Source organism: Schistocerca nitens, chromosome 7 (assembly GCF_023898315.1).
Source record: "Schistocerca nitens isolate TAMUIC-IGC-003100 chromosome 7, iqSchNite1.1, whole genome shotgun sequence".
Classification (NCBI taxonomy): Eukaryota; Metazoa; Arthropoda; class Insecta; order Orthoptera; family Acrididae; genus Schistocerca; species Schistocerca nitens.
In genome coordinates this window covers 419,887,236-419,959,324 of record NC_064620.1, presented here as the reverse complement: position 1 = coordinate 419,959,324, position 72,089 = coordinate 419,887,236, and the positions used below count along the sequence as shown (strand labels likewise).

Sequence of the window (72,089 nt, the reverse complement as noted above, 5' to 3'; positions counted from 1 at the left end):
GTACATTTTTACTCACTTTCTTATTTACAGCTGGACATTGCATTTATTTTGTTTTGTCACACTGTTGTTTGTTCTATTATAGAGTAAACTTTGATCAAAACTATGTATTAAGTGTCTAAAATGACCGCACTGCAGGTACAGCCAGCAGTTGGCAATGCAAACACCGCACTTTATGGTGAATGTTGTCCTGGGAAGCAGTTACCAAGTGCAAGAATGTTGCAGATGGGGGGAGACTACAGGATGTACAAACACCTGAACTTGAAGAACTGGTTCTTCATGCTGTGGATGACATTCCTTCAACTAGAAAATGGAGAATAACAAGAAGGGAAGGTGTTAATCACATGACAATCCGGAACATCCTGTTTGAAAATTTTCGGGACCCATATCACCTTCAGTGGGTTCAAGGATTAAATGAGGCAGATTTTTAGCTAGACTAACTTTCCGTCAGCACATGTTAGGACAGTGTGCTGTGTTTCTTGTGCCATGTTTCTGTAGTTCTTAAAATGTACCTTATTTGCTAATGAATTTGGCTTTTCACTTGACAGGATCGTGTGAACATTGGAAAACCATTGTGAAGTGTGACAACACAGACATCAGCAGAGTCCGAGCTCAACATGTAGTGTGGAATCATTCGTGATAATCTCATTGACCCCTACTTCTTTCCGCATTGTCTTATTTTACAAATGTATCTGAATTTTTTCAGACATGAGTTGCTTCATATACTTCATAATGTACCTATAGACATTATTCAGTGAATATGGTTTATGCATGATGGTGCTGCACTTCACTTTACATGGTTAGTTTGCCAATCGCTCGATAACCAGTTTCTGAAGAAGTGGATCGATCAGGGAGTATCTATTGCATGGGCTGCTCTATTGCCAGATTTGAATCCAGTGGAATTTTTTCTCTTTAGGGCATTTAAAATCCTTGGTGCACTCAGTTTCCATACCCATTGTCAGTATTCTGAGGGAGCATGTACAAAATAAATTTGACAAAAATAGAAAACACAGGAGTTTTCAGCAATGTACAGAAAAGTATGGAATACAGGCTCATGGAATGCGTGCAAGATTGAGGTGATCACTTCGAGCAATTTCTGTAAATGTAAATGGTTTGGTGAATGTGTCATTTCTGTGCTGTGAATAATAAAGTCTTTTATACCTCCCAAAAGAAGGATTTTTGGATCCATTTCCATATTAAATATTTTGAAGCAAGAATAAAGTTTCAAACTCATTTTTATAAACCCTGTATAACACATATAATTTGTGCTACATATATAGGTATGAGACATTTTAACAGAAGCAAACCACAGCATAACTACTGCATCCTACATTCATTTGAAAACGCCTACTGTAGCCAAAACATGGTCTCCCTCTCACCCCTCGCATTTCCCCACCATTGCCAAACTGGCAATTCCTTGGTTCCATAGATGAATTATCATTATTCATTATCTAATCTACCAATTTAATCTTCATAAGTTTCCTGTAACACCATATTTCTGTAGCTGGTATTTTCTTGTCTGTACTGTTTATTGTCCACATCTCATTGCCATATATGGCAACAATACGGACAAATAGTTTCATAAAAGCTTTCCTATTACTGAAATTTATATTTAATGTTAACATATCTTCTTCAGAAAAGCTGCTTCTGCATTTTGTATCCTCTCTACTTTACTTCTGCTCTTGTCAAGTTATTTTCCTTCCCAAATAACAAACTGTGTCTGCTAGTATGCTACTTTCAGTGTTATTTATCCTTTGTTCTAGGGATGTTAGTACCACAGGGTATATGAGAGAACAATGTCTGTGAAGTTTAGAAAGTACGAGAGGTGTACTGGCATAAGTAAAGCCTTGTGGATGGCCCACAATTTTAATCTGCCAGGAAGTTTCAATATGTTTCATTCTTCTTGCATTGTTTGATTTCAGACTTTTAAAAGTAAACTTATCTGTGACAGACATCACATCATTCATAATCTTTGTCGTTATAACTGAATGAGCATGTCTGTGATGCTTTCGAATTTAATCAGCAGACCAGGGTGAAACATTTGGCATTTATTTGTATTTCCTCTATTAATTCTACCTGGTGAGCCTGATGAGCAAGACTCAAGAATCAGCTGGACAGGAGTTTTATAAGCTACCTCTTATGTGGATCAAGTGTTGTTTCTTAAGATTCTTGCATTGAGTATATCTGCTTTTCATACAATCAGTTTTATGAGGCCATTCCACTTTTTCAATCCTCATGCATGATTTCAGATATCTTATACTTCAGTGTTTCCAGGTATTGATGGCTAATGGTGTAATTGAACAGTAATGGTTCTTTTCTCTTTAGTTTCATTTGCTACTTTTTTGTGTTGCCAGTCTGTGAACCAAATGTCAGTCCTTTGCCTATATTCTGGTGATTTTATTACAGTGTCCTGACAATTCAGTTTCCCTATGTACAACAGCATCTTCACAACAATCAGTTTCTGCCAGGTCAGTTATATGTTTTATAATACTTCCGTGAAGCATGCCCAAAGCTACATAGATCACTTATCTTTCCAGTGGTGCAACAATTGCGACCGACTGGTTGAGGAGGAACATTTCAAAATTGAGTTTAACATTTGGAGTTTCATTTTCCTTTGACATAAACAAGAGTATTGTGACTAATTTTTGTGCCACTGTCAACCTCAGCAAATGACTACAGTCTCTAATTTTTTAGTGAAAGTGTTTGTGGCAGAACTCTGCAAAGGTAAGGTAATCATTGAAGACAACACATCACTATTTTGGCTGCCAATTTATGAATCTGCAGCTATAAGCTGTACCTAATGTCGTCTGCACAGCAAGTGGTCCTTCTTTGTTTTACATACAAAGCTCCCTAGTACTGAAGGGGACGTGGTCTCTTCCATCTTTAGTTGGCCTCCTAAGTACGTATTTTTGTAGAATTTAATTCCAGTTCCTGTACCTGCCCCTTTCCAGAATAAAATCTATCTAACGTCTACAAAGCTGCCTGATTTACCAGTTCAATGAATATGTAATTTTATTTTTGTAGCCTTTCATAAATTGGCAATATACTTATAAATTGAGTAATTACATTTTATAATCCAACTCCCATTATAGACATCTTCAAAAATCATTTCTGCTACTTTGCTTTAAGGAACTGTATAATATTCCATCACCAGTGATTTTCTAAACTGAGCTGGATTGTTTTAAGAAAATGCTTTTGAAGTGGTTCAGAACTGGGCCCTGTCTTATTTGTTATTTTTTTAATTGATGACTTTTTAATTTATTGTCAATTGGTAAAATTTTTTCTAACTGCCATGTTGTGGTGAGAGGATATTTTTTTATTATTGAACTGACTTATTTCTATCAGATCTGCAGATTAACTTTGTGAGTAGTAAAACAATTTACAGATTTTAATCCACTTCCATGTCCACACTCGATTTCCATCAAAATGAGCTTAAGTTGCTTGTTGACTGTAGGTGGTAATGTTCAAAACATTGTATCCATTGTTCCTACCATCTATATAGGACAGTAAAACCAGTAATCATCTGTAGATGAATGATGGCAATACTTAAAGATCCAGAAAAATCACTATCTTCCACTCTTCTTCAAACTGCAACATACTTATACACTCAATTACCTCTCTGTCCCCTCCTCCCCCCCCCCCCTCCCCTCCCTCCCTCTCTCACACACATAGTGGTGTGTGTATACAGCCAGAAGAAAAGAGAAAGCTGGCAGAATTTTCTGATGTTTTGAGACTGTTGGTGCATCAACTTTTATTCTCTTAGCAGGTGAATAGTTGCCTCTTGAGCCTTACCACATTTTTTCTTTGAAATTTTCTTCTCCACTATTTAGCACTTTTTCATTTCTTTGTCATTTTCATTTCATGTATTCATCAATTTTAGCCTGTTCGTTCCATACCTCTAACCAACCGAATGCCTTGTAAGCAATTTATATCTTTCTCAAATCTCTTCTGTTGCCACAACTGTGTGGTTAATTTCTTCCTTGTCTTGTCTCTCCCTTTCCCACACAATCAGTAGCGCAGCATGGCTTAATCTTAATTCTTCCTATCCTACAACCCTGTTTACCATACTGAGTAAACACCCACCCCAAAACTCAATGATCGTATTAGCGGTTAGATCATAACCAGTTGTTGAATGTATGTGTATTGAATTGTAGTAGTTTCATTTTTGGAGAACTTTTTCTGACAGATTACTATTATCTGTAGTACATTTATTGTGGCGTAGTTGTTAGTGTTGCTGGTTCGTGTACTGTGGCTTACCAGTTCAGACCCAGCCACCAGCAGTTATTGCAATGTTTGTGTATTCAGTGTTCGTATAAATAACTGCATGCTCCATCCAGGAGTTTAGTTCAATTCTGGCTGTGCACTGATGTTCATAATAAACGTGCTTTCCTTGCTGCACTTCGGTGTTGCACTTCTTTGATGACACTATTTTTGATTTGGACTCGATTGTAATTACCACATGACATTGTTCGTTGGAGACAACAGATACACAAGTTTTGTTAGATTAATGTTCTTTTTTTGTAATAATTTGATTTAATTATCAAGTGATCTTGGAATTGGCAACCGATTTAGTATCAGCATAATTTGCACCAGCAGTCACTGTTATATGATTGATACAAGTGAATATTGTTGATTTAAACAGTAACGCCTGCATTAAATTATAAAATGTAAGGTGAAATTTCAAATTTTAAAGCTCTCTTTATGAATCTGTGAAACTTAATTAGGATTAGATATGCCAATATTTCAGGTGTTATTTATACTTACCCGTGTACTGTTACCTAAGCACTTTAAACGAAAAGCATTTGACAGTATCTTATTCTATTGAGAGGAAACTACCCCTTGATTGAAAACATGCAATTTACTTTACTTAATATTCACTGAACTGCCAAAGAAACTGGTATAGGCATGCATATTCAAATACAGAGGTATGTAAACAGGCAGAATAAAGTACTGTAGTCTGCAACGCCTATGTAAGAGGACAGAAGTGCAACCCTTCCACAAATTGCTGCAGATTTGAATGCTGGGCCATCAACAAGTGTCAACTTGTGAACCATTCAATGAAACATCATCGATATAGGCTTTTGGAACTGAAGGCCCATTCGTGTATCCTTTAAGACTGTATGACACAAAGCTTTACACCTGCCTGGGCCTGTCAACACCAACATCGGACTGTTGATGACTGGAAACATGTCACCTGGTCGGACAAGTCCCGTTTCAAATTATATCGAGTGGTTGGACTTTTATGGGTATAGAGACAACCTCATGAATACACAGGCCCAGCATCTCAGCAGGGACTGTCCAAGTTGGTGGAGGCTCTGTGATGGTGTGGGGTGTGTGCAGTTGGAGTGATATGGGACCCCTGATATGTCTAGATACGACTCTGACAGGTGACACGTATGTAAGCATCTGTATCACCAACATCCATTCATGTCCATTGTACATTCCAACAGACTTGGGCAATTCCAACAGGACACTGCAACACCCCCACACGTCCAGAATTGCTACAGAGTGGCTCCAGGAACACTCTTCTGAGTTTAAACACTTCCACAGGCCACCAAACTCCACAGACATGAACATTATTGAGCATATCTGGGATGCCTTGCAACATGCTGTGCAGAAGAAATTTCCAACCCCTCGTACTCACACGGATTTATGGACAGCCCTGCAGGATTCATAGTGTCAGTTCCCTCCAGCCGTACTTCAGACATTAGTCAAGATCATGCCACATTGTGTTGCAGCCCTTGTGCGTGCTCGCAGGGGCCCCTACACGAAGTTAGGCAGGTGCACCAGTTTCTTTGGCTCTTCAGTGTATTTCTTTGTATATCTCCAGTACCAGAAAATGTTTTTAGGGTTATAGTTTCTCAATTTATAAATATATAATAGACTACCAGAAAAAATTGGAACACCTGCAACAAGAAGATGATATTATTGACAGATATTTCACCATTGTAGGAATGCATGATGACAAACTCAGACCAAATGAAACATCACAGTAAAGAGTGCCAAACAGTTGCATTAATACAGAATCTACAGCTCCTCTGGCAGAAATCCAGGCATGTATTCTCACATACAAACAATAATAAAGGTGCTGAATGTCATCATGTGATAGATTGTCCGAAGCATATTGTACCTTTTGTTGGAATTCAGCAATGGTTCTTGCAAGCCCTGGAGAATGACTAAAGTTCCTGCTTCATCATGTTCCATACATGTTCAACTGGTGAGAGATCTAGTGATCTTGATGGCCAGGGCAGCTGTTGTTCACCATGAAGGAAACATTGTGTTGCACAATCATACCGGTATGTGAATGTGCATTGTCCTGTTAAAGAAATGGCAGCAGTACAGGATAACAGCCGGTGTAATGCTGTGGGACTGGTTAGTTTATTCTGCAGAAACATCAAATATGAACATAAGTTGTAACTAATGAACTGATAGCCCCCACACCATGACATCTGGAGTGAGGCCTGAATGTTGTGGATGAATGCCCTCATGAATAGGTAGTTCACCAAGTCTACGCCATACACATGTACTCCCACCACTTGCATAAGACAGTATGTAGTCTTATTGCTGAAGACAACAGAGCATCATTACAATCTCCAGTTAACTCTTTCGTGATGCCAAATAGCCCTGCTTGGAGGTGTTGTGATGTCAGTGGTAGCCCGGCCAGAGGCAGATTTTATTGTAATCCTGCTGCAAGCAGACAGTTCCCAGTGGTCCCTAATGACACATTAGGTGTAACGTGTGTCCAGATTTTCTTCCTGGATAATATTCGATCAGCCACCACAGCTCATGCAATGCATCAGCGTTGACAGGTGTCTGTATAATGTGGGCATCCGAAACCTGGTCTACAGGTGTGGGAATGTTCCACAGACCACTGTTGAAAGCAGTGACACACCACAGATACATTGTGCCCAACATGCCCTGCAATCTGTTGAGACGTCAGTCCAGTTTTCCTCAGGCCCACAATGTGACCCCATTCAAATGCCTGAAGCTACACCACTGATACATTTTGCCCAACATGCTCTGCAATCTGTTGAGACGTCAGTCCAGTTTTCCTCAGGCCCACAATGTGACCCCATTCAAATGCCTGAAGCTACACCACCGATACATTGTGCCCAACATGCTCTGCAATCTGTTGAGATGTCAGTCCAGTTTTCCTCAGGCCCACAATGTGACCCCATTCAAATGCCTGAAGCTACACCACCGATACATTGTACCCAACATGCTCTGCAATCTGTTGAGACATCAGTCCAGTTTTCCTCAGGCCCACAATGTGACCCCATTCAAATGCCTGAAGCTACACCACCGATACATTGTGCCCAACATGCTCTGCAATCTGTTGAGACATCAGTCCAGTTTTCCTCAGGCCCACAATGTGACCCCATTCAAATGCCTGAAGCTACACCACCGATACATTGTGCCCAACATGCTCTGCAATCTGTTGAGATGTCAGTCCAGTTTTCCTCAGGCCCACAATGTGACCCCATTCAAATGCCTGAAGCTACACCACCGATACATTGTACCCAACATGCTCTGCAATCTGTTGAGACATCAGTCCAGTTTTCCTCAGGCCCACAATGTGACCTCATTCAAATGCCTGAAGCTGTTCTTTGGTGGGGCATAGTTCCACACTAGAATGAGTGTGGGAAACAATGTTCATCTCTGAACTCAGCAAAATTGCTGACTGCAGAGTCAAAACAGACAGTGCACAGACAGGCCTGCTGAGTGCCACCTGACCGCCAGTGACTTGAACCAGTAGCACTACAACACCTCAGTATGAAAACATTATACTCTGGCACCAACAAACAACTATGGGAGTGCTGCATTCTTTTTCCACCAATGTACTTAAGGTCAAGGTGCAGTTTACAACTAAGAAGAGGTGGGTTACAGTAGATTTTTGTTTATAATGGATTTGATAGTAAAAAGTGTTAACTTTGGGAGACCAGTTGGGTGGCAATCTTGAAGATAGAAGTCATCTAGTGCACAGTAGGAAGTACATCAGAGGGTCTGCATCATAGCTGGCTTGCATGTTGAAGCGTGAGTATTTATCGCTATCTGTTTGCAGCGATGACATTATGTCTTCCTGAGGATGAACACATGTCCTCATTTTCTGGGCTCATTAGCATTCTTCGCTGCATGTCAATGTGACAACAGTGGCTTTCAGTGATTCAGCTTGGTGCTTTTCCACCAAGTCAGCAGACTGATAGGTGTTCTTGTGGAAGATTTGCTCGTTCTTGCGACATCATGCTGTGCTGACAGAATGACATTATGATCTTCCCTCAGTGAGGTCATATTGCTGGATAAACAATTTGACATCTCACAGAGATGAAGTGATGGCTTCCGGGGTGTACCATAATGTTTACTGCAATGGATCTCTGCCTTTCATTATTGTGATTGCTATGCATGGTTTTATGTCGTAGTGCTGGCTGGAGAAAAGTTCAAGAGAATTTTGTATTTTCCCATATTATCTTTCATGGTGCAACAATTAGATCTAAAATTTTTCAATAAGTTACTTTCCAGTAAGATAAGTCATAACATAGTGGATGTTACAGGAAAGTGTATGTAGCAAGAGATTCAAGATATGATTTATTAGTCAAGTATTTCAGATACACTGAAAATTTTTCTGTGCAAATAAGAATATATTGATTACATTTATTTTTTGTTTACTTCATTTTTAATAGAAATAATTTTGTTGAATTTAGTGTCTTAGTATATTTTCAGTAATTTATTTTTTATATTGTAGTTTATTAATGATATAAGTGGATTACTAAACATTTTTTGAGTTTAATAGAGTAAATTTTATATATTGTATGTTTTGTATCAGGATTTATCAAAATTTTGGTATTTATGTACTTGTCTCAATTTAGGATCATTTCAGTTAATTTGTAATTAATGTGTCATTATTATTTACAGCTAATTTTAGAAATGACATTTTAATTGTTTCCTAATACAGCTAGTTTCTTAAGAAGAAATCACTTTTTATAGGTAATTTTGTTTTATTAAATTTTTTATTTAAAAATATTAACTTACTAGTGAACACATCAATGCTTCACAATTGCTAAATATGTATGGGAATTGTATATATCTTCTAATCTCCTTCCACCCTCTCTATCCCACTCCTCTTTCCCCCCCGCTACCCTTCCCTCCTCCTCCTCCTCCTCCTCCTCCTCCCCCCCCCCCCCTCTTTGTCCGTCTCCTCCAGCCCCCCCCCCCCCCAAATTACCTTCTTCCTGCGCTCTGTAGATCTTTTATCCCACACACTATCCATCTCCTCCTACCTCATCTCTCAATCCATATCCTCCTTCCACTTTTGGACTTATGTGATGTGTTTGTGTATGTGATGTATGATGCAGTCGAAAAAGAATTAACATGCTCTTTGATCAGCTTGGGCAGAAAGCAATGATGCCAATGGCTCTGGTAGCGGTGTCAGTTGTTGCAATTTGACCTTTCTGCTCTCACAACATAATCCTGGTTGTTCATGACAAAACCTCAAAGCATTGCAATGTTGAGAAACATTGTGTATTGTTCTGAAGTCAACTAATACATCTACACCATAATGGATTGTTGGATCATATCTGAATGACAAATGTTCAGTTTGAATTGCCATGTTTGGCCGTCTGTTTTGTTGATGTTCCAAATTATTTTGTGCTTAAGCTCCAACTGAGCAAGTTGAATTTCACTGTATCCGTTGTTCTAGCACTTGAGAAATTCATATTCGGTTTGCCTCAAAACACTGTCTACGCTCTGTGTCAGTCTCGTTGGCTTCATAATCATGTAGCTGTCCTGCATTGCACATACGCCGACTGGTATTTCAATGCCTCAGTTGTGATATTTTTTCCTTAAGAACATGACACACACACACACACACACACACACACACACACACACACACACACACACACACACACAAAAACTGAAATAATTTGAATGTTTGCATCAATTCAATCTTTGCAACACATCAAAGATATGATCACCACTTATAAGACACTGAAATATCACTTTCAACTACAAGGGTTGGAACTTAAGTAGTGGCAACTATTTATTCACAACTGATATAAAAGAGTTACATGTTTGCACCTGTTATTGTCCTTCAAAGTAGTCACCAGCATTGTGTAGAACCCATTGCCAGTGATGTGGAAGGCGTAGTATACCAACAGCAGAGCCTGTTCTGTTGATGGTGCAAATGGAGCGGTCTTAAGTTATGTTCTCATGTACGACTATGATGGTGTTATCCTAATGCATTATGTTCCTCCACGGCAGACCATCAGTGCACAGTATTACTGTTCATTTTTGGAGCATCACCTGTGAGCAGCTTTGCGACAGAAGCGGTGTCACTTTCTGCGCAACCCACCAATCATTTTGCACGACAATGCATGGGCACATACAGCGCAAGCTGTGACTGCTCTTTTCAGTCAATGGGACTGGGATGTACTGTATCATCCACCATACTCCCCAGATTTAAGTCCTTGTGACTTTGATGTGATTCCGAAGATGAAGGAACCACTTCATGGCATTCACTTCAGAACTGTTTCAGAGATTTGACAGGCAGTAGACCACTCCATCAACAGCACAGACTGTGCTGATGGTCTACTACACCTTCCACATTCCTGGCAATGGGTTCTACACAATGCTGGTGACTACTTTGAAGGACAGTAACAGGTGCAAACATGTAACTTTTGTATCGGTTGTGAATAAATAGTTACCACAGTTTAAGTTCCAACCCTCGTATTTACTATTTCGCAAAAATCAATATTCAGTGTTGAATTTTTTTGTTGTTATCAAAACATGCGACAACAGAACTTTTGAACTGAATGTCACATTTCTTTTGTTGAGATTTTCATACAAGTGTCCTGACAATTACGAAAAGAAAGAAAACTTTGAAGGATGATGTACAAAAATTGGTCTTTGGTTTCTGAGTCAGAAATTTAAAAAAAAATGTTTCAGCATTTTCAGAAATTCAATTATCATGGGGGTTAAATAGAAGGTGAAAGTTTTTTGAAAATAAATCATTATAAAGGAACTAGTAAAGAATTTTTAAAGCTGTATGTATGAAAATTGACATTTGATTTTTTGGCTACAAATATAAAAAAGCGTTTTTATATTTTTGAAAATTCAGTCCCTAAGGAGGAGAAATAGAAGATGAAATATTGTATGAAATATTTCATTATGAAAGTATTTTTGAAGCTTAATCTATGATAATTAGAATTTGGCTTCTCGTCTTTTTTGGAAATTCAACACCTAAGGGGGTGAATTTTTTTGTGAAAATACTTCATGGTGAAAGCATTTTTAATGCTAAGTCTATGGTATTTGGCCTCTGGATTATAAATGAAAAAAATATGTGTTTCACTGTTTTGGAAATTCAGCCCCCCAGGGTGTGAGCTAGGGCTGGGCTGATGCAATGACTCATTGTTGCTCAGCCCAAACTGCTCGGGATAAAAACTTAAAATTCAGAGAGGATGTGGAACTTGTATTGTAGAAATCGTCAAGAAGGGACAATTCAAAATTCCACTCCTAAGGGAGTGAAATACGAGATGAAAGACTGTTTAAACAGATATCATTACTAAGGCAATTTTGAAGCTAGAACTTGGTTTCTCAGTAAAAAATAAAAAAAATTCAAATAAAATAAAAAAAAAAATAAAATAAAATAAAAAAATGTGTATTTCAGAATTTTTGGAAATTTAACCACTTCAGGGGTAAAATAGAGGGTGAAAGTTTTTTCTGAAAATAAATCATTATTAAAGAATTTTTAAAACTACATCTGTGAGAATTGGTATTTGATTTCTCGGCTGGAAATATAAAAAAAAGTTACATATTTAAGTGATTTTGGAAATTCAACCCTTTAAGGAAATGAATAAAAGATGAAAAGATTTTATGAAATTATTTCATTATGAAAGCATTTTCAAAACTGAATCTATGAAATTTGTATTTTACTTTTCCGTTAAAAATAAAAACAATGTGATTCACTGTTTTCGAAAACTCAACCCCCTAATGGGGTGCAATAGCAGATGAAAATTGTTAAGAAAAAAAAAAAAAAAAAAAAAAAGATGATGTGACTTACCAAATGAAAGTGCTGGCAGGTCGACAGACACACAAACATACACACAAAATTCAAGCTTTCGCAACAAACTGTTGCCTCATCAGGAAAGAGGGAAGGAGAGGGAAAGACGAAAGGATGTGGGTTTTAAGGGAGAGGGTAAGGAGTCATTCCAATCCCGGGAGCGGAAAGACTTACCTTAGGGGGAAAAAAAAGGACGGGTATACACTCGCACACACACACATATCCATCCACACATATACAGACACAAGCAGACATATTTAAAAACAAAGAGTTTTTGTTTTGTTTTTAAATATGTCTGCTTGTGTCTGTATATGTGTGGATGGATATGTGTGTGTGTGCAAGTGTATACCCGTCCTTTTTTTTCCCCCTAAGGTAAGTCTTTCCGCTCCCGGGATTGGAATGACTCCTTACCCTCTCCCTAAAACCCACATCCTTTCGTCTTTCCCTCTCCTTCCCTCTTTCCTGATGAGACAACAGTTTGTTGCAAAAGCTTGAATTTTGTGTGTGTGTTTGTGTTTGTTTGTGTGTCTATCGACCTGCCAGCGCTTTCGTTCGATAAGAGGGAAACATTCCATGTGGGAAAAATGTATCTAAAAACAAAGACGATGTGACTTACCAAACGAAGCGCTGGCAGGTCGATAGAGACACAAACTAACACAAACAAACACACAAAATTCAAGCTTTCGCAACAAACTGTTGCCTCATCAGGAAAGAGGGGAAGGAGAGGGAAAGACGAAAGGATGTGGGTTTTAAGGGAGAGGGTAAGGAGTCATTCCAATCCCGGGAGCGGAAAGACTTACCTTAGGGGGAAAAAAGGACGGGTATACACTCGCACACACACACATATCCATCCACACATCCACAGTATTGTGAACAACATAAAAATTTAATTAAAGAAAAACAAAAGAAATCTGTGCAGACCACACAGTCTACACAACTGAAGCAGCGGGTGCATAGCTAGTAACCTATAATTTAATTAATTTTGAACATAATAGCTTTAAAACAGCTATCTTTGAGATTGTGTTTTAGTTCATTATTTTTAATTTTGATTGTATAATTATTTAAGTTTTTGATTACTATATTAAATTTAAATTTTCTAATATTGATGGAATTAGTATCTTCATTTATATATCTTTTTATTTGTATTGTTAACTTGTAAAGAAGTAGGCAAATTTGATTTTCACCTGCTTATCAAAAATAAAACATCTATATCACTGTGGCTCCAATGATGCAACATTTCAGGTGTGACGTATGTGGGCATACCAGAATACAAGCAGTACATCGTCCGCAAGATATGTATATTTAGAAGACCAGTCAGTTCCATAATAGCAGTAAGTCAACTGCAGATAAGGCGTCCGTCCGTGTTTCCAGAGACGCTGCTCAGGTCCCAACAAAATGGTTGAAGGGATTCAACTGAAATGCCACACACAACGGGAAGGAAGAAATGATGTGCTTGGCAAATGTATACTTTTACTCAGATTGCACAGCTCAGAAGAGGTTCAAGAACAACGAAGTGGAGACGGATTCCAGGCCAAACTAAAGAAAACATTTGACGATAATCAGCAGCAAATCTGCAGCTTAGCAGAAGAATAACTGAAGAACAGAGGCTAAAATCATGGGGAAATGACACAGCCCCACATATAGATTGTTCTGGCTACATTGTGACTCAGAATCTGACAAAATCTCACCTTTGATGAAAGGAGTCTCAGAAGACATGTACCAATCTCTTTTGGTAAAGGATGCCACAACTACTGAGGATGAGATTATCACTCTGCAGCGGAGTGTGTGCTGATATGAAACTTCCTGGCAGATTAAAACTGTGTGTCCGACCGAGACTCGAACTCGGGACCTTTGCCTTTCGCGGGCAAGTGCTCTACCAGCACTTGCCCGCGAAAGGCAAAGGTCCCGAGTTCGAGTCACGGTTGGGCACACAGTTTTAATCTGCCAGGAAGTTTCAACTACTGAGGACTTCATCAGGTGGTGCCAGGGCATCCAGGAAGTGCAATAAAAAGGGCTGAAAACAGGAAGTATGACAGACTCTGGAATGTGGTACTTATAGTGACATTATAGTCATAGGATACTAGGTTTTTTCATTTTGTGAAGTACACAATTTTACATTTCTGAACGTTTAAAGAAAGTTGCCATTCTTTGCATCGTATTGAAATCTTATCAAGATCTGACTGAATATTTATACAGCTTCCCTCAGAAAAAACTTCATTATAGATAATTACATCTTCTGCAAAAAAAAACTGATTTTACTATTAATATTGTCTGCAAGGTCATTAATGTACAACATGAACAGCAAGGGTCCCAGTACACTTCCCTGGGGCACACCTGAAGTTACATCTACATCTGACAATGGCTCTCCATCCAAGATAACATGCTGCATTCTCCTTACCAAAAAGTCCTCAATCCAGTCAACAAATTTAACTTGATACCCCATATGACAGTACTCAGTATGTCATGTGAGAAATGTGCTAGTTGGGTTTCAAAGGACAGATGTTTTCGAAATTCATGCTGGGTGTCATTGATGTCATTCTGTTCAAGATACCTCATATGTTTGAACTCAGAATACATTCTAAGAGTCTACAACAAATCGATGTCACGGATGTTGGACAGTAGTTCTGTAGATCACTTCTACTAACCTTCTTGTACATGGGTGTGACCTGCACCTTTTTTCCTGAACCGGGCACGGAAATTTGTTTGAGGGATCTACAATAGATTATATTTAGAAGAGGGGCTAACCCAGCAGCCAGTTCAGTATAAATCTGACAGGGATTCCATTGGGGCATGAGCTTTGTTCAGTTTTAATGATTTCAGCTGTTTCTTAACACCACTGACACTAATACTTATTTCATTAATCTTTTCATTGGTATGAGGATTAAATTGAGGACCATTCTCCTGGGTTTTTCTTTGTAAATGAACATTTGAGAACTGAATTAAGCATTTCAGCTTTTGCTTTGCTACCCTCAATTTCAGTTCCTTTCTCATTCTCCAGGGACTGGACACTAACTTTGATGTCACTAACTTTAATGCCACTAATGCCATAAGTTATGTCCGGAATTTCTGTGGGCTTTGTGAAATATTCTGCTATGGTAGTCATTGAAGGTATCACTCATTGCTTTCTTGACAGCCAAACGTGTTCCATTCAGCATCTCTCTATCTATAGCTCTACTCTTTGTTTTACGCCTATTATGCAGTAATCTGTGTTTCTTTAAAAGCTTCTTTACAGTGACTGTATACCATGAAGGCTCCCTCCCATTATGAGCTGTTCTGAGTACATATCTAGCCAGTGCATGGTCAACCTACTCTTTTAAACTTGAGCCATAGTTCCTCTACATGCTCCTGCCTTGTGCTGAGAGTTTCAAGTTCCTCTTTGTGATGAGACTACTGATTTTTTTATCTAGTTTACTGAAAATATACAATATATCTTTTTGCTTGTTTTAGTTGTCCTTTGTACACTGTTGCTACAACTGCGTCTTGGTCACTGATATCACTTTCAATGTGGACATCCTCAAGGACATCAGGTATATTTATTGTTATTAGATCCATTATATTTCCATTATGAGTGGGGTTCCTAACTGTCTGTTTTAGGTTGTTTTGAGAGAAGGCATTTAGTAATGTTTCACAGGATATCTTATCAGGCCACCACTAACAAAACTGTAATTTTCCCAATTAATTGTTCAATGATTAAAGTCTCCACATTACAGTATGACTGGGGAACATACATACAAGTTAACTGAGGTTTTCTCTAAAGTTTTTCATTATATCAGGGTATGAGTATGTCGGGTGATAGAAGGCTCTAGTTATCATTTTATGCCCATCCGTTATACTTAGTAGTGCTCAAACAATCTCACGTACAGCTTCAATTTCTATCTCGGTGTATTTGAGTATCTTGTCTACTGCGACAGATGCACCACCTCCATTTCCCATTTGCCTATCCTTTTGATATACACCTAAATTTCCCCCAAAAATCTCACTACTGTCAATTTCAGGTTTTAGCCAGCTTTTTGCACCTAGTATTATGTGAGCTTCACTGCTTTTCAGGAGTGCTTCAAACTCTGGCACTTTGTTGGGAAGGCTTTGGCAGTTAACCAGCAGGATTATAATGCTCTCACCTGTGGGGAGTATTTCTTTTGATCTTACACTGATATTTTTAGGTTTCCAACAGCTATCATTATCCGGATTGGATGGAGTGTTACCTAATCTAAAAAACTCGTGTGCATGCCATACACAATCAACTACCAGAGTAGCAGCCTGTGATGTGTGATGCACACCTGATTCTTAAAGGTGTGCACATAAGAAAGCTGAACTAGTACAGGATGGGTAGTTCATTACCAATGGGCAAGAATCATACTCCATGACCACTACAGACAAGGCAGTGGCGGAAACTGTAATCAGCTGCCAATTGGATCGTGGCCTGACAAAGGAACAACGTCAGCAAGTGTTAACTGTTCTACGACAATTTTTGGATGCTTTCAAATACACAGCAGAGAAAAGACAGACCAAGCAGCCAATGAAAAAACATATTAGCCAGTGTTCTTATAGAGTGGCACTGTCAGAATGACTCATAATTTGGGAGGAAGTTTAGAAGATGCCATCATTGGACTTCAGAGAGTCCTTGGTCCTCTCCTGTGGTCCTTGTGAAAAATAAGGGGTACATGGCATTTCTGCACTGACTATCGATGACTCGACATAATCATGAAGTTGTGTATTCATTGCTGTGGATTGATGACACCCCTAGACCATTTGAAAGGAGCAAAATATTTCTCTACTATGGACATGCAGACAGGCTACTGCCAAATTGAGGTTGCTGAGGCTGGCCTCATAGCTCCTGACAGGCTCTATGAGATAAAAGTTAAGCCATTTGAACTATATAACACTTCAACCACTTTTGAATGTATGATAGGAAACCTATTTCAACACCTTAAATATATGACATGTCTTTGTTATCTGGATGATAGTGTCATTTTTTCTGAAGGCATTTGAACAACATTTGAGCTGCATTACAAACATGTTGAAGTGTGTTCTGTCTTCAGGTTTCCTCTGTAAACCAAAAAAGTGCTTCTTTGTTGCCTAAGAAATAATAATCTTTGGGCACCTAGTTAATGGCAATGAGGTCCATCCTGATCCAGAGAAAATATCAGTCAAAGTTTTTCTCACTCCGCAGTACCTTCACAATCTGAGAAGATGTCTCGGCATGTGCTCTTATTACTGGTGATTCATAAAGGATTTTTGTACCAAGGCACATTCCTTGCAAGAACTACTGCAGTGAGACGCCAAATTTTCCTGGAAGAGATGCAAGAAAGATCTTTCCTTGTCCTTAAGGAGATGCTAACATCTTCTCTAGTCCTAGCATTGTATACAAGAATGCCAAGACAAAACTTCACACCAGTCGCAGCATTTGTGGGACAGGTGCAGTTATCACAATACAAATTCAGGAAAGTGTTTCCAGAGTACTCTCCAAGTCCGAGATGAACTATTTGACCAGCAAGAAATATAGTTAGAACTGTCTTTATTATGTATGAAGGATTGTGGTGGAGCATTGTTTGTCATGGTTGTTCTAAAGGACTTTGTGCGGAGACGAGAACTGTAGCACTGTGCTTGACATCATCACAAGTTCAGCAAAGAGATTGCTATGCCGTGCACGGCTCAAAGGAATATTAATGGCTCTAACATAATACATGACAATAATGTCAACATATATTGAATCTTTTTGGAGTAGCATTTTGTTTAATTGGTTGTATGTTACAACCTGAAATGGATGGGGGGGGGGGGGGGGGGGGACATGTAATGGAATCCGATTGTAACTCTTGTCAGAGTACTGATTTGGTAGATGTTGGCATCAAATCAAGATTTAAGAAGATTCCATCGAGTCGGGAGTTCAACGATTACGATAGGGCAGATGTGTAGTTCATTGGGAACATGCATATTGACTGAGCTCTCGCACAGTCAAGACTAGTATCAGACGTAATTTCATGTTGTGACATCACCCACAAGATGACAACTGCTTTCCACTCACAGACAAATGGCCTCTCAGAATATTTTAATAAGATGTTGGCAGAGATGCTCTCAATACTTTTAAGACACTGATGCTGAAGAAAGAGATTGGGGTATGATACTGCTGGTTGTGACATTCGCATCAACGCAGTGAAGCAAGACACTACATGCTTCACTCCATTCTTTCTGCTCTGTGGTCATTTGGCCGAAATAACAATGGATATACTGTTTCTGCTTCAAACAGAAAATACTCAGGATGGCTATGGAAAACACCTCATTGCCAAGACTGAAGAAGCAATGCAGCTGGCTGGCATATGGCCCCTGAATGCCCAAGAGAAGGACCAAGAGCTCTATAAAGCTGAGCACCAGCCAGTGAGGCACAGCCCAGTAGACTTGGCATGGACTCTTATGTCCATGTGGAAAGTGTGATTATTTTAAAAGTATTGTATCCATCACTTGCTGGATGTCAAATATGGGTCGAACCTTATGACCCTTCATTAAGAGGAAAAAATTGCAGAGATATCATACCTGTCCTCTGTATGAAGCCATACTATAGTACTGAGGTGTAAATTGATGATGGTGGGTTTCTTGTTCAAGGAAAGTGGAGATACTGTTTCTGCTTCGATGACTGAAGCATTGATGGGAGGGGTTATCTTCAGTGTTCATCATAGTAAAGAGGAAGTGGCAACATGACTAAAATGCACGGATTTACCAACACTGCCATGGAGAGGACCATTGATAAGATCTAGGTCTAGGGTGCTGCAGTTGGCTTCAATGAGAACTTGTTTTATGTTTGTATAAATAACATCCGACACATCCAGGAATTCAGTGCTGTTCTGGCTCTATGTCGATGTTCATAATAAATGTGTGTTCAGTGCTAAGTGTTGTACTTCATTCAAAGCCTTGCCTTCAGATTTGTACTTGAGTGAGGTTATGCTGTGACAATATTAACAATTAAAATGTATGTCTTGTTCTTTAATACCAGTTCATGTATGCTGCCAAAGATCCCATTTTGTTATCTTTGTTTTATTGCAGAGCATTTTTTGTTGTGTTGCCTTAAGTGGCTATTAACATCACTGCAATATATCTTCTATGTAACTTATTTACATGAACTACCAGACATGTCGAAATAGTTAATGCTAAAGAATAATAAAACTACTTTTCTTCTTCTGTGCAGCAATTGTCTGGATTATTGTACATTTTTCCAACTATTTCATGTTCGTTATATAAGAATAAAAAATGGTTCAAATGGCTCCGAGCACTGTGGGACTTAACATGTGAGGTCATCAGTCCCCTAGAACTTAGAACTACTTAAACCTAACTAACTTAAGGGCATCACACAAATCCATGCCTGAGGCAGGATTCGAAACTGCAACCATAGCAGTTGCGTGGTTCCGGACTGAAGCGCCTAGAACTGCTCGGCTGCAATGGCCGGCATATAAGAATATTTTGAATACTTTGTGACTGTAAGTATTTAATTTTTAATCAAATAGAGAGATTACTTCACTTATACAAATATTTTGCACTTTTCATATTTCAGGCTTGTGTAAAATTGGAAATGTGACTTCTTTTGTAAAATTGAAATTTTTGCCATGAAATAAGGCCACTGATCTTCTCACAATGGGAAAAGCCCAAATGGATGCAGCATTAAAAAACTGGTGAGACCAAATGTAAGCAGACTAAGATATAGTAAAGTTGTTTACGTAAATGTTTTTCGTACCTGTGAAAAATAAGTGCTTTGTGGCTCACTGTCGAGTGTTTAAGTGAGTGAACTGAAAGACCAAAGTAAGGCAAGCAGAATCTATACAGAAATAATAGCAACATACTGTAACAAAGTCTCCTATTTGAAATGTTATTAAGCAGCAAATATAGGTAAGTCTGAGTTACGCCCTGTTCATTAGAAATGACATCCAGAAAGCATTATCTTTCCAAAAGAAGGGAAATGAATGCACCAGTCGAAATTTTTGCGCAGATTGTTTCTACTAATTCACAGACAATACTGTACTTTCAGTAAAAACGTAGAACTGACAAATCCTTTTTCATCTACATAAAAAAATGTAGCCATGAAAATGGGCTTTACCTCATCTTCAGTAATCTGACTGGAGCCCCTGCACTAATGTGATTCAGTGAAAAAGTTCAATTAAAAAAACTTAATTACAAGGAAACAGAATGACTGGCAAGTAATAACCTTCAGAAGATAAAATTCCTTGTACTGCCGAGAAACAACTATAGTAGAAAATACAGATCATAGCTTTCAGAACTATCTCCCTTGTTCTCACAGCCTGTGCCAACCTAGAATTGTAGATACTTGCTCCTCCTTCCTGACACTACTTAATCCTTATTTCCTCCCTTGAAGTGTTTCTATTGCCAGCAGTAGGGTTTTTGCCTCCAGGAAGTATGCACTGGATAGCCATCCCAACTCCTTGTAATTGACTAATAATATTGATAGACAATTCTTAATTCCCTCATGTTGTGACATAGTAATAGATCAGGAATCAGGAAGAACTGTTTCAAGATATGTTAATGTGTATTTTTACCCCTTTTGCTCTTAATTTTTTTGTTTTCCATTTGGTGTATTGGAAACATGTTACGAGTGGAATTATCATCTTGGTACTTTATTTGTAATAGAAATTCAACAATTAGGGACATTGGAGAAAAATACGGCACACTTCTTGTGATTTTCTCTACTTTGTGATAGCTTTTTATATTGATGATACGTGGTATTGTGCTATATGCAAATGAAGATGAGAAGTGAGATATGAAGACTCAAGCCAAATTTGAAATGGTCACAACAATGGGAGTGAAAGTGTTAAAAACTACTTTCTTGAACACTAAAAATTGGCGCTGAAATGATTAATAGAAATGGTTGAAGCTGGAGGCGAAGTAATACAAAACATCTTAACAAAACTGCTTGCAGAATGACAGTGGAGGAAGACAGTTTCTCAAAACAACATAGATGAGACATTAGATTCTAATCAGGTAAAGGAACACACTGGCTTTATAAGTGGATGCAACAACATGGAGTGGAATTATAAAACACAACAAGGAGTATGAATTAAAACTTGACCTAGGAGTCATAGATTTTCAGAAATCATCTGACTCAGTTTCAGGGAAATCTGTACTGGCTGCACTTAAAAAGCACAGAAATCATTTAGTTCTACTGACAAAGAATTTGCTACACCTCCCATTCTAATTAATCTTGTTAGTGATAAATTCAGAGTTTGAAAAGAAGTCAGATGAGGGCATACTATATTACCAAAAACTATTTGCCCCAGAGGAAATTTTTAGTACTTTAAACTGAGAGAACAAATAAGGGCTACAAGTCAACAAAACATATCTGAACCACTTTTAGGTGGCTGAAGACACTGTAATGTTTAGTTTTAGTGAGAAGAATTCAAGAAATGATGGAAAAACATCGTAAGCACATTGGACAAAAGATCAGTCATGCTCAGGATATGCCATACCAGTACTGTGTGATACCACATTTATCCTTGATAATGGTCTCAGTCTGGTGAAGAAGCAGATCCAAAAGTTTCTCATGGTATGCTGTATCTAGCTAAAGCCACTCTCTGATTAACAGATCTCACAGAGTTACCAAATTCCAGGGAAGGTGAAACAGTGGAATGTCCAAGTTGGAATATCAATAATCATGAAAATGATAGATTACTGTTCACCATAAAGATAACACACTGAGTTGCAGACAGGAACAATCAAAAGACTGTTACACACTTAGCTTTCAGCTACAGTCTTCTTCGGAAAAGGAAGGAAAACACTTTCACACAAGGAGGTACACATGACCAGTATCTCTGGCCAGACTGCAGCTGTTTTATTGAACAAAATAGAAATCTGATATGAGGCCGGCAATGGGGAGGGATAGCAGGAGATGAGAGGAAGGAGAGAGGAGCTCTGCCTGCTGGAGCAAGCAGGGACCAGAAGGCAGCAGGACAAGCCTGTCAGATGCAGTGTCGGGAGGTGGTGGAGAAGTGGAAAAGGAGAGAGGGAAAAGAGTGATGGGTGCATTGGCAGACAATGGTGCACAATGAGGGTGAGGTGATGTGATGTGGATGGGGAGGAGTTGACAGTATAGAGGAGGTGGAAACTATGGGTGGAGGATGTGGGGCAGTAGGTTATCGTAGGTTGAGACCAGAATAATTTTCGGTCCAGAGAACATGTTGTAAGCATAACTACCATCTGTACAGTTCAGAAAAACTAGTGGTATGGAGGAGGATCCAGGTGATGTGGGTTGTGAAGCAGCCATTGAAATCAAGCATGTTATGGTCAGCTGCTTGCTGTACCACAGGCTGGTCCACTTTGTCCTTGGCTACAGTTTGGCAGTGGCCATTCATCCATTTTTCTTTTATTTATCCAGTGACATTTACGGAATTTTGTCAAACAATTTGGCTGCATTGGAGTTCTAATTTTGCCACAAGCCTGTTTTGGCAAATATTTTGTAAGATTTATCATAATTGCCAAAATAAGTCTGTATGAGTAAAAATGTGTTATGTCTAGGTAAACAAAAGAAAACAACAATTTCATATTTCTGTCAACAATGAGGTAGATTGCACAAAGAAAAAGTTCTGTGTAGTTGAGAAATATTTTTGTTTTCAGAATAACAGTAATAAACATTAAGTAATACAATTTATATCATACTGTGTTACAATCAATAGAAATTGTAATTTGACTAGATTTTCAAATCTGTGGAACACAGGGCCAGTGTAAATTATTTTCAAGTTTCACTCTCCTTGCTTCTGTGGTAAGGAGCGAGGACAACAAAAGAAAACTTTTTCCATTTTGTTTTGTGTAATGTAGTTTGCAACACAAGAGATACTTTTTCATTCTCACAATTGTTGTCTATTTTCATTCTCTCTGCACTTTGTAGCAGGAAACAGAAGGAGTCTCTCCAACACAGTTCCTCTATTATCCAAAGATTGTGACACACTTGTTGTGTTACCACTACCATTCCTGCACTGTTTTACTTTACTTGTCTCAGACATTTGGATTTCTTCACTCAATATTTATCATACTACATCTTGCTGTAATGAAATTACTTATTACACTTAACACAATGGCCTGTTCTGTACTCTACCATGTCTAGAAGGTTTCATCCTATGCCTTCTAATATGTGGAGCATGTGATATTTACACTGGTAAAAATGAGAGAGGTTTGTTAACCACAGAGATTGTCTCTCAGAAATATGAGAGAGAGAATACTGTTACTGCACACTTTGCAACAGAAGCACAATAAATATACTAGGAGAAGCGGAAGAGGAGCTGCAGGTTGGGTAGGATTGTGACTGGATACTGGGAAGCCACTTCTCAAACTTAGGCATATCACCTGCTCATACAGCCATTGTTTGCTGTATCCTGTTCAACAAACCTCCTTTCTGGCCACTTACATTGATCAAAATGATCTAAGAAGTTAATCTGTTGACAAGATGGAAAAGTCCGACTACATTTTGGACATTTCAGCACAGTTTTTGGCTCTTCTAGTTCCTCACTGATTGGAGGTTTCTGCTGTTGGCAGAGTTCGAAGTGGTCTAAGAAGTCTATGTGGTGACCAGGTGGGAATACAGCACTACACCCAGGGCAAATTATGTCCATACGAGTTTGTGTTGCTATGCCACCATCTTCATCTTCATCTTCATCTTCTTGTGTTGAGACTGGGGTACATGATTGTGAAGACCTTCCTGAGAACTGTTGAACTGAGGGAGGAGAACCACTTCGGAATGGAGTACTTTTCCTTGATGCTCCACTTGCTGCCACTGGAGAATATGTATGTACAGGGAAAGAAGTAACGGAAGCCAGCCCAGAACTGCTGAACCCCAATGTCACAGCACCTTCACCAGATACAACTGAGAAGCTGGTGCACGGAGAATCTTCAGGAAAATTATTTTTAAGTGGTTCAGTTGTTTCACAGCTTTTTTCCATACTGCCAGAGTCTTCTGTATTTGAATCTTTGACCAGTGCAGATGATGGATTTCTGCTGGCAACTTTGTCACAAGTGAGGTACATGTCATCATCTGATGTCATGTAACAACCTCGCGCTATCAAGGATCCCTGTAAAGGAAAACCAAAAGTAATACATCAGTAAGATTACATAACAGTTCATGCAGACGGCAAGAATATAAATTGATACTTATCTACTGACATCTGTTGTTACTTTCTTTACTGTTGCATTGTATGACCTTACACCAAGATTAAATATGTTTATTGAATTAACTAGTGGTTAATATTTTGGATTCTTACCCTTCTTTTGCATGGTTCCACAGGTTTAGGAGCTATTGCTGTATCCTCTAAAGGAAAACAGTGCCCGCAGCTTGGGCACTGGAATGGACTGCGCAAGCGTTCTTCTCTCAACTGTGGTATAAAACAAGGACATTATGAACATGTAGAAAGCCACAAAAAATGTGGGGTATGGATATATTAATTCAAATAGCTATTGTGATAGTTTTGACAGCATATTTATGCAAATAGTGTAAGCTCTTATCTGAGCTTTGTATATATCTAATGCTTTCATTGAAGTGTAAATTTCTTGTTTGATTAACAACACTGTAGTCTTATCTCATGGAATAATAAGTGTTTACATTTAATACTGCAAGTGTTTTTTAATCTGTAGTTTTGAGGGGAGGGCGGTATGAGTGTCTGTACAAGGAAGTAGATAAAGATACTTAATGAATTCCAAGAATGGTAGAACAGCTTTCCCCTGTGTGGGCTGTAAGATCTCACCTTTTGTGAAAGATTCCGTAAGTCCATTTTCAATTCTTCTACACGCTTCTCTGCTTGTTCGCGCTGCTGCAGGGCAGCAATTTTCTCTGCACGCTCTGCTTCCCAGTCATCGCGGTGGACCTGCGCCTGTACCCTCAGAGCAGCTCCTTCTCGTTCTTTCTCATCAAGCTCTTTCCTCAAATGGTGAACCTCTTCTCTCAGTTCCAGATTTTTTTGTCTCAGATTTTCAATTTCACTGCCAGCTGAGTTCTGTTAATAACAAAGATTTCCAAGAAAAGTTAGATTTTGGAGTAGAAATAGTACAGATAATGATGGCACCACTAAAAATTTAATATTGTATACATTAGTAATGCTTGCACTAAAAGTGAATTTCAGTGTTAATCAAGGCTTTGATATGCCTCCTCTAAGGAGAGGATACAAACAAAGTAAACCTTCACTCTTGGGTAACTGAAATGCGTGATAAGAAACATCTGTTAAGCCATTATTTTTATGTTGGTATGTGATGCTCGAGTTACGTGCCTGATTATATGGTTTGAGTTCTCTTGCCTTAGGTGCTGTTTATCAGCATATTTAAGTGCATAAAATCTCAAATGATGCATGATATACCATCACTGAACAAACTTTTATTTAGTGTGAATCTGTTAAGTGAAGTGCAGAAGTACTTACTGAAGAAATAAATATTTTTAAACATCAGTCAAGATATGAGCAAGTGTTTTGTTTATCTATAATAACTTCCATCATGGTATGTTAGATCAAAGTAACCTACAACTCTTAACAGCCAACATTTGGCTAGGACTTGCAGCCCAAAACTAAAGCGTGAAAGAAACCCTAGGATGCAGATAAACCATTATTTGCTGAATATCACCTCTCTCAGGTGAGAGTCTGACAGCGTATGTAGGAAACCTTCCTGGAGTTTATTAAAATAAGATGGATGAAGTCTGAGTTTGTCTGCTGGAAGTACCTGGACAGGTCCATTGTTAGTACATTCACAGTTTGTACTACATGAAATTCTGTGTGGCTACAAACTGTGACATGGTACAAATGCAGCCATCAGAAGGCTCTTCTCCAAAGTGCAATACTTAAAACACTGATAGTCCTACATCCCTTAGAGTGAGTTAAATACTTATCTCTATACTATTAACAAGAATCTTAGTTAGTTCACTGTGTTTATTTGTTAGTGATTGTTCTCAGTACTTCAAAATTCAGTAAATTTTCCAAAATGCTAGTCACAATATTTTAAATGATCATCTGATAAATACAACAACTTAAGCATAAATCTTTGTTTTCTGCCTGGCAAATTTCACATATGAAGGAACAAATATGTGACAGTACTGCCAAATATGATACCCCAGTCTTTGTTGATGTATTCTTGGCATGAAAATTGGTGGGAGATCAAAACCATATACCAGATTGTATTCAAGCATGAAAGCTTGCCATTTGTGGCAATATTCTTACCAAAAGCTGTCGAGCGCTTGTGCCATTATCTCTCCCCAACTATCTAAGCTCCACAGAAGCTCTTCTGCATATTCAGATGGATTAGCACCTCTGCTATAGTACTGTAATTACCTTTTAGAGAAACTAATTCTAACAATGCAAGTGGCAGGAAATCCATGGTAATATAAGTAAGTGAATACAAATGACTGGAATCATACCTGTTTGTTCAAGTTGACAGCTGAGTCCTCAGATATCTTATTCATTTGTTCTTGTTGTTCTTTTATGGTTGTCAAAAGTTTGTCAACATACACTTGACGATCGTTATTATATCGCTGCCACCGTTTGTTCACCTGTGTTACCTGTAAAAAATATCTAGTTAAATGGCTACGAAATTTAATGAAAAGTACATGAAACTATTACCAGTGCCCTAGAAACAGTGTAGTATTTACCTGCTCCAACATCTGTGCAACATAGGTGGGGAAAAAATATATTGAATATCACCCCCATCTGTGTGTAACAGAATGCATTTAACCCTTTAAGTGGCACTGATATGTACCACTGGTAAACAACTGGAATTACCATGAATAATTGTTTTTTCTCTTTTTTCAATGGTATGAACCTTTATCACTTCATACCTCGGGGCAGACTTAAAAATATGCAGTAAATTGATAAAGTTTATTCATTGCTGTTCCCAAAGAGTACTTACCAACATATTTCACTGTAGAGCTAAAAAAAAAAAAAAAAAAAAAAGACCAACCTTTTGTCACTTAAAGGGTTAAATATGATTTTGTTGCTATCACACTTTAGTGATGCAAGTTTTGGTTGGAGTCAGTGCACTAAGAAAATTCAGTAGCTTGTAAGGATTTATATATTTTATATTGCATGCACAACATAGTTCAGAAACCAGACTGCAATTGTAATAGTTGAAGAAAGTGAAAGGGAACAGTAGTTGATAAGGAAGTGAGATAGGATTGTCGTATGTCCCCGATGTTATTCAGTGTACATTCAGCAAGCAGGAAAAGAAATCCCAGAGAAATTTAGAAGAGAACTGAAGTTCAGGGAATATATATTAAAAGTTGGAGGTTTGCTGATGATATTGTAATTCTGTCATGGATGACAAAGGACTTTGAAGATCACGCGAAGGAAATGGATAGTATATTGAAAATGTGTTAAAAAGTGGGTACCTACAAAGGTTAAATAAGGTTAATGAAATGCACTCAAATCCAGTCCATTGAGGCTGAGGGAACTAGATTAGGAAATGAGAGACTAAAAATAGAGTTTTGCTGTTGGGGCAGACAAATAACATGATGTTGACATAAGGGAGATATAAAATGCAGACTGGCAATAATAAGAAAACCATTTCTGAAAAATGGAAAAGTGTTATTGAATACAAATTCAAGTGTTAAGAAATCTTGTCTGAAGGTATTTATCTAGAGTGACAGAGACAGAGAGAGAGACAGAGAATCGGTTGATGGGACACTTCCTATGCCATCGAGGAATCTTCATTTTGGTATGGTGTTGGAATTAAGGTTTGTGTGTGTGTGTGTGTGTGTGTGGAACATAAAACTACTTAAACCTAACTAACCTAAAGACATATATTTTTACATTGTGTGTTGGATTATCACAAAATGAAGATGATAATGATAGAGATGAGTGGTATTTATTAGCCATGGAACAAGAATAAAATAATTACATAGCAACTTCTCATTCAATAGGAGGGAGGGGTCACCCTTTTAAATCATCCTTATGTTACACAAGAATCACGGCCAGTATTGCAAATTATAGTTGCAGTTACTATGATATACAGTCAGATATCTAGTTTGATGCAGTTCGCTGGCTGCGGTGACCGAGCGGTTCTAGGCGCTCAGTCTGGAACCGCACAACTGCTACGGTCGCAGATTCGAATCCTGCCTCGGGCATGGATGTGTGTGATGTCCTTAGGTTAGTTAGGTTTAAGTAGTTCTAAGTTCTAGGGGACTTATGACCTAAGATGTTGAGTCCCATAGTGCTCAGAGCCATTTGAGCCATTGTGCACCGATTGTCACGCTGTTACCGCGCAATATGAAAACGGTTAAAAAGCGCCGATAAATAGGCTGCTCTCAATGTTTTTTCATAAATTTACGGTCATAAATCGGCTTTGAAGTTCTCCCAGGGTTGTATATACTGCACTAGATTAATAATTATAAACTGCATGTGTAGCGCAGTCGGTAGTGTAATGGGATGTGAACCAGTTGCGGTTTTCGTGTGTCTCCAGTGTCATTTTTTTTTCTTCAAAAAATGGTTCAAATGGCTCTGAGCACTATGGGACTTAACATCTGAGGTCATTAGTCCCCTAGAACTTAGAACTAGTTAAACCTAACTAACCTAAGGACATCACACACATCCATGCCCGAGGCAGGATTCGAACCTGCGACCGTAGCGGTCGCGCGGTTCCAGACTGAAGCACCCAGAACCGCTCGGCCACAACGGCCGGCATTTTTTTTTCTTCTCGTTCAGTTTGAAATACCTACATCTCGTAATTATAAAAAACATTTTTATAAATAATGCACGTCATCTTGTTTCTAATTAGATATTGGACGCGAAATTCCTGTTTCCATTTCAAATACACATTCTTAATTATCGATGTTTTATGAAAGACTGTTCAAAAAAGTTGTTTAAAATAAAAAAACAATTTAATTTTTAAGGCAAAAATGAAAAACCAAATCCTCTTTATTTGGACTATGTCCATCGTTTTAAACCACAGAGGTAGGTTAAGTATCGTAGAAACATGAAAAACAATCATTTTTACAGCATCGAGCACATCATGCAAATGCTGCATTTTTACATTTGCTACTGTACCATTACAATATGAACCCAACAGAAATGATGTGGAGCCAAGCTGCGGGACATGGCCCGAGAAGTAACAAGACTGTTAAGCTGCCAGACGTACTGGAACTAACGCACGCAGCCTTTTCACACGTCACTGCCGAACGCTGGCGGTATATAGAACGGCTCGTCATAGAAGAGAAAATGCTGCGCCTGGTTGGCTTCGTGGATTCTGTTGTTGATAGGCTTATTATCAATGTAGCCAGTGACTCTTCCAGAACTGAAATGTATTTCTCGGATTCGGATAAGGAAGGAGCTACTGTAAGTAATACCTTCAGTGGCTTCAGTGTTTATACGGTGAAATCCTTCAATACTCTCTTACGTTACACACAACTTATGCAGAAAAATTACCCAGTGGTTAAGTCAGGAATTTTCATCATCCTTGTTTTTTAATTACAACAGTACGTTAGCTAAAAATGATAACGTGTTGTGGTTTACGACTAGTCGTTTAAGGAGCATATTATGGGAGACCTGCAGCCACGTCACTGCAGGCTAGCTGTACCAGCTGACCGACCAGTGCTGTCCAAGTTAATTGCGCGGGTAAAGCTGTTGTCCCGTATTATCGCTAAGTTGATGTGCGCTTAACGCACAGCACAAAACTACCCTTATTATCGTACTTGACAGTACTCTAGACAGCTTGGCTGCAGTCCCACGTGAAACGGAAATCCAATGAGGTTCCAGCAAACGCGGAAGAATACATAGTGCAATGCTTACAGCAGGTTTATTCCTATAGTAAACTGATTATAGCTCGAGTAAAGTAACAGTTTGATTATGTGTTGGCAAAACGAACAACTGTGTCAACACAATCTTTGTACGTTCTGTTGTTATACTTATGTCACTCATAAAAACAATTTTTCTTCTGTGGTAGGATATTTTCAAGTTTTAAATGCGTTTTGAAGGTCCACCCAAACTCCCTTTATTCTCAAACTGTGATTGTATTGCATTAGTCGCCAAAAAGGTACTGGTTGATATCACTGGTCAGAGTTGACGGGCAGTGTAATTGCCTTCGGTGCTATTGACTGCTTACAAGAACGGGAACAATGCTCATGAATGAATTTCGAATAAGCAATGAAGAGATCCGATTTTCAGTTAGAAGCATCATAGCTAACGATCTGAAGATGCTACATTAGTCTCATCGATTCTGCAGAAAGCTAAAGTGACACGAGTTGTAACATTATATGACGGTACACTAAACACGTTGATGAAGTCAAGAATGTAAACAGCTAAGGCCACGTTTATTCGGTAAGCTACTTACGTCCGTTATGATAGCTTGCAACTTCAAATTTTCCTCTTGAATTGACCGATAATTCCTCTTCAGTTCGTCGTATTCTTCGGTCAAAAGGTCGGAACTGCTTTCAGAGGTATTCTGTAACAGACGTAAATATACTTTATGAAGTGGAATTCGGTCTAGTACGACAATATTCATTCTATTTTATGATATAAAAAGAATAAACTTTGTGTTCCACAGTCATATGAAATTTACGATTTGCTTGACTAGGTGAGCAATCATCTTTTGGATGTAGTATCATTTCTTACTTTCCAGCCAAAAAGCTGTCATCAAGCCAAAGTTTGTTTTTAACACAGTACGTAACCAGGCATGGTCTGTTGGGAGTGGTACCGTATGCCGTTGCCTTCTTCGTCCTTTGGCTGACTGACCGACCTATCGACCCAGCCAGTCAGTGGGGGCGGGAGGTACCTAACAGTGTAACGTGGGTTCCGAACCACGGCATGACTGCATTTTTCACATCAACAAACATTACTACAGGTGAAAGAAGGGAAAAGTTGTAGATAAAAATCCTAGGACTGATCGAGAATCGAACATGATAACTATAGTATTCGTAGTTTGGCAATTTACCACCAAACCACTGAGCAGCAATGAAAAATTGAAGAGAATTTTTGCCTGTGCCCGGCAGCGTGACTCCAGATTTATCTGCACAAGGCAGTATTTCATCGCAAGGCAGTTTCATGGCCATGGGAAAAAACGCTACAACAAGTCAATTTCATTAAATAAACTACTTTTCTATTACGACTTCTGAATTAGGCCCATCTTCGGAAAACAGTTTTCAGTATTTTCTTCTCTTGTCGCTGAAGTGGTAAGTTTCATCATATAACCAAACAAAGTAACGTATATCACATACAGAAAATGAATTTCTTGTAAAGTAATACCGATTTACAGAACGTATTTTTGTGAACGACTATCACTTGGGAAACGAATTGAGGGCAACATGGCGGACAGAATGGATCCCATAAAAAATCCAAGTAGGCCCTGTGGTACTTCGTACAGAAATTGGCTCACGTTTTTGTGTTTATTCGTAACTAATTTAGAAAATGAAAAGTATTACAGTTTTGGAAGTACACAAACAGATCAAGTATCCTGTCAGTCACATTTGAGAACTTCATTTTAAAAGTAAGTACATATTAGTTGCCTAAATTTAAAAAAATGGAGGCTAATAATCCAAACTGGTACTTTTTCGACTGTCAACAATATTTTTACCATGCTTCATTTAGGTGTTCAAATCAATTGGAGAAATGATTGAAATTACTTGATGGTTGTTACATGAACTTTGATACACTATACTTTGAATCTGTGTCTTGACTTACCGGTGAAAAATTATAACAAATGACTAACCAAAAAATAATTTTCATAATGAATTCCACAGAAAAAATTTACAACTGTAATCCACAAGTACAAATTTGGTGGAAAGCCCGTTTGACAAAATATTGGAATCATTAAAGGACGTATTATTAATTACAGACGAACGAAAAGTAGGGAAAGTAAGATACCAGATGTGCAGCCCTAATGCTCAAGAAGGATCTCAAGCCTTGTTGTGCGCAGCGGTTAAGAAAGTGAATCACATTCGGGAAAAACTGAGTTTAAATCTCCATTCGGTCACACAGACGTAGTTTTCTCTAAATCGATTAAGGCGATAACCAGGATGGTTCCTTTGAGATGTACATTGCCTATTTCCTATCCAGTTCTTGACCTGTTGGAGTTCGCGTTAGTCTCTAGCAATTTCGTTGTTAAATCCTAATCTCTTCGCCTTAAACCTTGCTTGAAAACCGACAGAATGCGCGCCTGCCTTATCCATCCTATTACGTCAATGTTTATGAATAAGACTAGTACAGACTGGCACGGCAACTCGCGTTAAGTGTTCGGTCTGTTTATCCTAGAGCGCGAGACGCCGCGACACGCTTGCCGTGCTTACAACGTGACGTCACACGTACATCAGCAGCTGGGGACACGTGCCAGCCTCGCGCCACGTGTCTGCCCCCCACCACTGCCCTGCCTCCCAGCCACGCCTCTTCCGCGAGCTGTGGTCTACTTCCGCATCCTTTTGTTTCCTGCTTTCTGGCTGACTTGGATGGGATGGTTGGGTGCCGGTCGTAGAGGCGGTATAAGCAAATTATTTGCACTACCAATCAACAAAGCCGTACCAAGGTAACACTGCGCCCTTGGCAGAAACCCCAAAGCTGTCTCCCCTCTCCACAGAACTACTTTCCTGCAATTATTCTACGCGCAAATTTAGCAAATTTTATAATCTGCTGTGCATGACTTGCCCGTGGGAGTGATGAGGCCCCTGCCAGGCAGATAGGGAGCGCAAAAGCTGACCGCAGGAAAAAGAATGTTTACGAAGTAACTGGAGGGAGAGGGCTACGTGAGTTATCGTACCGTTCGTGTTCATATTTTCTGCCAGTAAGGAGAACCATTTCCCTCGACCTGTACAAGTAACATCCCAAAGAAACGACAACCACTGAACAGATGTCTATCACTGACATGGTTTATGTTGCAACAGAGCTTTTGGTTCAAACAGCTGCCGCCTACACACCTCGCTCATGTACAGCCACGGATTCCTGCTGCCACTTTGCTACAATATTGTAGGATGTCAGAGGTCGGCGAGCGGGTTTTCAAGCAAATGTGCTATTTGACCGAAAGTTTTAGATGTCTACCGGCTGAGATCGGAGCAAAGCAAGCAGAAAAGGTCGAAGGCTAAAATGGTTCAAATGGCTCTGAGCACTATGCGACTTAACTTCTGAGGTCATCAGTCGCCTGGAACTTAGAACTAATTAAACCTAACTAACCTAAGGACATCACACACATCCATGCCCGAGGCAGGATTCGAACCTGCGACCGTAGCGGTCGCTCGGCTCCAGACTGTAGCGCCTAGAACCGCACGGCCACTCCGGTCGGCAATGGTCGAAGGGATATGTAATTTACTTGCCCCTCCAGCCAGTACTTTTGCTTCTTCTGTTAACATTAAGTGGGAATTATCTTTTTTGTTTTGCGCAGATTAAACCACGGCGTCCCGATATTCCATTGATGAACAAAGGAAGATAGCTACCTGGCCTAAGGTCTTTCACTCGCGCGGAGTGGCCGTGCGGTTTGAGGCGCCATGTCACGGATTGCGCGACCCCTCCCGCCGGAGGTTCGAGTCCTCCCTCGGGCATGGGCGCGTGTGTGTTATTCTTAGCATAAGTTAGTTTAATTAGTGTGTAAGTGTCGGGACCGAAGACCTCAGTAGTTTGGTCCCTTAGGAACTCACACTTATTTGAACATTTGAGTTCTTTCAATCCCAAAGCATTGTACAAGAAAAATTCAAGACCTGGACTGATGGGATGGACCATCGCGCCCGACAAACATCAGCTTAATGCTAACATATTTTTGCATCACTCTGTTCTACGGGAGAGGCCAGTGGTGCTTGTAGAGCGCTAGACGGTGAACGCTCTTATAACCAAACGCACGCCCTGCTATACGTCATCGGCTGTATTGCTCAAGCATCTGGTCTCGTAAGACAACAAAGTAGGCCTTATGTGTTAGATTTTTGTTGTTGTTCTAGTGCGAATGAAACTGACACGTGCTGAAGCATTGAAAATCCTAATATTCTTTGCTAATAACTTTGCTAAACGTAATTCTTGTATCCAGTTTCACTGGATATTAGTTTTCTCCCGTGGACTATCTCACTCACACATGATCTCCCTTGTATGATTGTCATTGTCAACATCGATTTGAGTCGCATGTATGCCACTCCGATAACTGAATGTAGTAGCGTGCTTCTCGGCACACTCGTGCTGGCACTATAGGCAAATGTGCCCTTAGCAGTTCACCACATCACGTAGTACTTGTTTGATGTACGCCTGTTTCTGGACAGTTCATTCCCAACGCTGTGAATTTGGCTGATCGGGCCGTAAGGCTAGTCGAATCGTATTCTTCCGACCGACTGGTCGGCGGAGTAAGGATAATGACTGATACAGGCTATGGCAAGTCCCAATTTCACGCTCCCAACTCTGCCGACTGATGAACGTGTTCCAGGGAAATGGGATTGGTCGACGTACTCTGTTCAGTTAGGCGAATGTTGCTGCTGGTTTCAGATCGTATTTCATGTAATTAACTATTTCGGATACAGAAACGCTTATAATTCTAAGAGTGAAAATACTTCACCGCGAAATTCGCAGGACATTAAGTATATTACCGCGACGTGCAAACTTTTGTCGAAAGTGGCGGAGGACATGAGTGTGGAAGACAATTCTTTTTCCTGGCATGATCCCGTATCCTCACCAGGTCGACATCTTATTCTGAATTTAGTGGTACAAGGTGGCCAGATTACCTTCCCGTCTACGACAATTGTCGAAGCTGATTGCACACATATGTGCCAAAAAAAAAAAAAAAAACAATTGTAACTGGAGAAATAATAACTTAGCTTTCCAAATACGACTACAGTAGTTCATAATACGTACTCAAAGTCAAGCAAGCATGTATGAGATAAACGTGGTGCCCTTCAGAAATATTACGTAGGCCAAAAGCGTCGATCTTTTGAAGTTCGCTTTACTAAACTTTGCAATTTAGATAGTAATAAAACAGCTTTTGGTTCTCATTGCGAAAAGAAAGAAAAAGAAAGTTTGCACAGTGTATGAGGTACAGATGAACATCTTGATACCTGTCATCAAATTCCTAAAGCACAATTAGGAGGCATAGCTCCACATCTTGATGTCTGTCATCAGGTTCATAAAGGATATCTTTGGATACATGTTAAGAGCTTGAAATTTCTTCTAATTTTAAAAGGCATCTTGTCATGGTCTGCGCGGCTCCCCCCGTCGGAGGTTCGAGTCCTCCCTCAGGCATGTGTGTGTGTGTGTGTGTGTGTGTGTGTGTGTGTGTGTGTGTGTGTGTGTGTCATCCGTAGCGTAAGTTAGTTTAAGTTCGATTAAGTAGTGTGTAAGCTTAGGGACCGATGACCTCGGCAGTTTGGTCCCATAAGACCTTTAAACTAAAAAAAAATAAAAAAATACATCTCTCGTTAGATGAACAAAGCGATTTCCGTATCTATGTCTTTTTCAAGGACCTTTCTGATCTGTTACAAGGCCTTACCTCCCTGTTCTTGCCTTTTTTCTTCATTGGGGTCTTTTTCCTGTTTCATACTGGCGGTTAAGTCTACACTTCAGACCACCAGATAATAGTTTACTAGTCGCATCGTCTATCCTAATCCTAGTGCACATCTAGCTTATCTACACAAGTAGTTAAGAATTTTTTTTTACTAGTTATGACTTTGAGAAGGCTTTTTCTCATAATAAATTTTACAATGTGAATATTCTTAATCATATCTTTGATTTTTCAGAGTCACCAACGTTATATCATTACGTAGTCAAATCTAGACTTCAGTTCCAACATAGTACAGTTAATGAATTACTATGTAAAGCCGCTTTTACGGCGGAGCGGACGTACGAATAAATAGAGTTCTCTTTTATGTAAACGCCATAAAAAACTAGGCGCGCGTGTGCAAGCGGCATTCGGTTTTGTTTGGTTGGCTTTCGCATTTCTTCGCTGATTGTTTCGCTAGTTGTCAGCTTTTCAGCGAACCATCAAGGAAAATTCGCTTTCTCTCCGCTTCGGTGTTAGCATCAAAAACCTATCGTCTGCTCTCTTTCACTTTTGTCGTTGACATGAGCTGCGTGAACGATTGGGTAGTCCGAAGAGAATGTAACGCTGCTGATGTAATAATAAAGATATCATTCGTGCTTCCTAGAAATTTGCGGAATCACTCAAAAAGATAAGGGGCGTGAGAAAGACAAATTCATTGGATGCTTGCATAATGTAACATATTTTCGATGATGTGAAATTAGAAGAAGTTAATAAAGATCTTTAATTGTCCTTTGCTCTTAATATGTTGTGCTTTAAATATCTGCACCAAACTGGGAAATCAATGTGAGAAAAGCACAAATGACATTGCGAAAAAGTTTAAGTTGTGGACCTGAGTGTAACCATATCTATTTCCAGTTGTTGCAGAAGAGAAGGAACCTTTGAAAATTGTCTACACTAGCATTGAATTTCTTATGATGAAACTGGTTAAAGTTTGAAGAGATTTCGGGATTGCAACGGTCGTTGTAAACTCCACTCCACGATATTTCGAATGGACACCTGCCAGTGATCTTCAGCTAAGACCGGTTGCAGTCCCAAAATCTCTTCGAACACTTAATTCGCAGGGACAATATTAAATGTCACATTTCTGTAACTTTTGTCGATTTTTGTCTGATACTTTTTCAACGAAAATAAGTAGGGAGTCTGTAGATGCAGTCAAAAACGTTCTTGCTTTAAACAGTCGAAGATCTGTTGCTCGTCAGCGTATTCTGCACGGCGACCTCTCTTTCACAGCGTCAGAGGTATGGAACCCTTATAGGGTCACGGTGCGTGTCTCCGACTGTTAAAAATCCTTTTTCTCAGGAATGGGTGTAAGTACCGAGTTGAAATTTTTGCCACATGCCAAGGACTACAGTCCCTTGGCGGCGTAAAAAACTGAAGCTTCTAATTCAGTTCAATCAAAAGAACGCCCATTTATGTCAGGTATTTTGATATCTTGCCAACCGGGCGCGAAACGGAAACCACTGTGAAAACCCGATGAAGCTTTCCACGGGATATGTTGGGCTGTGTCTCTAGTATGCGTATCGAGCGCATCAACATCGCTCCTTTTCAGTTCTGAGCGTGCTCGCCGTGAGCTTTCGCCTGATTTCATGCAGTAAGCATAACCTAACTGTCACGCATTTCCTTCTTACTGACAATTCTCGGAAGCACATTGTAGGGGCAACGAAGACGCACCTGCAGGGATTTCGACAGGAAGTCTTTGATCGCCAACCATAGAGCCCAGACGCGGCTCCCTCTGATTTTTATCTCTGTTCACATGACCCTGGCTACGATGAAAACAGTTTGCCACAGGCAACGAGCTGCAGACCAGCGTAGAGAAATGACGGAAAGCAAAGACGGATGTCTTCTATGACGAGCACTACGATAACATTTTTGATTTTCACATTGGTTTCCGTTTCGCGCGCTATCGGACCTAACTTTTTGGATAGCCCTTGTAGACAAAGGCAAAAATTGTCGAAATTCTCGATTCTCAGGATGGATGAACTATATGTATACATAATTAAGTTTGTACGAACACTCTGTGCTCGAGTCCTGCTCGCACTTATTCGGATCTTTTTTTAACCGGGTTAACTGACGAATTGGTAATAAGTAGAAACACGAAAAACAATCTTTTTACTTTATGGCCAACTTCGGTGTTATTTCTTGCCAAATATGGTGTTATTCTTTACCAATTACTCTGTTTTTTGTCAGTTTCGGTGCTATTTATTGCCATACAGTGCTATTTTTTGTCTGATTCGTTTTTCGCCAGTTTCACTATTTTTTTCCAGTTTCTATTTTTCTCTTTTCCGTGTTATTTTTTACCGAATTTGGCGCGTTATTTTTTTGCTAAATTAGGTGTCATTTTGGAGCTGTTTTTTGCTATTTTATGTATTACTATTTTGCCAGATTTGGTGTTACTTTTTTGCTAAATTCGGTTTTACTTTTTTGCCTAGTTAAGTATTTATTTTGCTAATGTCGCTGTTATGTTTTGCCAGTTACGATGATTTTTTTTCATTTTAGTGTTATTTTTTGCCGATGTCCGCAGCTAGTGGTCTTGCGGTAGCGTTCTCGCTTCCCGCGCACGGGGTCCCGGGTTCGATTCTCGGTGGGGTCAGGGATTTTTCCTGTCTCGTGATGACTGGGTGTTGTGTCGTCATCATCATCATCATCATTCATCCCCATTCCGGTCGGAGGAAGGCAATGGCAAACCACCTCCACTAGGACCTTGCCTAGTACAGCGATGTGGGTCTCCCGCATCGTCCCCTACGCTCCTCTGAGTATGGGACCTCATCATCATCATTTTCGTCGATTTCGGTGTTATTTTAACTATGGAGATGATTTTTTTTTGACAAATCCGGCGTTATTGGTTTGTTGACACGGTGCTGTTTTTGCAAATTCGGTGTCATTTTTTGCCATTTCGGTGCTGTTTTTAGCAAATGCATTTCAACATTCAACGGATATTGGTAAGCCGTTGTCCTCAGATTTATAACAGTTTTATACCAGAAAATGACAGTATTTAATAGAAATCGGCGATTTCACATTATTTCACTAAAAAAGAGCCAATTTCGCGTTATATTTCGCGTTATTTTTCGCGTCATCCTTTTCGCGAAATTTTCCTGTAACTAGCAATGCGTCGAAACCGGTAATGAGCAATACCACTTGTGTAACTTTACACAGGAATATGTAGTTAAAAAAGAATCGTAGTGATATGTCTTATAGGTGCTTTCACACTGCCGTAAAGCACTGACCAGCTCTAAGGCAGTCGGTGGCAGTGTGACGCTACCGGAAGAGGAAGTGTTTTAAGGTCGGCAGAGGAAAGAGCCGCTCAGCGCGGAAACATCGCCCACGGCACGGGGGCCGGGGACTACCTCGAATCTTTCCGCCACGCTTTTCCTGCTGCCCACCAACAGAGCTGTATATCTTAACGCTTGCTGGCACAACTGCCGTTAACAGTATTCAGCAATTACAGTGAACGCACGTTTAGGAAGTGACGCGGCGAGCTAGACCAGGATCCTATCCGCAGGGGGACAAGCTACTCTCTATGTTTACGGGGACGTAGGCGGAAATAATTCATAGTGAATGCATTTTTGAAGCTAAACCTACGAAAATTTGTATTTGGCTTCTCTGCTAGAAATAAAAGTCTGTGTCAGGGAACGAAAGTTTTATGGAAATGTCACCCATCCGATTCGAGCTACCAGAATTGCTTTATGGTCAAAGTGCATTCGGCAAGGACCATGCTTTTCTGGCCTTAATTAGCGTGAAAAGTTTAGGTGGTGTTGGTTGCGATTTGTGAACTAAATCAACGAAAGCTATTTGACAGTCACCACGAAATCGGCGTTGTCAATTGCTTCGAAAAAGAAATGGATCTTCCATAAGTTAATTTTTAAGTAGGCCAAATATCCATACATGTTAGACAAACGGATGTATGTTTGTGTGTATGTTCCACATCTCTTTCTAAACCACTGGATCGATTTCAACCAAACTGGATAAACGTATTGCTTAGTGTCTCGCAACAATCGCTGTCGGGGTAAGAACCACACACCTGTCATAGTTACGGCGATATGACCTCATAAACACTGAGATGCGTAAAAAATGCCGCATCGTTCAAAATGTTCAAATGTTTGTGAAATCTTATGGGACTTTACTGCTAAGGCCATCAGTCCCTAAGCTTACACACTACTTAACCTTAATTATCCTAAGGACAGACACACACACCCATGCCCGAGGGAGGACTCGAACCTCCGCTGGGACCAGCCGCACAGTCGACTGCAGTGCCCCAGACCGCTCGGCTAATCCCGCGCGGCTGCCGCATCGTTCATGAAATTTTAATACATTTATTTTTTATTACTAAGACACTCCTAAAATCGAGTCATCTTACGGAAATCCCCAACATCAGGCAGCGCTTTTGACAGCTTTCAACTGCGACGCTGTGGGCGAATACAATAGCCGCCTACGGAGCTATGAAGAGCCGTTTCCATAGAGACATTTACAAAATCGCGTTTTAGACTCGCGATGCAGGTACGGCCACCGTACTAGAAATATTTTTTATAATCAGGTTCTGAGTTAAATAAACATTACAGGGAATTTGTATTTTGCGTGCTATGATTTTTAATTTGGATACTGTACTTATTGTACATTATGCATAGTTCTTTGTACGACTAATTCGTAATTTCAGATTCGTTTTCACGACTATAGGGAAATGAAATTTTATTGATATTACACTACAAACACAGTTAATTTTTTGTGTTTGTTTTTAATAGAATATTAGTAAAATAAATTCCAGGCACTAACAGTTACTGATGACAAAACGTTTGAATGAGAGTGTATGTGCAGGAATATCAATTTGAGATGAGCAGGTACAATGTTTCTAGATTGTTGATTTGTACATGGACCATATCCGTAAGAATATATAAATTCAATTAAACTTTTAAAAATGTGCAAATCTTATACGAAGAATTGCTTTATTAAATTTGAATACCCGGTTTGCAGCTTAGTTCGCGTAAACTAGTGTGTACATTTTCACATGAGCAATGGGCGTAACAATATACAAATTCGTTTAAAGAAAAAACAAAAGAAAAAAGAAAATTGTCTGTGCACACCCACACAGTCTACGCGAACGAAGCACCGAGCGCTAAGCTAATTAAAGACAAAAGGAAAATAATTATAAACGCCAGCACAGCACAAAGTCTTTCGTAAATCTGAAAAGAAGGAAAAAGAACTGAACCTTTCCTTATTGACGAAAGAGCTGTTCGTAGTCCATAGGAAAAAGAAAAATGCTCTTATCGATCTTCTGATTGAAGTAACTCTTCAGTTTTGATATGACATTAAGGAAATATAGCTGAATGATGCGCGCAGGGCTATCTTGGTTTGTCATTTTACAGAAACATTTCGTGGAAATGCCGATGTATCTTGTAAATCTGGCTATTTCAGAAACTTTTGATGGGGAACGCAACCGGCTGCAAATACTTTAAAAGAAGGCGCTAACTATGCAACACTTCTCATACGGCGTAGGGCCGGACGACCCATGACACAGTTAATAGTTGAATTGTATAATGTTTAGAACCATAATTTAACTTGTTCGCTCACAATTAACAGAAATTATTTTTGAAAATCAACACAAACTTGAATACAAAGGAACGGTTCGAAAAGTCGTTCCTCCGTTCGTCTGCATTCATATGCATTCTTTTTTGGAATAATTTATGGATAGTACTGCATCGATAGTTTTGGTGTGACAAGGTCGATTCTCTCTACCTGCTCCTGCACTACCTCCATGAAACTAAATTATTGTTCCGTCTTTAATGACGTGCGAAACCAGGAAATGGAAACTGTGACTATTGCGGAATGCATTCCAACTTTTCTATGACAACTAATAAACACTTGTACTTAGTTTGAAAAACATAACTACGACTGAGTATAAAGGACTGTAATAGAATACTGTGATTCAAATGACAAGACTAATTATTGTACGGTATACTGTATAAGAAGACTTTAGTGACAGCCATCTGAATCACAATACTGACATCGAACAAATTAGTGACAGTTATTAACGGAATATGCACGACTACTGAACAATTGTGTAGGCACTAGTGACAGCATATGACTTTTCTTATCTGTTGTTTGAAAGTATTCTTCGAGATGCAGTTGAGAGAGGGACGGCAGAGAATTTTGAAGCGTATCTGAAACATTGAATTTTGGTTGTGGGAACACTATATTACGGATTTACCCTTTTTTCACGCCGTGGTGCTTAAACGCTTCGAAACAGCAGCCACATCGCCATTGATGAATCCTTTGTATTTTTAATTTCGCGTACTTGTTTTGAGAACTTGCAATTCAGTTTTTTAGCAGTATTACGCTATCACCCGCAAATTAATAAGGTAGTTGCAATTTAAATGACAGGTATGTGGACATTTTAATGCACGGTAAGTTTTCTGTTTACGCCTGTCATCTTCGTGCTGGCAACAGTATTCACAGACTAGACTCTAGTCACTAGAGGGATAGGGCTCACACACTGCATAATCTCCCCCCCCTCCTTCCCCTCCCTCTCCATCCCCACCACTCACACCCCCTTCCACCAGGCCTATGAAAACGACGACAAAAAAAGCCCTTGGGTCTATGTTTTTACAAAATTACGCACTAGGATGCCTTAACCACGTATTAGTGTGCATCTTGCAGTGTCAGCACTGTACCGAATTGTATCTTTGGAAATAAACACAAGGGGCATCAAAGAGGAAACAAAACAGTATGATGTTTTACAGTTCACAACAAAGTCGTCTCTGAAGGAGGAACATTAAATAATGCTGAAGATCCTATCGATGTGTAAGAATGTCAAGCAATGTACATACTTAACAACTGTTTGAAATATTACCGTACCTGATACTAAATGAAATCCGAGGCCAAGAATTCGTCACTGTATCAACAACAGAAAAGGGTTAGCATAATACAAACTGTATGAGCATTTAGTGCCATTTTCGACTCTGATCCAAATTACTCTGACATTTGATGACAAACGATTCTATGAACCACACGATTTATTTGAACATTGTTGACCATTTGAGAAATTTCTGAGATGGAAAGCTAATGCAGCCACTCGGATATTCACTTTAAGAAACGACATTTCGACACACCATTTGAAATTAAGTAACTGTCCACTACAGCTAAAGACAGACAGTCGAGCGGACAGTGAAAAAAAAAAGTTTTATAAGAAGTTCACTCGTAGAAATAACATAACATTGTCGACTGCTGCTCTGAAGACTGGTGCATCATGACGCCATGTGCGACCACATGACGCAGCTCACCTTCGATTTGTTGACGCGCCTTTGCGACAGTGACTGCGCGATCTCCGCTTTCCTCCGTTGCGCCGCTGCCATTCCACGACTCAACGTCACCTTCATGGCAGCACGTGCTGCAAGCTACTGACAAGGAACCTCCCGAGCACCCAGATAGCCTATTGGGTGGTACGGTGGGGGTTGTGTGAGTGAGGGGGGGGGGAGGGGGGGCGGTGTCCGCCAGCCAGCCGAATAGCGGCGATCTCTGACGACGACAGTTTCAGCCGTAGCGATCTCAAGCCCGCCAGTTGCCGGGGAGTTACCGTAGAGGGAGTAAGCTTTGCAGTGCTGGCGGCTAGCACGCGCCACGGTCAGCTGATCGCGTTGCGAGAGGCAGAGGACACCGTCGCCTAGTATTGTCATTTACCTGTGTGTCTTCGACGCTGTATTCCGAGATCGAGCGCTACGTGCATTCACATTGGAAGCTAACTACTGCAGCTTCGCCTGCAAATAATTGCGGACAGTTAAAACGATATTATCTTTTCGATGAGTCTGCGAAGCTCTACAAGTTTCGCTCGCGATGGTATTATTGTCACACTTGCTGAATTTTATCGAGGGAATGGATGGTCTAAAGAGTCTGCGTAGTCGTGAAACGTATGCCATTCATGTGTAAATCTCCGAAATATACTGCCAAGAATTCTCTTTACCAAGACCGCTACAGTCATTAACTCGCTGCTTTTCAGCTTCTGTCGCTAATCAATATATTCCATGTTTTTTATGTGTGTGTATGTGTGCTTATTTTCTTTAAGTGCAAATGGGAATTTAAACCGGCCAACTTTTGTCTTTTGGTGAGTTGAAGAATACAAGCAAACAAGCAGCAAAGAACATGCAAGGTTATAGATTTATTAGAAATTATCATATGCTCGATGGGCTGGCTCTATAATTTTTGTAGGAGATGGCTACGATAGGCTAATCACTGCCTAGCTTTAGTCGGGTATCTTATGAACGAGCACTTTTAATCGATGTTTGCTATCAGGTATGCTTTTCTCAATTTTCATAGGTTGACAAGTGCGCCGCGCGGGATTAGCCGAGCGGTCTGAGGCGCTGCAGTCATGGATTGTGCGGCTAGTCCCGGCGGAGGTTCGAGTCCTCCCTCGGGCATGGGTGTGTGTGTTTGTCCTTAGGATAATTAAGGTTAAGTAGTGTGTAAGCTTAGGGACTGATGACCTCAGCTGTTAAGTCCCATAATAACTACGGTGTGGCGCATACTCGTAACTCTACGCTATTTTTCATTGTATGTATTTGCTTCCTATATTAAACGCGGGTTTTTGGACGAGATATAAGGTTACAATTGCACGAAGTGAAGACGAACCGTGGTTCCGTGTTAGTGCCGTGATATAAACGCCACAATATTTCTGTCATCATGCCAAAGTTATTTTGAAATCTTAATTCGATCCAATTTTAAGAGACTCAGTTGGTTACGCACTTAGTATGGTTTGTGTCTCCGGATGTTTTCGAGTACTGACTACTAACGATTTAGAAATGTATACTTTCAAACAAAACAAAAAATCGCTCTGTAATGTTCTCTGCCTGCTTTCCTTCTCATCCGCCAGTATTTTGTAAAATTTCTATGTCTATTTTGATTACATATGTGTTTCGAAAGGTAGTCTGTATTTGCTTATGGATGTAACTTATTCATTTTAACTGATTCCGTTGTGGGTTCTTAGTGAAACATGGTTATTGTAACACTAAAAAAAGTTTCGTTTAGTTATACAACATATTTTATTAACTATATTCGATATTTATCACAATATTTTTATTTTCTAGTTATTACTCAACGCGTTTCGGAGCTACAATTCCATTTTGAAGTACTGTATGCACTCACAGGCGTTACTTCTGCTTCATTGTTTTACCTAATAGTAACAGAACAATATAGTAGTTGCTTTCACGAGAAAATCTGTTTCATACGGGAGTAATGGCCACATAGCATTCGTCTTCTGTTTTGGTAAAAAACTTGCAATTTTCCACAGTATTTTCGAACGATATATTAGCATGTTTGTGAAAGTACTAGATGACTTAAATGACACACATTTGAACTATGTTATAGTGATGTGGTACAGTATCGAACTACCTATAATTTGCGTTTGGATAGATTGACGAAATAGATTTAATATTACTTAGAGCAGTGACAGTTAACAACTTTTGTTTTACATTCTTACAGCTTCAACACGAGATTTGACATGCTTATTAACATACAGAGTGGCTCAAAATACTCGTTACAATTTACTGCTTCTAATGCTAAGTGTGTGATGTTTACTTACTGAGATTGTAATCTAGTACAATCATATTAATTTAGTTTTCTTAATTCATGCATGACGATCAAATGAAATAACCTACTGCAAAGTCACAATGAGGATGATAGGGTAGTTAGGGCACCATGGGAGGACGGGTTTACGGTGGAGGGGATAGTGTGTGTGTGTGTGTTTAACTTAGAGGGTGTATTATTGTTTTGTATAGGGAAAAGGGAGCTGTGTTCATTACTTCTTGTGAGGCTGTTGTATGAGACAGTCATTTCATTACTGACTACAGGAAGTAATCGGTTGTATTCGCTAACTGTTCATTCAGCATGCCAGTGTATTTATGGTCTGGGTATTTCTAGAGCCTCTAGTATCTAGCGTTTTGTGCCTGAGGGTCGTATATGGTAAATTGTGAGATCTGTATCGACGTCTGGAAGGATGCATTTGCTGCAATAAAGAGGAGTTGCCATTGCAGATTTTTTATTTACATTCAAACGTAGAGTCGACTTGTTCGTTATATCTTTATATTATATTTGCTACCTGACGGCCTTGGGAGAGCCAGTCCTGACAAAACTCTACCATCTGGTGAGCAAGATGTACGAGACAGGCGAAATACCCTCAGACTTCAAGAAGAATATAATTATTCCAATCCCAAAGAAAGCAGGTGTTGACAGATGTGAAAATTACGGAGCTATCAGTTTAATAAGTCACAGCTGCAAAATACTAACGCGAATTATTTACAGACGAATGGAAAAACTGGTAGAAGCCGACCTCGGCGAAGATCAGTTTAGATTCCGCGGAAATGTTGGAACACGTGAGGCAATACTGACCTTCGACTTATCTTAGAAGGAAGATTAGGAAAAGGCAAACCAACGTTTCTAGCATTTGTAGACTTAGAGAAAGCTTTTGACAATGTTGACCGGAATACTCTTTCAAATTCTAAAGGTGGCAGGGGTAAAATACAGGGAGCGAAAGGCTTTTTACATTTTGTACAGAAACCAGATGGCAGTTATGAGTCGAGGGACATGAAAGGGAAGCAATGGTTGGGAAGGGAGTGAGACAGGGTTGTAGCCTCTCCCCGATGTTATTCAATCTGTATATTGAGCAAGCAGTAAAGGAAACAAAAGAGAAAATTTGGAGTAGGTATTAAAATCCATGGAGAAGAAATAAAAACTTTGAGGTTCGCCGATGACATTGTAATTCTGTCAGAGACAGCAAAGGACTTGGAAGAGCAGTTGAACGGAATGGACAGTGTCTTGAAAGGAGGATATAAGATGAACATCAACAAAAGCAAAACGAGGATAATGGAATGTAGTCGAATTAAGTCGGGTGATGCTGAGGGAATTAGATTAGGAAATGAGACACTTAAAGTAGTAAAGGAGTTTTGCTATTTGGGGAGCAAAATAACTGATGATGGTCGAAGTAGAGAGGATATAAAATGTAGACTGGCAATGGCAAGGAAAGCGTTCTGAAGAAGAGAAATTTGTTGACATCGAGTATTGATTTAAGTGTCAGGAATTCGTTTCTGAAAGTGTTTGTATGGAGCGTAGCCATGTATGGAAGTGAAACGTGGACAATAAATAGTTTGGACAAGAAGAGAATAGAAGCTTTCGAAATGTGGTGTTACAGAAGAATGTTGAAGATTAGGTGGGTAGATCACGTAACTAATGAGGAGGTATTGAATAGGATTCGGGAGAAGAGACGTTTGTGGCACAACTTGACTAGAAGAAGGGATCGGTTGGTAGGACATGTCCTGAGGCATCAAGGGATCACAAATTTAGCATCACAGGATAGATTAGCATGGAGAGCTGCATCGAACCAGTCTCAGGACTGAAGACCACAACAACAACAACAACCTGTGTGAAAACTGGGTCAATCTGGGCATGTGATCCTTTACTTTCCAATACCGTATTTCTATCATTAATCCCGTTTGAGACAGTTTATCTCGTAAAACTAGCAACTGTGGCGTGCTGTCACTGTTGGTTGAAAAACTGAAACAGTTGTAACGCCCATCGTCTATGTAGTCGAGAATGGAGCTGTAGTTGTGAAACGCGCTAGACAGTAATTAGGAAATAAAAATACTGTGACTGTAGACGGAATATTATTAGGTAGTATATCGCTAGGCTTGAAGTTAGTCACGGACAGCCTACGACGTACTCTGTATTAATAACGTAAATTTGCGTGTGCTTGGTGGGTTGTCATTTTTGAAGCAATCTGTGTGGGTGACATCTGCAGTATCCGCTTTCATTACGTGTTAGATAATCCGGTACCACACATTTTTAAGAGAAGTATTTGCACGCACGAACGAGGTTAAGTAGCCTCGTGGCGAAATAGGATATCTCACGCGAGCGCGACGTGTGTGCATATGTTCACAGCTTTCCCCGGCGTTCCATTGGTCTACGCGAGACCGTTATCGCGAACGAGGAAGCCCCTGTTTACACGTACGAGATAAAGCAAATGAGGAAACGTGCGCCACTCCAAGATAATTGCTTGCCGAGTGAGTAAGCGGTAAGGCAAGCTGTGCTACAGTCGCTATCTAAAACGTTTCAAATAAGATATCGTATAAACCACTTTCCATTTTCTTAAGGAAAAAATTTAATTGATGTTACTACTTTCATACTGCATACGAACATTAGATGTGCTGATACGTCTCGCATACAGTTAAAGAAACAGAAGAGATTTGGTATGCGAAAGTCGACATTACAGGGGTGGCACACGTAAATTCAGTTGATGTAAATTTTACAGTTATTATATGCTTCCTGCATTCTAAAGTGACACGTATTTAATAATGAGGTGCGCTGTCAACTTAGTTGTATACACAAGGTGCGTAGTGTAAGATGTAACGGACCTTTTATTTCGTGAACCACTTCTCAGAAGTCTCCTATACAACTGCTGCTGTCACAGGGGGAGCGTGGTGCGCAAACAACACACCTGCGCCGTGTGTGCCCCTCTATTCCATTACATCTGCTAAGTCAGTTAATGCAGTGCGGTTATTTTTTTTTTCATTAATTTTCAGCAAAACAGTACTTAATTTGACGATGCTTAGTAGCAGGCGCCCAACGAGTCCGTCATTCACAATGGAATCAGAGGAGCAATCAAATGGCGAGTTGACGATAGGGGTTGTTTCTCCAATATTCAACAATGGATCTAGTTGCCGGCTAGTGTATACGTGTTCGTTGTCAGAACGACATTTATGACCATCACTAATGCAACCGATTGTCGGTTAGAACCTTTTTAAATGGATTATGTCGCACCTGTTCTCATCAGGTGTGGGGTCAGTGCGGCAGTCAAGCACAGTTTCCGGTGCTGCAAGGGGTTTGTCCTTTGCTTCGGCGGCGGGGGGGGGGGGGGGGGGGGATGGAGAGATGGATGAACTGGACTAGGAAGAGGTCGACTCAGCCTCAGCCTCATGATGACAGTTGGGGAGTCGCTTCAATGGGAAATAACGATTCCAAGGCCGCCCCACGCCCCCTCGATTCAGCATCCAAATGGCGCAACTTTAAACATTACAATTCGTTAATAATGTGCAGTGTAGCGAATTACTGTTTTTAATCTAGATATAGGTTCATCTAATGCTCAAACCCACAAAAATTCTTTCACGGAAACAGCGTTCTCTCCGTAAGGCCAGGGAAGATCAAAGTTGCGAGGAAATCTCCTTGATACTGTTTAAAAATAATTGTACGAACTTATTTTAAAAAGTGTACAGTTTGAACGAATTTATTGTAAGTTTCACACATTTGTATTTATCAATTTGTTTTACCAGCCTCCAGGTCCTTCCTCACATCGGACCACGGTTTTACACACACAAAGTACACTGCACTGTAATTTAATTAAGTTAATTAATTAATAATAATAATAATAATAATAATAATAATAATAATAATAATAATAACAGATAAATGCAGACTTTGCAAACAACAAATAGAAACAGATCACATCACAAGCGGATGTACAATACTAGCAAATACAGAATACACCAAAAGGCATGACAATGTAACAAAAATAATACAACAACTTGCCATACAACATAAACCAATAAAACAACACGTTCCCACATACAAGTATGCACCACAAAATGTACTGGAGAATGATGAAAACAAATTATACTGGAACAGAACCATTATAACAGATAAAACAACACCACATAACAAACCTGACATCATACTCACCAATAAAAAGAAGAAATTAACACAACTAATCGGAATATCCGTACCCAATACAACAAATATACAGAAGAAAACAGGAGAAAAAATTGAAAAATACATCCAACTGGCTGAGGAAGTCAAGGACATGTGTCATCAGGATAAAGTTGACATACCGATTATACTATCAACTACAGGAGTCATACCACACAATATCCACCAGTACATCAACGCAATACAGCCACATCCAAACGTATATATACAACTACAGAAATCTGTAATTATTGATACATGTTCAATTACCCGAAAGTTCCTAAATGCAATGTAACATATACCGTATAGTTAAAAGGAAGTCACGCTTCATCAAGGTCCGTCACTTTCCATTTTTAACCAGACACAACATTTGAGAAAGGAAAGAAATAATAATAATAATAATAATAATAATAATAATAATAATATGAGTGATTGTATAAACGGACAAAGTTTGTGGAAACACGTTTTCTGTGTGTGTGAAATCTTATGGGACTTAACTGCTAAGTTCATCATCCCTAAGCTAACACTCTACTTAACCTAAATTATCCTAAGGACAAACACACACACCCATGCCCGAGGGAGGACTCGAACCTCCGCCGGGATCAGCCGCATAGCCCATGACTGCAGCATCCTAGACCGCTCGGCTAATCAAGCGCGGCACATTTTCTGGAACGTAAGTCGTATGGTCAGGTACTCTTCTAAGTGGCTGCAAAAATCTAAGGCTTTTTAAAGGTGTAAAACCATTTAACCATATTCGAGTGCTAATTTTTAGGGTTCCGTACCCGTCTCTGAGTCAATTCAGTCAAACCCGCTCATCAAAACCTATAGGGAACCATTGGTTTAGAATGAAATTTGGCAAGAAGCAAGGTTTCACTGGACAAGAACAGGAAAAAAATTCAAAAATTTTGAATCTGTAATTACATCACACGAAAAGCTATTTCTTTTGTCATTTGTTATCCGACTTCAGATTTCAAACTATAACATTTTCGAGAGCCTTGGAGTCTCTTGGACCGATAACGTGTCAGTATCAATGTCGATAACAGGCAAAAACCGTCAATATGTTGGATTCCCGGAATGGATGAACTGTCTAGCTACATAATTAAGTTTGTACGAAACCCTCAGTGTGCGAATCCCACTCGCACCTAGCCAGTTTTTTGTTCGTAAACGAATATTTCTTCATTTTGTCATCCACTTACGCACCATCAGTTGATTTAGGCACTTGGTCTTTATCAAGTGCTTTAAAAATCGAAAGCGCTGATAACCTCGTCGTTGAGCCTACCTAAACCACACACACACACACACACACACAAATCGAAGCGGCATGTACTTTAAACTGCTTTTACTTTCGAAGCAGTTGATAATTACTGTGCTCCGGAATCAGCTGATAGGGTTCAAGTGAACGATGGTCTTAAAAAGATAAATTCATTTTGTATAGCCGGAGGAGGAAAAATGGTTTTTACCCACAAAAAGTTTACTCCAGCTGTAGACTCGAGCTGAAGGAAATTAATGTAATCCTCGAAAACTGTGTAGAGCGTTCTCTGGATTTGTTTCTGATTAGGCCATGAACTGGTTAGTTCTTAAGGGAGGTAGTGGACCACAACCACACGCCAAAAGCATCTGTCACCGTACGGTTCTTTCTCAAGTGCTTCTGTCTTTTATAAACGTGCTTGGTATGGAGGATGGTTCATGACGAATAGTAAATATAGTGTGCTCACTAATTCGAATAAAATATTGCATACAACATGTGTCCAATTCGTATTGATTGGACGGATACAGCTGTTAGAATGTAATCCAAACCAGTATTCACAGGTGTTGAGCAAAGGCAAATATTAAGTTCAAAGTTGATTTTCAAAAGTTCCACCTCTGACGCCAATGCAATTCCGTTTCTCTTTCCAACACAACTTGTAGCACTTCTGAAGGCTTCTGGGCATTCTTTTATGAGGGCAGCTCTATGCGTAATGCGTTCAGTTCATGTATTGCGTATGCTGTCTCCTTGCACACTTTGGCTCCCAGCCATCCCCACAAGCATAAGTACAAAGGAAACCTCGGTGGGCCAAGAATCGTGACCGTTTCTGCCTATCTGCCTTCCAGAGAATTTTATGTTTAAATGATGTTACCTAATGACTAAAATGTGCGGGGATCCCTTCATGCTGGAACATACCCATCATTAATGAGATTTTCACTCTGCACCAGAGTGCGCGCTGATATGAAACTTCCTGGCAGATTAAAACTGTGTGCCGGACCGAGACTCGAATTCGGGACCTTTGCCTTTCGCGGGCAAGTGCTCTATCAACTGAGCTACCCAAGCACGACTCACGCCCCGTCCTCACAGCTTTACTTCTGCCAGTACCTCGTCTCCTACCTTCCAAACTTAGCAGAAGCTCTCCTGCGAACTTTGCAGAACTAGCACTCCTGAAAGAAAGGATATTGCTTAGCCATAGCCTTGGGGACGTTTTCAGAATGAGTTTTAATCTGCCAGGAAGTTTCGTATCAGCGCACACTCCGCTGCAGAGTGAAAATCTCATTCTGGAAACATCCTCAAGGCTGTGGCTAAGCCATGTCTCCGCAATATCCTTTCTTTCAGCAGTGCTAGTTCTGCAAGGTTCGCAGGAGAGCTTCTGCTAAGTTTGGAAGGTAGGAGACGAGGTACTGGCGGAAGTAAAGCTGTGAGAATGGGGGGGGGGGGGGGCTGAGTCGTGCTTGGGTAGCTCAGTTGGTAGAGCACTTGCCCGCGAAAGGCAAAGGTCCCGAGTTCGAGTTTCGGTCCGGCACACAGTTTTAATCTGCCAGGAAGTTTCTTAACATACCCATCGTTGTGGCTACAGGATTCTTTTCCAGTAATGCTGGAATCTCGTTTTCTATAAAGTGTACATAATAGAGCCCTACAAGATGGTTAGGGAGCACATCTGGCCATTTCAGCTGATTGATTTTTATACTGTATCACACACTTACAGAAAAACGTTCTTGAAAATATGTGGTTTTTCGTCGAACCACTGAGAGTGAAAGTGGTGAAGAGTGCAGTTGCGCTCTGAGGGGCGTGTGGTGGTAGTGGTGGTGATGGGCCGGTGGGCCCAGTGGAAACACTGCTGTACATAAAGAATGCTTTATTCAGCTTCAGTGCATGCTTTATCGTGGCTCAGAGTGACCGAACGTCTCACTCTGTTGACCCTGGCTGGCGCTGACGTACGGGCGGTGGCTTCTGCGCTAGAGAGAGGATGTTGGGTAGGCACCCTGCGTTGCTGACAGCAGGCCCGGGGATGGCCAGCGGCCTCTGTAGGCCGTGAGGAACTTAGTGTGGTGACAGGTACAACCCGGTCTCGAACCCATGTCTGTCCAGTGTGGCCCTGGCATTGATTGTGCTGCTGGACTCCGGCAATCAGAGCGCTTCTGCATCAAAATTCAGACATATGTGTATCATTCCGAGGCGCATTTGTTTAACTAAAACCTGGCACCTAGTCACGTCGCCCATAAGAAGAGATTGGCCCTTCTGTGGTCAGCATTCCAGGAAACGAACGTGTCGATCGGTTGGCCAAGCAGACCACCACTTCGCCACCCCTGGACCTTGGTCTCGTGGAAAGAGACCTCCGGTCAGCCCTACATCGCAAGGTCCGCGATGTCTGGAGCTCTGAATGGTCTGTCTTGAACACGCCGAATAAGCTCCGCATAGTAAAGTCGTCCACGGCCGTATGGAACTCATCCTTGAGGAGCACGCGTAGGACTCAGTTGTTCTCTGCCGTCTCCGAATTGGACATACGCGGTTGACCCACAGCTATCTCCTTCGCCGTGAGAACCCACCCAAGTGTCGCTGTGATGCAGGTCTGACAGTGTCCCATCTTCTGATGGACTGCCCCCTTTTAGCTCCCTTGCGGCAGTCCTTTAATTTACCAGCTGCACTTCCTTTAATTCTAGGTGACGATGCCTCTATAGCTGACTCAGTTTCACTTTTTATCCGTGCAACTGGGTTTTATCACTCACTCTAGTGTGGGCGCTCTCGCATGATTTCTCAGGCTACAACCACTCCAGCGACTTAATTGTGACGTGGATACCAAAATAGTGTCTTTTACGGTAACAAGTTGTGTTGGTATCTCTATCAACGCTTTCCAGCTGGAGGTTCTTCGTTCGTAGTTCAGTGGTTGACCTTTTACCTGATCCATCAACCACTGTAGTCTGTTTTACTCCAGTCAACTATTTGCTCTGCTCCTTTTAAGTGTCCTCTGTTTTGTGTTATTGCGGTGTTCATTTTAGCTCTGTACCCCTTGGTGTTCCCTCCCTCTGGGTGCAGAGGTTACGCTTTTACTGTATAGGCCTTTTACAAGTATGTCTGTTTGGAACAGGGGACTGATGACCTCGATGTTTAGCCCCAATCGCAACTACAACCAACCAACCAACCAACCTTCTGTGGTGGCATCGATATACCTGCTACGGTTATTACCAACGCTGCGCGGTGCAGTTTTCTGCTGAGCGTGACTAGCCTCTCCTCGCAATTCCCTTACGGACCCACATTTCGCCACACTGCAGCTGCTTATGCACTACTCTACAGTGGCTTTGTCACTACTACTTATTACTTCTGCTGAAAGACACTACAGTGGCATCATCTAAGCAGTACTGTTGGGTCTACTCGACACTTTGGAATTAGCCGATGACCAAGTTCCAATCGTCTGCCTTAATTTCCTTCCCAAAGGCGTTGAATTTGCTGTGTATGATAAGGATAGAGACTGTGCATACCCTAATGTCTGCCAGCGTCTTGTACGTGGAACACCAGTTGCTGAACGAGTGCATTCTACCAACTGAATGTCTTGTAGTGCTTGTTGTATACGACTTCATACACAACAGTAAGGAGAGGTGGGCTGCAGAGTGGCGTGGCAAATTTCATTCTAGGAGAGCTGGACAGGAGCGGAAATGGTTAGTGAACAAGTTAACACAACAAACAGATGATTTACTTAACTTGTACTTCTCCAAGTGAATGAAGACTCATTCCAAATCAGTAGCAAAAACTACTAGTCTAGCTATTACAGCAGCAATTAGAATGAGACTCGGTGTTGTAATGCAATGGCTCCAAGTGCAAGTGGCCAGAGTGGCCGCCGCCGGCCATTCTATATCGTGGCGGCAGAGGGCGCTAGCAGTCCAGAGCAGCCGGAGGTTTGGCTCAGTTGACGTGTTCCACTGGGTACGCCGTATCCCGCACGACCGCTATCGGCATTGGACGGAAAGTCGCCTACTGAGATACGCCGGCAGGGTGGTATCGATATGTGATACCACACTGCACATGCACTGTTTTCATTTGCACATTTAGATGAAATGTGATGATGGGCGCTGCAGTAGTCTCAAATAGTTCAGTGAAAATACGAGTAAACACTCTTGAATCTGATACTCTGCAGTTAAGAACTGCTCTACTGTATTCTCTACAAGCAGCGGCGTTTCCACTACAAAACTTGTAAGCAAATATCGTATGAACATACTCAGCATAATCGCCTTTATGATGGCTTCAAATAGTTCAAATGGCTCTGAGCACTATGGGACTAAACTCCTGAGGTCATCAGTCCCCTAGAACTACTTAAACCTAAATAACCTAAGGACATCACACACATCCGTGCCTGAGGCAGGATTCGAACCTGCGACAGTATCGGTCGCGCGGTTCTAGACTGTAGCGCCTACAACCGCTCGGCCACTCCGGCCGGCTTGATGGCTTCGACTTTACTTGCGACACTTTCAGTGAGGTGTCTGAATATCTGTGTAGAGGAATGGCAGCCCATTCTCCCTCAAGAACTGAAACCAGAGGGTCTAGAGCGAAGTCGAAGGTGTTCCATTGGGCGCAGTCGGCACTCTGGGCAGGCTAGTCTATTTCAGGAGTGTTATTCTCCACGCACCATCGCCTCGCAGATTGTGCCTTGTCATGATGATACAATCATCGTCTTTGCTCTGTCCCTCTAGAGAATACAGTACACAATGCTGTAAACTGTGTTTATATCCTTTCACATTTTTCGTTTTCCTAAGCGCGATGTAGAGACCACAACCTAAACACCATAAATACCCCCATATCATAACACCACCACCTCTTTCGAACTTCACTGTTGGCACTAAACATGATGGTAGCTATCGTTCTCCATGCATTCGTCAAATAGCGAATCTGAACTGTTCCATCAGACTTGCACAGAGTATAGCGAGACTCATCACTACAAATTACTCGTTTCTGGTCACCACTATCCAGTAGCGTTACTCTTTACGGAACCGCAAGTGTCGCTTTATCACTGAAGACAGAAATGTATGGCATGTCAGGAGTTCCTCGACCATTGTCCCCTGTTCTTAGTAACTCAGCACAGTCATTGTGCCAGGTGGACTGCTGCTAGCATTTTGGAACTCATGAGTGATTCCTTTCGCTAGTTTCATGTGTTGTTTCTACAACCACTCTCCCCAATGCCTGATGGTCCCTGTCTGTAGGTAGATGTGGTATGCCTGGGTCTTGGTTTTTCTGGGGTTGTTCCTTCACGTTTCCATGTGACAGTCGCATTTCTTTCTTTCTTTCATTTACGCCATAGGCCCGCAGCAATCGCAGGGTCAGCGTGGTTAGAACGGATTTGGCGAGGTTAGTTTTAGGGGTGGCCAGATGCCCTTCCTGCCGCCACCTCGTACCCCAGGGATGGAATCAGTGGACCCCAGGTGTCTGCATCTAGTGTCAATCATGAAATAGTGCGAACATGGTTCAAATGTCTGTGATGCGTGTAACTGAGGCGGAATGTGGGGACCAGCCCGGTATTCACCTAGCGGGATGTGGAAAACCGCCTAAAAACCACATCCAGGCGGGCCGGCACACCGGCCCTCGTCGTTAATCCGCCGGGCGGATTCGATCAGGGGCTGGCGCGCCTACCCGAGTCCAGGAAGCAACGCGTTAGCGCTCTCGGCTACCCTGGCGAGTCCATATCACAGTCCCATTACGAACAGTCGACTTGGGCAGCTTTACAAGGGTTGACATGTCCCTGATTTGTTACTCAGGTGATATTTAATGACTAGTCCACATTCGAAGTCACTGAGCTCTCCTAACCCACCTACTCTGCTGTTAATGCTTCTCTGCTGACAAAACATTCTCACCGCCTCCTTCTCCTTCTCCTTTTCTTAGTGAGGGCAGGTCAGCCTCTCGCGACATCTAGTGGCCAATTGCGCATTACATAGGGGTGTCTGGATATCTTTGATTAGATATTGTACATTCAGAAAAATTAAGATACGACAAAATTCGCCAGCAAATTACACCCACAGTTCAAAATTCAAATGGCTCTGAGCACTATGGGACTTAACATCTGAGGTCATCAGTCCCCTAGAACTTAGAACTACTTAAACCTAACTAACCTAAGGACAACACACACATCCAAGCCCCCCCCCCCCCCCCAGGGGATCCACAACTCTTTTGTGGATACGTGCGTAGCGAGCACGGGACCCCGAGCTGATGTGGCCTTCCTTCCTTTCCGGGCTGCATACCTTCCCTTTCCGCATCCTTCCCCATCCCCCATCTTCACCACCCCCCCCCCCTTCACATCTGGCTCTTTCTTTCCCTTTCTCTGGGGTTATGGTTTGTGCCTACGTCCAGAATCGGACGCTTGTACATATACTACATTCTTCGCCTTCCTTCCTTGCTTGTAAGTCTTCATCCTTCCTTTGTCCTTCTCTTTTCCTTACCTCTTTTCTCTACCTTCTCCGCTGCGGCGTTTGAGACCTCTCTTCTTTCCTTTCCCTTTCTCTTTCTTCCTCCCTGTGCGTGTCTGAAGGCCAACCCACGCACTTCCATGCGTAGCCGGTGACGGGGTAACGCGTAATTCCCCGCCCCGGGTAGACAGGTAGGACACGTACGTACCCCCTGGTAACGGCCAGGCCCAGGGAGGGGTGATTACCCGAGCTGAAACCTTCCGAAAGTGCCGATTGGTCCCTCCGTCCGTTTGTCGGGAGGTGTGACCTGAGGTGTGAACAATCACCTAAGGCGGGAGTGCCCTCGGAGGGGGCCCCCACAAGGGAGGAGCGCGCCATCAGAGACGCCGGTAATCATGGGGGATTCTTCCGCAATGGTTTCCTCACCTTCCACTATGTATGCTCACAAACGTAAGTTCACTGAGTCTCAACCACAGTCAGTTCTTCCATCGTTGCCACAGTTCCTTGTTGTTTCTCGGTCTGACGAAGGTCACGACTTCTCCACGGTCAACCCTTTCATTATTCAGAAAGGTGTCGACGCAATTGCAGGTCCTGTAAAGTCTTGTTCCAGATTACAGAATGGCACCCTGTTGTTAGAAACAGTCAGTGCCCTCCAGGCACAAAAATTGCTGCGTACATCACTACTACACACCTTCCCTGTCCGGGTGGAACCGCACCGTACCTTACATTCCTCGCGTGGAGTCGTTTATACACGCTCCCTCGATGGACTGTCTGACGAAGAAATTCAGCACTACCTGTCTGACCAGGGCGTAACGGCTGTTCATAGGGTTATGAAAAGGGTTGACACGAACATCATTCCAACCCGCACTGTCTTCTTGACATTTGACAAAGTTCAACTACCATCGAAAATCAAAGCCGGCTATGAGATAATTTCCGTTCGCCCTTACGTCCCGAACCCTACGCGTTGCTATCGGTGCCAGCGGTTCAATCACACCAGCCAGTCCTGTTCCAATCCGGCCAAATGTGTTACGTGTGGCAGGGATGCCCATGAGGGTGCTTGTCCACCTCCATCCCCTCGCTGCATCAACTGTATGGGTGACCACGCCGCTTCCTCTCGTGATTGTCCCGTTTTGAAGGACGAAAAGCTCATCCAGGAAATTAGAGTAAAGGAAAAGGTGTCGACCTTTGCTGCTCGAAAATTATTCGCCAGTCGACAGCCCACCGTGCCTCAGAAAGGAAAATACAGCACTGTCCTTGCTTCTCTTCGGCCAACAAAGGAGGCGGCCACGTAGACTTGCGACTTCACCTTTAGTGCCACGGTCGTCAGATCGGCCAGCGCAAAGATCGCCCATTCAACCTCACCACTTTCGCCTGCCCACTCTCTGGCTCCCCCTTCGTCGAGTTCTGCTAAATCTCGAGCCCAAAAGTCAGACACCAAGACTTCGAAAAAAGAGCATACCCGTGAAGAGTTTTTTCGTACGGCAACTTCCCAACCATCGGTTCCTCCTTCCTCTAAACATCATACTTCCAAGAAGGCTACAAAGAAACCCAGTTCCTCTCCTTCTCCGCCAAGGCGTGTCCCATCTACAGTACCACCTGGCGGAAGTCGCCCTCGGCCGTCTTCTGTGTCGCCGAGGCGCACTGCTGGCGGCCGATCAACCGGCCGGTCGCTGGTGGCAGGAGCTGCTCCTGACCAACCTATGGATCAGGATCTTCTGCCTTCGGCTGAATGCCATTCCATGCTGTCGGTCGCAAGCTCAGAGCAGTCGTTGAGTTGACAGCGACCTTGGTCACATTCCTCCATTTTCTGTTCACCCTATGTCCATTATCCACTGGAATATCCGCGGTATTCGAGCCAATCGGGATGAATTGTCGATCCTCTTACAATCCTACTCGCCGGTCATCTTCTGTCTTCAGGAAACAAAGCTGCGTCCCCATGACCGCTTTGTTCTCCCTCATTTTCAGTCCGTCTGATATGATCTCCCCTCTGTTGAAGGCACTCCAGCACATGGAGGCCTCATGATTCTTCTCCATGAATCTGTCCATTATCACCCAATCCATTTAAACACTTCCTTCCAAGCTGTCGCCGTCCGTCTTTCCCTTTCCGGATACACGTTCTCTCTTTGTACTGTATACATTCCATCGTCCACACCAATGGCACGAGCTGATCTCCTTCATCTTCTTGGTCAGCTTCCACCCCCATATTTGCTGGTTGGGGACTTCAATGCCCACCACCCGCTTTGGGGATCTCCACATCCTTGTCCACGTGGCTCACTATTGCTAGACGTCTTCCACCAAGCAGATCTAGTTTGCCTCAACACTGGGGTCCCTACGTTTTTTCTGCCTCCACGGCAAATTTATCTCATTTGGACCTTGCGGTCGGTACTGTTCCGCTAGCTCGGCGCTTCGAATGGTTCGCCCTTGATGATACACACTCGAGTGACCACTTTCCATGTGTCCTTAGACTGCAGCCTCAACGGCCATATATGCGCCCGCCACGCTGGAAGTTTGCTCAAGCCGATTGGACACTTTTTTCGTCTCTAGCGACATTCGATGACCGTCACTTTCCCAGCGTCGACGATGAGGTCACACATATTACCGACGTTATTCTTACAGCTGCGGAACATTCAATACCACGCACCTCCGAATTGCCCCGGCGCCCCCCAGTTCCTTGGTGGAACGAGGCATGCCGTGATGCACTACGTGAGCGGCGACGTGCTCTCCGCGTTTTCCGCCACCATCCTACTTTGGCCAACTGTATCCGCTATAAGCAGCTACGAGCGCGATGCCGTCGTGTCATCCGCGATAGCAAGAAGGCAAGCTGGAAATTCTTTATTAGCTCATTTAACACCTTCACTCCCTCCTCGGAAGTTTGGAGTCGGCTTCGACAGTTCTCAGGCGCGCCTAGTTTCTCCCCGGTCTCTGGGCTCACTGTCGCGCATGACACATTAGTGGACCCCGTCGCAATTTCTAACTCGTTGGGTCAGCACTTTGCCGAGATTTCGAGCTCTTCAAATTACCCGCCAGCGTTTCTCCCGAAGAAACGTGCAGCGGAAGTGCGACCTCTTGCTTTCTCCTCTCAAAATCGCGAAAGCTACAATACTGTTTTCTCCTTGCGGGAACTCCAACATGCACTCTCTTCTTCTCGCTCCTCCGCCCCAGGACCAGATGGTATCCACGTCCAAATGTTGCTGCATTTATCAACCCATAGTCTGCGTTACCTCCTTCGCCTTTATAATCGAATTTGGACCGACAGTATTTTTCCTAGACGATGGCGGGAAGCTATCGTCGTTCCTGTTCCGAAACCTGGAAAGGACAAACATCTCCCCTCTAGCTATCGCCCCATTTCTCTCACGAGTAGTGTCTGTAAGGTTTTGGAGCGTATGGTGAATTACCGTTTAGCGTGGTGGCTGGAATCCCGCAGTCTTTTAACACCTGCCCAATGCGGATTCCGAAAGCATCGTTCTGCAGTTGACCATCTTGTTGCTCTCTCCACTTATATCATGAACAATTTTCTCCGTAATCGCCAAACGGTAGCAATATTTTTTGATCTGGAGAGAGCATACGATACCTGTTGGAGGACAGGCATCCTCCGCACACTGTTCTCTTGGGGCTTTCGAGGCCGGCTGCCCCTTTTTCTTCGCGAATTTATGGCAGAGCGCACATTTAGGGTGCGGGTGAACACTACTCTCTCCCGCACTTTCTCCCAAGAAAACGGGGTACCCCAGGGCTCCGTGCTGAGTGTTGTACTGTTTGCCATCGCTATAAATCCAATTATGGATTGTCTCCCTCCCGATGTCTCGGGCTCCCTCTTTGTGGATGATTTTGCGATCTACTACAGCTCTCAACGGACCAGCCTTCTTGAACGACGTTTTCAAGGATGTCTCGATCGCCTCCACTCTTGGAGCATCGAAACAGGCTTCCGTTTCTCTCCCAGTAAGACCGTTTGTGTTAATTTTTGGCGACGTAAGGAGTTTCTTCCGCCCTCCTTACATCTAGGTCCTGTCAACCTTCCGTTTTCAGACGTCGCTAAATTCTTGGGTCTTACGTTTGACAGAAAACTGTGCTGGTCCTCCCACGTTTCCTATCTTTCGGCTCGCTGTCTGCGATCGCTTAACGCCCTCCGTGTCCTGAATGGTACCTCCTGGGGAGCGGACCGAGTGGTCCTTCTTCGCCTCTATCGCGCCTTAGTGCGCTCGAAATTGGACTATGGAAGCATCGTCTACTCCTCTGCTCGGCCGTCTATTCTTCGGCGTCTCGACTCTATCCACCACCGTGGATTACGTTTAGCGTCTGGAGCTTTTTACACTAGCCCTGTGGAAAGCCTTTATGCTGAGACTGCTGAACCTCCGTTGTCCAATCGGCGAGCGGTCCTTCTAAGTCGTTACGCTAGCCATCTGTCTTCCATGCCTGCTAATCCAGCCCATGCAGTTTTTTTCGACGCCTCATTTGATGTAGGGTATGCTGGCCGCTCCTCCTCCCTACTACCCCCGGGAGTCCGCTTCCGTCAACAGCTCCATTCTCTTTCCTTCCGCTTTCCTAAAACCTTCTTGACAACTTGGGGTACAGCACCGCCTTGGCTCCGTCCCCGGATCTGCCTGCTCCGTGAACTTTGTCGATTTCCCAAGGATGGTACCCCTACACTTGTTTATCGTCGGGCATTTGCTGCTCTATGTGCACAAATGACGGACGCCACATTTATTTACACCGACGGCTCGAAAACACCGTTAGGTGTAGGGAGTGCCTATATTGTTGGCGACACCCCAAATCACTTTCGGCTTCCCGACCAGTGTTCAGTGTATACTGCGGAGCTTTACGCTGTTCTCCAGGCTGTCCACTACATCCGCCGCCATCGGCGGATACAGTACGTTATCTGCTCAGTTTCTCTCAGCTCTCTCCTCAGTCTCCAAGCTCTTTACCCTGTGCACCCTCTGGTCCACCGGATTCAGGACTGTCTGCGCTTGCTCCACCTGGGGGGCGTCTCGGTGGCGTTCCTCTGGCTCCCGGGACACGCTGGTATCTGTGGGAATGAGGCGGCCGATATAGCGGCCAAGGCTGCAGTCTCTCTTCCTCGGCCAGCTATTCAGTTGCTTCCCTTCACCGATATACGGAGCGGTTTATGTCGCAAAGTTGCTCATTTATGGCATGCGCATTGGTCAACACTTCCCAATAATAAATTGCGGGAAGTGAAAGCTCTTCCTTGCGCTTGGACTTCTTCCTCCCGAACGCGTCGTCGGGAGGAGGTAATTTTAACTCGACTCCGGATAGGGCACTGTCTTTTTAGCCATCGACATCTTTTAAGCGGCGATCCTCCCCCACTCTGTCCCCACTGCTCTCAGCTGTGGACGGTGAGACACCTTTTAATTGACTGCCCCTATTTTAATCCGTTACGCGCCCGTCTACAGCTATCGCCTGATCTATCGTCGATTTTAGCAGATGACACGCGCTCAGCCGACCGCGTTCTCCAGTTTATTAGTGCTAGTGAAATGACATCAGTCATTTGAAGCTTTTTTTTGGGGACAACCACCCCCTTTCTGTAGTGGATTTTTCAGCCTTCCTTCTGCTTTTAGTTTCTCCAATTTTATGACTTTGTTCCCATTGCTGCTGATTTTCAGTTTCGGTTTTTTTTTTACTGTTTCCTAAGTCACAGGCTGGGCGCTAATGACCATAGCAGTTTTGCGCCCTAAAACCAAACAAAAAAAAAAAAAAAACATCCATGCCCGAGGCAGGATCCGAACCCGCGACCGTAGCGGTCGCGCGGTTCCAAACTGTAGCGCCTAGAACCGCTCGGCCACTCCGGCCGGCTCACAGTTCAAAAACTTGAGTTTTGTAAACTCAAGCTCGATGTCACGACTTAAACATTAAAACAAATATGTTAAACGATAAATTGATTCACGAAGTACAAAACCTAACCTTTAACATTCACATAACAGGAACATGCATTTTACGTTACTCAAGAGCAAATGAAGGGTGTGTTACTAGACGATTTGCGCCTGACAATGAGCCCACAGGATCCGAAATGCACAACTTTAATAAAACACGAAAAAATTGTGACTGAATGCGTTTTTATTCGTACTTCCTGTGTACTGAGTTCAATCGCGTTCATATTTGCAAAATCTGGGTAAAATTACAGAAAAAGGTAAACTGTAAGGAAGTAGAGGGCCAAAATGTGACATTGAAACTTCTCTTTCTAATCAGTTACATGCCTGTAACCAATAAAAATTTGAGACAAGTTATATGGAATCTTTTATTCGAATTAATCTATACAACTACCTCCTAAAATATAATCTAAGAAAAAGGAGAGAAAAAAACACTCACCGGGAGGGAATTATTCGAATGGGATGGAAATCGGTAAGAGAAAGAGCTTCACAAATTGAGCAAGTCAATAATACGTCCACCTCTGGCCATTATGCAAGCAGTTATTCGGCTTGTCATTGATTGATAGTTGTTGGGTGTTCTCTTGAGGTATTCAACAGGCGCCTTAGTCGTAAAAATCTCGAGCTGGTTGGAGGGCCCTGCCCATAATGCTCCTAACCGAGCGAGGTGGCGCATTGGTTAGCACTGTGGACTCTCATTCGGGAGGACAGCGGTTCAAAGTAGCGTCCGGCCAGCCAGATCTAGCTTGTCCGTGAATTTCCTAAATCGCTCCACGCAGATGCCGGGATGGTTTCTTTAAAAGGGCACGACCGATTTCCTTTCTCATCCTTGACACAACGTGCGCTTGTATTCCGTCTCTAATGACAGGATGTTAAACCCAAGCTTGCTTGCTTCCTTTCCATAATGCTCCAAACGTTCTCAGTTGGGGAGAGATCCGGTAACTTTGCTGACCAAGGTAGTGTCTGGCAAGCAGGAAGACACAGTAGAAACTCTCGCTACTTGCGAGCGGACGTTACCTTTCTGAAATGTAAGCCCAGAGTGGCTTGCCATGAAGGGCAACAAAACAGGGCATAGAATATCGGCGACCTACCGTTGTGGTGTAAGGGTACCGCAGATGACAACCAAAAGGAACCTGCTGTAAATGAAATGGTACCCCAGCCCATTATTCATGGTTATCGGGCAGTAAGTTGGGCGACAGTCAGGTTGGTATCCCACCACTGTCTGGGGCGCCCCCAGACAAATCTTCGCTGGTCATCAAGGTTCAGTTCGAAGCGGGACTCATCAATGAAGGCAAATCTACTCCATTCAATGAGATTCCATGTCGAAGACGTGTCTGGAGAGGCCGCGAACAGTTACCCGCCATGCGGTCGTCAACTGTGAGTGACGGTCTGGGATGCCATTTCTTTTCACAGCAGGACCTCTTGGGTTGTCATCCGTGGCTCCCTTACAGTCGAGCGGTACGTCGAAGATATTATTTGCCCTCTTTTGTTGCCATTCATAGCAAGGCATCCTGTGCTTACATTCCAGGAAGATAACGTACCCTATCTTGGCCCGCAAGGCCGCGGTCTCTCCCCAATTCAGAAAGTTTGGAGGATTGTGGGCAGGGCCCTCTAACAATGTCGGGATTTTGGCGATTTAATGCGCGAATTGCACAGATGTTGGCTCTATATCCCTCAGGAGGACCGCAGCAACCTCCTACAAAATCCAGTTCCAAACAATTGAAGAGGTGCACTTTTTTGCACAAATTTGCGCTACGAGGTGATAGCATTTATCAAATGCGGATAATTTGCTGGGCTGTTAAAGTATCAGCCGTTTTCGTATATGAGCACCAGATAGGATCAGCAGCACTATCAGATTATTCCACGACGACGCTGTTTACAAGAAAATTTCGTCACTGGATGATGGTAAAGAAATGCTTAAAAGTATACTTATTTTCCATTAAGTATAGTGAATGAAGGCTCTCTTTAAATATGAATAAATGCAAGATAAAACCTATAAAAAGAGACAGAAGCTGACAGTATTAGATTGTAAGCTCAGTAACAATTTGTGCAGAACGTTGCATCATTTATTTATGGGTAACATGAAGCTGCAATGTGAAATATACGACGAAGGCACAAATTCTCTTGTTGGATGGAAGCTCGGAAACCTTGAAACTGTTGTAAGAGTCTTGGGAGGTGGGAATGCATCCGTAAAGAAAATTTCTTAAGCGACGACAGTGCGACCAGTTGTTAAGTATTGCTGAACCCCGAAAATGTTGGACGCGCGAGTTGTTAAATGTTTTTCAAAGTTTTATTCCGGCCGCTGCCAGGCAATGGAGGCCCATTCGGCCCGATGTGCTATTCAAGTAGGTCACTGGGCAGTATTGCTGACACTGTCAAACACTCCGGCCAGACCCCCCAGGGGATCCACAACTCTTTTGTGGATACGTGCGTAGCGAGCACGGGACCCCGAGCTGATGTGGCCTTCCTTCCTTTCCGGGCTGCATACCTTCCCTTTCCGCATCCTTCCCCATCCCCCATCTTCGCCCCCCCCCTCACCTCTGGCTCTTTCCTTCCTTTTCTCCCCCTCTGGGGGAATGGTTTGTGCCTACGTCCGGAGACGGACGCTTGTAAATGTACCACATTCTTCGCCTTCCTTACTTGTAAGTCTTCGTCCTTCCTTTGTCCCTCTCTTTTCCTTACCTCTTCTCTCTACCCTTTTCTCCGCTGCGGCGTTTGAGACCTCTTCTTTCCTTTCCCTTTCCCTTTCTCTTTCTTCCTCCCTGTGCGTGTCTGAAGGCCGACCCACGCACTTCCATGCGTAGCCGGTGACGGGGTAACGCGTAATTCCCCGCCCCGGGTAGACAGGTAGGACACGTACGTACCCCCTGGTAACGGCCAGGCCCAGGGAGGGGTGATTACCCGAGCTGATACCTTCCGAAAGTGCCGATTGGTCCCTCCGTCCGTTTGTCGGGAGGTGTGACCTGAGGTGTGAACAATCACCTAAGGCGGGAGTGCCCTCAGAGAGGGCCCCCACAAGGGAGGAGCGCGCCATCGGAGACGCCGGTAATCATGGGGGATTCTTCCGCAATGGTTTCCTCATCTTCCACTATGTCTGCTCACAAACGTAAGTTCACTGAGTCTCAACCAGTCAGTTCTTCCATCGTTGCCACAGTTCCTTGTTGTTTCTCGGTCTGACGAAGGTCACGACTTCTCCACAGTCAACCCTTTCATAATTCAGAAAGGTGTCGACGCAATTGCAGGTCCCGTAAAGTCTTGTTCCAGATTACGGAATGGCACCCTGTTGTTAGAAACACACAGTGCCCTCCAGGCACAAAAATTGCTGCGTACCTCACTACTACACACTTTCCCTGTCCGGGTGGAACCGCACCGTACCTTAAATTCCTCGCGTGGAGTTGTTTATACACGCTCCCTCGATGGACTGTCTGATGAAGAAATTCAGCACTACCTGTCAGACCAGGGCGTAACGGCTGTTCATAGGGTTATGAAAAGGGTTGACACGAACATCATTCCAACCCGCACTGTCTTTTTGACATTTGACAAAGTGCAACTCCCATCGAAAATCAAAGCAGGCTATGAGATAATTTCCGTTCGTCCTTACGTCCCAAACCCTACGCGTTGCTATCGGTGCCAGCGATTCAATCACACCAGCCAGTCCTGTTCTAATCCGGCCAAATGTGTTACGTGTGGCAGGGATGCCCATGAGGGTGCTTGTCCACCTCCATCCCCTCGCTGCATCAACTGTATGGGTGACCACGCTGCTTCCTCTAGAGATTGCCCAGTTTTTAAGGACGAAAAGCTCATCCAGGAAATAAGAGTGAAGGAAAAGGTGTCGACCTTTGCTGCTCGGAAGTTGTTCGCCAGTCGACAGCCCACCGTGCCTCAGACAGGCAAATACAGCACTGTCCTTGCTTCTCCTCGGCCAACAAAGGAGGCGGCCACGCAGACTTGCGACCTCACCTTTAGTGCCACGGTCGTCCGATCGGCCAGCGCAAAGATCGCCCGTTCAACTTCACCACTTTCGCCTGCCCACTCTTTGGCTCACCCTTCGTCGGGTTCTGCTAAATCTCGAGCCCAAAAGTCAGACACCAAGTCTTCGAAGAAAGAGCATACTCGTGAAGAGTTTTTACGTACGACAACTTCACCACCATCGGTTCCTCCTTCCTCTAAACCTCATACTTCCAAGAAGGCTACAAAGAAACCCAGTTCCTCTCCTTCTCCGCCAAGGCGTGTCCCATCCACAGCGCCACCTGGCGGAAATCGCCCTCGGCCGTCTTCTGTGTCGCCGAGGCGCACTGCTGGTGGCCGGTCAACCGGCCGATCGCTGGTGGCAGGAGCTGCTCCTGACCAACCTATGGATCAGGATCTTCTGCCTTCGGCCGAATGCCATTCCATGCTGTCGGTCGCAAGCTCTGAGCAGTCGTTGAGTTGACAGCACCCTTGGTCACATTCCTCCATTTTCTGTTCACCCTATGTCCATTATCCACTGGAATATCCGCGGCATTCGAGCCAATCGGGATGAATTGTCGATCCTCTTACGATCCTACTCGCCGGTCATCTTCTGTCTTCAGGAAACAAAGCTGCGTCCAAATGACCGCTTTGTTCTCCCTCATTTTCAGTCCGTCCGATATGACCTCCCCTCTGTGGAAGGCACTCCAGCCCATGGAGGACTGATGATTCTTCTCCATGATACTCTCCATTATCATCCAATCCCCTTAGACAGTTCCTTCCAAGCTGTCGCCGTCCGTCTTTCCCTTTCTGGATACACGTTCTCTCTTTATACATTCCATCGTCCACACCAATGGCACGAGCTGATCTCCTTCATCTTCTTGGTCAGCTTCCACCCCCCTATTTGCTGGTTGGGGACTTCAATGCCCACCACCCGCTTTGGGGATCTCCACATCCTTGTCCACGTGGCTCCCTATTGCTAGACGTCTTCCACCAAGCGGATCTAGTTTGCCTCAACACTGGGGTCCCCACGGTTTTGTCTGCCTCCACGACAAATTTATCTCATTTGGACCTTGCGATCGGTACTGTTCCGCTTGCTCGGCGCTTCGACTGGTTCGCCCTTGATGATCCACACTCGAGTGACCACTTTCCATGTGTCCTTAGGCTGCAGTCTCAACTGCCATATATGCGCCCGCGACGCTGGAAGTTTGCCCAAGCCGATTGGACACTTTTTTCGTCTCTAGCGACATTCGATGACCGTCGCTTTCCCAGCGTCGACGATGAGGTCACACATATTACCGACGTTATTCTTACAGCTGCGGAACGTTCCATTCCACGCACCTCCGAATTGCCCCGGCGCCCCCCAGTTCCTTGGTGGAACGAGGCATGCCGTGACGCAATCCGAGAGCGGCGACGTGCTCTTCGCATTTTCCGTCACCATCCTACTTTAGCAAACTGTATCCGCTATAAGCAACTCCGTGCGCGATGCCGTCGCGTCATCCGCGATAGCAAGAAGGCAAGCTGGCAATTCTTTATTAGCTCCTTTAACACCTTCACTCCCTCCTCGGAAGTTTGGAGTCGGCTTCGACGGTTCTCAGGCGCGCCTAGTTTCTCCCCGGTCTCTGGGCTCACTGTCGCGCATGATACCTTAGTGGACCCCGTCGCAATTTCTAACTCATTGGGTCAGCACTTTGCTGAGATTTCGAGCTCTTCAAATTACCCGCCAGCGTTTCTCCCGAAGAAACGTGCAGCGGAAGTGCGACCTCTTGCTTTCTCCTCTCAAAATCGCGAAAGCTACAATACTGTTTTCTCCATGCGGGAACTCCAACATGCCCTCTCTTCTTCTCGCTCCTCCGCCCCTGGATCGGATGGTATCCATGTCCAAATGTTGCTGCATTTATCAACCCATAGTCTGCGTTACCTCCTTCGCCTTTATAATCGAATTTGGACCGACAGTACCTTTCCCAGACGATGGCGGGAAGCTATCGTCGTTCCCATTCCGAAACCTGGAAAGGACAAACATCTCCCCTCTAGTTATCGCCCCATTTCTCTCACGAGTAGTGTCTGTAAGATTTTGGAGCGTATGGTGAATTACCGTTTAGCTTGGTGGCTGGAATCCCGCAGTCTTTTAACACCTGCCCAATGCGGATTCCGAAAGCATCGCTCTGCAGTTGACCATCTTGTTGCTCTCTCCACTTATATCATGAACAATTTTCTCCGGAAACGCCAAACGGTAGCAATATTTTTTGATCTGGAGAGAGCATACGATACCTGTTGGAGGACAGGCATCCTCCGCACACTGTTCTCTTGGGGCTTTCGAGGCCGGCTGCCCCTTTTTCTTCGCGAATTTATGGCAGAGCGAACATTTAGGGTGCGGGTGAACACTACTCTCTCCCGTACTTTCTCTCAAGAAAACGGGGTACCCCAGGGCTCCGTGCTGAGTGTTGTACTGTTTGCCATCGCTATAAATCCAATTATGGATTGTCTCCTTCCTGACGTCTCGGGCTCCCTCTTTGTGGACGATTTTGCGATCTACTACAGCTCTCAACGGACCAGCCTTCTTGAACGACGTCTTCAAGGATGTCTCGATCGCCTCCACTCTTGGAGCCTCGAAACCGGCTTCCGTTTTTCTCCCAGTAAGACCGTTTGTATTAATTTTTGGCGACGTAAGGAGTTTCTTCCGCCCTCCTTACATCTAGGTCCTGTCAACCTTCCGTTTTCAGACGTCACTAAATTCTTGGGTCTTATGTTTGACAGAAAACTGTGCTGGTCCTCCCACGTTTCCTATCTTTCGGCTCGCTGTCTGCGAACGCTCAACGCCCTCCGTGTCCTGAATGGTACCTCCTGGGGAGCGGACCGAGTGGTCCTTCTTCGCCTCTATCGCGCCTTAGTGCGCTCGAAATTGGACTATGGAAGCATCGTCTACTCCTCTGCTCGGCCGTCTATTCTTCGGCGTCTCGACTCTATCCACCACCGTGGATTACGTTTAGCGTCTGGAGCTTTTTACACTAGCCCTGTGGAAAGCCTTTATGCTGAGACTGCTGAACCTCCGCTGTCCAATCGGCGAGCGGTCCTTCTGAGCCGTTATGCTAGCCATCTGTCTTCCATGCCTGCTAATCCAGCCCACGACCCTTTTTTCGACGCCTCCTTTGATGTAGGGTATGCAGGCCGCTCCTCCTCCCTACTACCCCCGGGAGTCCGCTTCCGTCAACTGCTCCATTCTCTTTCCTTCCGCTTTCCTAAAACCTTCTTGACAACTTGGGGTACAGCACCGCCTTGGCTTCGTCCCCGGATCTGTCTGCTCCGTTATCTTTGTCAATTTCCCAAGGATGGTACGCCTTCACTTGTTTATCGTCGGGCATTTGCTGCTCTATGTGCACAAATGACAGACGCCACCTTTATTTACACCGACGGCTCGAAAACATCGTTGGGTGTAGGGAGTGCCTATATTGTTGGCGACGCCCCAAATCACTTTCGGCTTCCCGACCAGTGTTCTGTTTATACTGCGGAGCTTTTCGCTGTTCTCCAGGCTGTCCACTACATCCGCCGCCATCAGCGGATACAGTACGTAATCTGCTCAGATTCTCTCAGCTCTCTTCTCAGTCTCCAAGCTCTTTACCCTGTGCACCCTCTGGTCCACCGGATTCAGGACTGTCTGCGCTTGCTCCACCTGGGGGGCGTCTCGGTGGCGTTCCTCTGGCTCCCGGGACACGTTGGTATCTGTGGGAATGAGGCGGCTGATATAGCAGCCAAGGCTGCAGTTTCTCTTCCTCGGCCAGCTATTCAGTTGCTTCCCTTCACCGATCTACGGAGCGGTTTATGTCGCAAAGTTGCTCATTTATGGCATGCGCATTGGTCAACACTTCCCCGCAATAAATTGCGGGAAGTGAAAGCCCTTCCTTGCGCTTGGACCTCTTCCTCCCGAACGCGTCGTCGGGAGGAGGTAATTTTAGCTAGACTCCGGATAGGGCACTGTCGTTTTAGCCATCGGCATCTTTTAAGCGGCGATCCTCCCCCACTCTGTCCCCACTGCTCTCAGCTGTGGACGGTAAGACACCTTTTAATTGAATGCCCCTATTTTAATCCTTTACGCTCCCGTCTACAGCTATCGCCTGATCTATCGTCGATTTTAGCAGATGACACGCGCTCAGCCGACCGCGTTCTCCAGTTTATTAGTGACAGTGAAATGACGTCAGTCATTTGAAGTTTTATCGGGGACCATCAACCCCTCTCTGTAGTGGACTTTTAAGCCTTGTTTCTGCTTTTCGTGTCCAATTTTTTGAGTTTTGTTCCCATTTTTGCTGTTTTCCATTTTCAGTTTTTATTTTTTCCTCAGTCGCGGACCGGGCGCTAATGACCATAGCAGTTTTGCGCCCTAAAACCAAAATAAAAAAAAAATAAAAAAAAAAAAACTCCGGCCAGACAGGTTTGCGACACCGCCTACAGGCGAAGCCCGTATAACAGCTAAGGTTACAACAAAATGTCGCCAAGAGTGAAGTAACATCTTGTAATTTGGAGTACTTGCATGTTGCCGAAAACTCATGTTGCAAATATACGTCTAGGAACGCGTGCTCGGCGCAGACGGGACGAGTAATGTGGATAGAATACATTTGTGCCTCCCAGTGAGACTACGTCAGAAGCGTAGCAATAAGAATATAAATAATCGAGCCTAGGGCTCAGGGTGTTTAGTCGTCCCGCCATTCTGTCTGCGTCTTGAACTAGAGAGAATGACGGTTTTTTGAGTTTCAGAAAAACCGCAACTAAAAAAACGCTCTGGGTGATGTTCTGTTGGCTGACTGCCTGCTTGCTCAACTTGTCAAGTGCTAGCCCGAGGTGTGCCATAGCCATAGCTTAGCATGTGCTGGACTTCAAACTTCAGCGATGGTGTGCGGCCAGTTTCTTCCCTCTGAGACTTCGGCTGACGGACTGCAAGCTGTCACCAATCCAGATTGGGGAGGCGCGCCCCCGCGGCCTCCTAGGCACCTGAAGGATGTCTGATAAGTCAGACCTTATTTTTAAAAAGTTATAATTTCGTAGACCTATTTTTGTTAGAAGCAGTGCTCGTTAAGGTTATGTATAATATGTTTTCTTCTGTTTCAGTTGGAAAATGCCTCCTGTGTTGACTGTGGATAGAACCAAAACAGCAGCTCGTTGTGAGATCTGGGGATCTGTGGTGCGAGTAAAAAAGTGGTGGGGGCTGAACGATGGATCTTTCAACACTGCCGCAAAAACGCTTAAAAACTGCCATTCCAAATAACTAACAATAGGAAGTGTCGCCGATGCAAGATGATCACGAAGACCATCAACTTCAAGACGACCAGAGAATGTTGACAGAGTTCGTGAAATGATTACGACGAGCTCTGAGAAATCACTGCGTCAACGATCTCGTGAAAGTTGTCTTTCACGTAACGCAGTTGCAACGATTC

At 42.7% G+C, this 72,089-nt stretch overlaps 1 protein-coding gene across 1 annotated transcript; it reads right to left on the bottom strand.

The window, feature by feature from the left end:
* Nucleotides 1-22,627: 22,627 nt before the first annotated feature.
* Nucleotides 22,628-42,895, bottom strand: LOC126195207 (uncharacterized). Its single transcript, XM_049933724.1, has 6 exons — nt 42,763-42,895; nt 30,332-30,442; nt 26,430-26,570; nt 24,778-25,026; nt 24,298-24,408; nt 22,628-24,108 (listed from the first exon to the last, which is right to left on the bottom strand). The coding sequence occupies exons 1-6, from the start codon at nt 42,856-42,858 to the stop codon at nt 23,383-23,385; spliced, it is 1,434 nt and encodes a 477-aa protein (XP_049789681.1). The 5' UTR covers nt 42,859-42,895; the 3' UTR covers nt 22,628-23,382.
* Between the last annotated feature and the right edge of the window lie 29,194 nt (nt 42,896-72,089).

Bases quoted from the DNA above. Each gene is read 5' to 3' on its own strand.
- LOC126195207 (XM_049933724.1), bottom strand. From the start codon at position 42,858: ATGAAGGTGACGTTGAGTCGTGGAATGGCAGCGGCGCAACGGAGGAAA. The intron at 26,571-30,331 runs GTAAGTAGCTTA...TATTTTTTACAG, and splicing joins TGCAAGCTATCATAACGGAC to GTAACACAGGTGAACAAACG. The intron at 24,109-24,297 runs GTAAGAATCCAA...TTTCCTTTACAG, and splicing joins TGGAACCATGCAAAAGAAGG to GGATCCTTGATAGCGCGAGG.